The 72,089-nt window shown below is 47.4% G+C and overlaps 2 protein-coding genes and 1 long non-coding RNA gene across 3 annotated transcripts; all 3 read left to right on the top strand.

The window, feature by feature from the left end:
• The first annotated feature begins 41,862 nt into the window (after nt 1-41,862).
• On the top strand, nt 41,863-42,510 carry LOC120645556. Its single transcript, XM_039922337.1, has one exon. The coding sequence runs from the start codon at nt 41,863-41,865 to the stop codon at nt 42,508-42,510; it is 648 nt and encodes a 215-aa protein (XP_039778271.1).
• A 5,478-nt stretch (nt 42,511-47,988) lies between these two features.
• LOC120646216 lies at nt 47,989-49,028 on the top strand. The gene is made up of 3 exons (XR_005664321.1): nt 47,989-48,202; nt 48,289-48,562; nt 48,634-49,028. It is a non-coding gene; the product is annotated as an uncharacterized LOC120646216 (long non-coding RNA).
• Nucleotides 49,029-67,039: 18,011 nt separating this feature from the next.
• LOC120645554 (protein NYNRIN-like) lies at nt 67,040-67,651 on the top strand. Its single transcript, XM_039922336.1, has one exon. The coding sequence runs from the start codon at nt 67,040-67,042 to the stop codon at nt 67,649-67,651; it is 612 nt and encodes a 203-aa protein (XP_039778270.1).
• Nucleotides 67,652-72,089: the final 4,438 nt, after the last annotated feature.

The raw sequence follows: 72,089 nt of genomic DNA, 5'->3' as shown, positions 1-72,089 counted from the left end.
ATTTAGCTTCCTCATTTCATGGCATAGGGTCTCACTATAAGATTCCGCGGAAAGGCAATGGCAATGAGCTTTGCATCTTAGTGCATCCGCTACGACATTAGCCTTGCCGGGGTGGTAATGTACCTCAAGATCATAATCTTTGATCAATTCGATCCATCTCTGCTGCGTCATGTTCAAGTCAGCTTGAGTGAAGATATACTTAAGGCTCTTGTGATCAGTGTAGATGTTGCACTTGGTACCCAAGAGATAATGCCTCCATATCTTCAGGACGTGAACAACGGCTGCTAACTCAAGGTCATGCGTGGGATAATTCTGTTCATGGGGTCTAAGAGCTCGTGAAGCATAAGCGATGACCCGAATCTCTTGCATGAGTACGCATCCCAGACCTGTGCCCGACGCGTCACAGTACACGTCGAAAGGCTTGGAGTTGTCGGGTTGAGCTAGGACAGGGGCTGTAGTGGGCTGCTCTCATAGAGAGTGGAAGGCTTTTTCACATTTCTCATCCCACATGAATTTCACCCCTTTCTTCAATAGCTCAGTCATTGGTTTAGCAATTTTAGAGAAGTTTGGAATGAAGCGGCGATAATATCCGGCTAAACCAAGAAAACTGCAAATCTGATGGACTAAGGTAGGAGGTTTCCAGTCCATTACTTCTTGTACTTTACTAGGATCAACGGCTATGCCCTCGCTGGAAATGGTGTGGCCCAAGAATTTTACACTGTCCAGCTAGAATTCACACTTGGAGAATTTAGCATATAATTTGTGATCCCTGAGACGTTGCAGAAAATGCGCAAGTGTTTTGCATGCTCTTCTTCAGTCTTGGAATAAATCAGAATGTCATTGATGAAAACCACAACGAACTTATCAAGCTCAGGCATGAATACCGAGTTCATAAGATACATGAAATAAGCCGGTGCATTTGTGAGGCCAAAAGACATGACTAAGAATTCATAGAGCCCATATCATGTAGAGAAGGCAGTCTTGGGAATATCAGATGGGCAGATCTTGATCTGATGAGACCTAGAGCGGAGGTAAATCTTTGAGAATACCCTGGCTCCAGCCAACTGATCAAATAATACATCAATGCGGGGAAGCGGATATTTATTTTTGATTGTCACCGCATTGAGAGGCCGGTAGTTGACACACAACCTCAAACTATCATCCTTCTTCTTCACAAATAGGGCTGGGTAACCCCAAGGGGATGCACTAGGATGAATGAAACCTTTATCTAGAAGTTCCTGAAGCTGAATTTTCAATTCGGCCAGCTCTTTATGTGGCATTCTATAAGCCCTTTTGGAAATAGGTGCTGTGCCTGGTTGCAACTCGATAATAAATTTGATTTCCTGGTCAGGTGGCATTCCAGGCAAATCATCCGGAAATACATCGGTATACTCACACACTACTGGAATGTCCTCTAGTCTAATTTCACTTGCTGTGAATGCACAAGAGTCAAAACACTCTTGATTCGGTAAATACAGAATAGTGGCTCCGTGAGTGGGGGAGTCGATCTCGACAGCTCTGGATGAAAGGTCGAGAGTCACCCCGTGCTGCGTCATCCAGTTCATGCCTAGAATAACATCCATCCCTTCTAATGCCAACAGGACGAGATCGGTGGGAATGGCTTTACTACCCAACTGGAGTGGTACTTGCCTTATGATTTGATTAGAATCTATTTTTCCACCCGGGGTTGATATCATAAAAGACCCTCTGGTGTGACAAAAATCCATACCCATTTTCATGCCGAATTTTGCACTAATGAAACCATGCGAAGCTCCAGAATCAAATAAGATAACTACAGGTTTATGGCGGATGAGAAATGTACCCATCATAACTGGCGTACCTTCTGGAAGATCAGCGATAGTAGTGAATTTGAGCTTGCCTTTGTCGGACCTGCACAACTTGCCATTTGCCCTTGTTCTGATTGCCTTGGCTTGAGCCTTGACCTCGGTTGGTCTGCCGGGCCTGGGAACATTCCCTAGCATAGTGGCCGAAACTCCCGCAGTTGAAGCATTTGTTCACTGAGCTCGGGCGAAAGGGTGGTGGAGCGGTCGGCCTCGTGCCTTGCTGCGGCTGGCCGGGGTAACGGAAGGTATTCTATTGCTGGGGCGGCCTGGCCACCCATCGCCCTTGCTGCGGCGCCCGTGGTGGTGCTTGAGGAGAGGCATTCTGCACCAGACGATATCTTGGGGGTGGAGCGTTGGAAGAACTGACTGGGATCTTTCTGTTCTTCTCGGCGAGGTGCGCCATGATGCAATCTTCTTGTGTAATGGCTAGGTTAACTAGCTAATTGTAGGAGTTGACCTGGACTGGATTCAGGCGCTCTTTAAGCTTGGTGCTCAGACCACGCCGGAAGCGGTCGCGCTTCTTGGCGTCTGTGTCAGCATGGTACCCGGCGTATTGGCATAGATAGTTGAAAGCTTGGGCATACTGAGTTACAGTCCGAGTGCCCTGGGTAAGGGCCAGGAACTCATTTAGCTTCCTATCCATGAGACCTTCGGGGATGTGATGAGCGCGGAAGGCTATTCTGAACTCATTCCAGGTGACTACATGTTCGGCTGGCAGCATGGAGTTGTATTGATCCCACCATAAATGGGCGGACCCGTGCAGTTGCTGTGCAGCAAAACGGGCCTTGCTTGCTTCGGAACATGGCACAGTGAGCAAGGTGAATTTGGACCCGATGGTGCGGATCCAGGTGTCCGCGTCCAGTGGTTCTTCTGCTCTGCTGAAGGTCGGGGGCTGGGTGCCCAAGAAGTCCTGATAACTAGCCACTTGCGGAGCATGGTGCTCCCTGCACGGCTGTTGGCGCTGTTGTCCCTGGACCAGCTGACGCAGCAATTCGGTTTGAGCTGCCAGGAACTCGCCAAATTTGGGCGCTGGCGGCGGTGGCTGCTGGGATCCACTGCCGCTTGCATCCCCGAATCCCTCCGTAGTGTTGCGGGTTGGCCCAACCATCTGGAATATGAAAATTCCTTCGTTGGCATGAATGTACATAAGGGTGGAGTGCATAAAAGCGATGCGGTAAGCATAACGGAAGTACGTATGCAAAACGTATTCTGGGCAGATTGCTGTTCGCCACGAGAAAATTCATAACTTGCAGTATAGAACTGTAAATTTTCTCATCTTTTAACAGCGCATAGGAAACTTAGCGAGCTACCACTTTGGTATTCAACTCAGATGCTAATTTCGAGGTTATGATGGTCCAAAAATTCGTCCTTCGCTTCTCTGTCCCGGCTGTTTTTCAGCAGACCGAGTTGCAATGGTTAGCCCATAACTTTTCGTGCCAAAGTCTAACGAGGCTGAAAATTTGTGAGTGCACAGACCACGAAATTTGGAACAACTTTGGTAGTCAACTCGCAGACTAGAAATGCGTAGAAGTAAGGGCAAAAATTCAAACAAATCACAGCAGCGAAACATTCCGCTTTACATTAATATTACAACAACATTAAGTTCCACACCCTTAACACTGCAATTAAAGTGTTCACAACCAGCGACACTCATACAACAAGGGAGGTACCCCACTTTGGTAGCTAGCCTATTACATCAAAGCTCAAAGTCAGGCTACGCTATCGCGGAGTAAAGCAACTACTACTAGTAACGTCTAGAAATCATCCAGATCGTTGACCAATGCCTCGCTCATCGCAGGAGAATGAGCTCCCTGGGGTGGGGGCATGGGAATCCCCGACTCTGTGTCAAGCCCGGAGACACCCTCAGCCTCCTTAGGCTCCTCCGCCATTTCAGCAGCATGGGCCTGTTGCGCCTCCAGCATCTCCACATGATCCAAGGCCTCATCAAGGTTGATCTGGAGAGCCGGGGATGTGATGTGTTGGTGATATGCCCAAGAGCCCATCATCACAATACGGTTTAAAGGCCCAAAAGGATATTGATCCAAGAGGGATTAGGGTTACTAATGGGCCTATGAGATAGAAGCCCATTAGTACGCCCTATATATACGAGGGAGGGGCTAGGGGGGCGATACCCGCTGAGCTGCGCCACCTCCCTAGCCGCCGCCCCTCCATCTCTCTCTCGGCCGCCGCCCTTGCCGTGCGTGCGGTGCTAGCACACCGACGCCCGGCGTTTCATCCCCGTACGTGTGGACTCCGTGGAGGCGCTGCTGCGACTGCTGCGCTGATCGGCTGCTGGGATCAAGTACGAGGAGCTCGGTTCGTGGGACGTGATCGACTACTTCCTCTACATCGACGCGCGACTTCTTCCGCTGCGCTGCGCGTCTAGTGGTAACGATCTATGATCTTCTACTCGCAAGCGTCTTGGGTATATGCGGTAGTGATGCTAGCGTAGCCTACCCGTTTACCTATAGTGGTACCAGAGCGATCTTGCGTAGTTTTTGGTCTGGATCTTTTGCATATAGGTGATATGTTGTTGTAGTAGATTGGATCTATTACTTTTGCACGGTTTGATTAGATCAATTGGTCATAAGGGGTTAAAACTGGAGCGAGTTGATTGCACGGCATGTGACAAAAGATTAGTTTGTGTTCTTTCTCTGTTATGCATGCGACATGTCCCTACCGGCTGGAATCACCATCGGGACTAACTGTGTGCATAGTCAGCAGATTGAACCAACAGATCGAGGTCATGTGTAGATGCAGTCTTCTCAAGTGCAAAGTTTGCACGGTCAAGGTGATTGACCTAGTGAAAATTGAGGCATTATGAATGGCTCGGATTTGAGGTGATGCGATCACTCTGATGAGATTTTCATAGGGATTCCATAGATGCGATCTGTGTTTTTGCTTTCTCGCTACCACCGTTGCTTTCTCGCTATAGCGGCTTCCCAAGCGCTACTTTGGTAGAACACGTCGTACGCCTAACTTGTTTTTGCAGGGTGTGATGTGAATGGTATGGCCTCAATGTCATGTGATGATGTATGTGATGATTTGTGCGGCCTGCGTGTCGCAAGTTAACACAACCGGGTTGAGGTTGCACCATTATTGTATAACGACCTGCGTGTCGACTTGTGATGTTTGAATCCTCATGTAATTATTTCACTAGCTATTAGATGTAGTAGCTTAGTATCTTTTCATGGAGGCTTCAATCATGATGGCGATGATGATCACCACAAGACAGGACGGATGGCAATGGAGGTCACCTTGGAGCCATGGCGATGGAGCCCATTGTGATGCAAGAGGCCATACTATTCACAATATAATATGATTATATGCCTGTGATGTTTATTTTCCTGTCATACTATTCTTTCATGCTTTTACATATGGTGGATGCTTTAATCATGATAGAATAGCTTCCCTCAGAAAAAGTTGAGTTTTTGATGCCTTTTACCAATAGCTGCACCTATAAATTTTGATCGTTGTGTGGTAGGTTTACCAAAGTAGAGTACCCTCAGCTATCACTTTTGTATAGGGTGGATGTCGGACATTCACAAGCATAGTATTGGTTTACTCAGCAAAGCTATCAAAACAGTTTTGGGCTTTAAGGCATAGGGTTGGGGCCGGGGCATTGGATGCCACCCAACAAACAAGAGTCGCATAGAGATGTGATTAGTAATTTGTTACTTACCTGTATCACTACTTTTCTAGCCGTGATGCTAAAGCTCACTAGAATTTTAGTGATTATGGATCTTAAACCACTATATGTCATTAGAGGGAAGATGACTTTGATATAGTAGGTTGTCTTTTGTTAAATCAGTTAATGAAAGTCTTTACATAAACTTAGTGCTGAAATCTTGCTTTACTTTAATGTTGCAGATCATGTCTGCCAGTAACAATTCCACTTTTAATTTGCGTTCTGTTCTTGAGAAAGAAAAGTTGAATGGAACAAACTTTATTGATTGGTACCGCAACCTGAGAATTGTTCTCAGGCAAGAGAAAAAGGAGTATGTTCTTGAGCAGCCATATCCTGATGATCTCCCTGACAATGCAACTGCTGCTGATCGCAGAGCTTATGAGAAGCACTGCAATGACTCACTTGATGTCAGCTGTCTGATGCTCGCCACCATGTCCCCTGATCTGCAGAAGCAGTATGAGCATGCGGATGCTCATACCATGATCGAGGGGCTGCGTGGGATGTTTCAAAACCAAGCCAGGACTGAGAGGTTCAATATCTCAAAGTCCTTGTTTGCGTGCAAGCTGGCAGAAGGTAGCCCGGTCAGTCCTCATGTGATCAAAATGATTGGTTACATTGAGACTTTGGACAGACTTGGTTTTGAACTTCACCAAGACTTGGCTACTGATGTTATTCTCCAGTCGCTCCGGGCGAGCTATGAGCCTTTTATCATGAACTTTCAGATGAATGGCTTGGATAAAACATTGAGTGAGTTGCATGGGATGCTAAAGACAGCAGAGGAGAGCATTAAGAAGAATCCCAATCATGTGATGATGATTCAGAAGGGGAACAAAAAGAGGAAGCGTTGGACGCCTCCTAATCCCAAAGGTAAAGGCAAGGAAAAGAGTTCCGGTGGTGAGTCCTCGGGCTCTAAGCTAAAGCCAGCACCTAAGGCCAAATGTGGCCCTACTTCTGAGGATGAATGCTTCCACTGTCATGAAAAGGGACATTGGTCTAGAAACTGCAAGAAGTACTTGGAAGTAAAGAAGAAGAAGAAGGGAAGTGAGACTTCCACTTCAGGTATAAATGTTATAGAAATAAATATTGCATTATCTTCTAGTGAATCATGGGTATTTGATACTCGTTGCAGGGTCTAAGTGAGACTAGAAGATTTGCAAGAGGCGAGTTGGACGTTCGTGTCGGCAATGGCGCAAAGGTTGCGGTGTTGGCGGTCGGCACCTACCACTTGTCTCTACCCTCCGGATTAGTTTTGGAATTAAATAATTGTTATTGCATTCCTGCTTTGAGCAAGAACATTATTTCTTCTTCATGTTTGGAAGAAGTTGGTGATTTTAAGATTGTAATAGAGAACAAACGTTGTTCTATTTTTTGCAATGGTATTTTTTATGCTCATTGTCCATTGGTGAATGGATTATATGTTCTTGATCTTGAGGATAAATCTGTCTGTAACATTAATACTAAGAGGCTTAGACCAAATGATTTGAATCCCACTTTTATTTGGCATTGTCGCTTAGGTCCTATAAATGAGAAGCGCATTGAACAACTCCATAAAGATGGATTGTTAAGCTCATTTGATTTTGAATCATTTGACACATGTGAGTCTTGTTTGCTTGGAAAGATGACCAAAGCGCCTTTCACTGGTCAGAGTGAGAGGGCGAGTGACTTGTTGGAACTTGTACATACCGATGTATGTGGACCAATGAGCTCAATAGCCAGAGGTGGTTTTCAGTACTTTATTACTTTCACTGATGACTTTAGTAGATATGGCTATATCTACTTAATGAGGCACAAGTCTGAATCGTTTGAAAAGTTCAAAGAATTTCAGAATGAAGTACAAAATCAATTAGGCAAGACATTTAAATTTCTGCGATCTGATCGTGGAGGAGAATATTTGAGCCTTGAATTTGGTGATCATTTGAAGCAATGTGGAATTATTCCGCAGCTAACTCCGCCCGGAACGCCTCAATGGAATGGGGTATCCGAACGGAGGAACCGAACCTTGTTGGACATGGTTAGGTCCATGATGAGCCAAGCTGATCTTCCATTGTCATTTTGGGGTTATGCTCTTGAAACTGCTGCGTTCACACTGAATAGGGTTCCAAGTAAGTCTGTTGAGAAGACACCATATGAGATATGGACTGGGAAGCGTCCCGGATTATCTTTTCTCAAAGTTTGGGGATGTGAGGCTTATGTCAAACATTTGATGTCAGATAAGCTCACTCCAAAGTCAGACAAATGCTTTTTTGTTGGGTATCCTAGGGAAACCAAAGGATATTATTTTTACAATAAAGCGGAAGGCAAAGTGTTTGTCGCTCGCAATGGTGTTTTCTTAGAAAAGGAGTTTCTCTCAAAAGGATTTAGTGGGAGCAAGGTGCAACTTGAAGAAATTCAGGAAACACCCGAAACTGTTTCAGCACCCACTGAAGATCCACGGGATGTGCAAGATGTCGCACAACCCGTAGTTGAGGCACCAGCCCCACGAAGGTCTATAAGGGCACGTCGCGCTACTGACAAGCTCAACCTCCTTATTACGGAGGAGCGCCACGTATTATTGATGTAAAATGATGAGCCCTTGACCTACAAAGAAGCAATAATGGGACCCGACTCCGACAAATGGCTTGAAGCCATGGAATCCGAGTTAAAATCCATGCATGATAATCAAGTTTGGAACTTGGTCGATCAAATTGACAGAGTGAGACCTGTCGACTGTAAGTGGATTTTTAAGAAAAAATTAGACATGGATGGAAATGTTCACATCTATAAGGCACGATTGGTGGCGAAAGGTTTCCGACAAATTCAAGGTGTTGACTATGAGGAAACCTTTTCGCCCATTGCAATGCTAAAGTCTGTTCGGATTCTCCTAGCAATTGCCGTATATTATGACTATGAGATATGGCAAATGGATGTCAAAACTGCTTTCCTTAATGGACATCTAAGTGAGGATGTGTATATGACACAGCCTGAAGGTTTTGTCGATCCTAAAAATGCTGGGAAAATATGTAAGCTTCAGAGGTCCATCTATGGATTGAAGCAAGCATCTCGGAGTTGGAATATTCATTTTGATGAAGTAGTCAAAGGGTTTGGCTTCATCAAGAATGAAGATGAGCCTTGTGTTTACAAAAAAGGCTAGTGGGAGCGCACTTGTGTTCCTGGTCCTATATGTGGATGACATATTACTGATCGGAAATGATATTCCAATGCTTGAAGCCGTTAAAACCTCATTGAAAAAGAGTTTTTCGATGAAGGATTTAGGAGAGGCGGCTTATATTCTGGGTATTAGGATCTATAGAGATAGATCAAAAAGGCTAATTGGATTAAGCCAAGACACGTACATTGACAAGATATTGAATCGGTTCAATATGCAAGATTCCAAGAAAGGTTTATTGCCAATGTCACATGGCATTACTCTAAGCAAGAGTCAGTGTGCTACGACACTTGATGAGCAAAAGAGGATGAGTACGATTCCTTATGCTTCAGCCATAGGGTCGATCATGTATGCTATGCTTTGCACGCGCCCAGATGTTTCCTTTGCTCTAAGTGTTACGAGCAGGTATCAGTCAGATTTCGGTGAAGCTCACTGGACAATTGTAAAGAGTATCCTTAAGTACTTGAGAAGAACTAAGGATATGTTCCTAATATTTGGAGGCGAAGATGAGCTCCTTGTAAAGGGTTACACCGATGCTAGTTTTCAAACAGACAAAGATGACTCCAAATCGCAATCCGGTTTTGTTTTCTGCCTCAATGGTGGGGCAGTGAGCTGGAAGAGTTCCAAGCAAGATACGGTGGCTGATTCGACGACAGAGGCCGAGTATATTGCAGCTTCCGAAGCTGCAAAAGAAGCTGTTTGGATCAGAAAGTTTGTTTCTGACTTGGGTGTTGTTCCTAGTGCGTCCAGTCCAGTGGACCTCTATTGTGATAATAGTGGTGCCGTTGCACTAGCAAAGGAGCCTAGAACAACTAAGAAGTCCAAACATATACTGCGGAAGTATCACCTCATCCGTAACTTTGTTGAGAGAGCTGATGTGAAGGTTTGCAAGGTGCACACAGATTCAAACGTTGCTGATCCGTTGATGAAGCCTCTCCCACAACCAAAGCATGATGTGCACATGAGATCTATGGGTATTAGATACTTACATCAGTGATTCTAGTGTGCGTGGGAGATTTTTGTGTCATGAGTATGTTTATGTAATGTTAAATAATTGTTATTTGTTCCATGGATGATTATTTTTACATTGATTATCAAGTATGTGACTTGTTCGTGAAACTCTTTGTTGACAATGATATGATTCTAAATTATCCCTAGTTTATGTCATTGTGTGGGACAACAACGATGTTGAGACTAGCACATGCATTAATTGATGATCAAGTTTCACGGATCATGGATATGGAGATATCGGATTAATGATGTGGACACATGTTGGTGAACATGGTGTTGGATTGACCCACTCCAAGACAATGTTGGGATTGTTATTTTGTATGTGCCATCAGTTGTTCTTGAGTGTTATACCTACTGGATCCTTAGACCTGAGATCACCATTGTTTCTCACTGTGTGTAGTGGTGCATCTTGGGGCTACTAAACGCTACTCCGTGACTGGGTAGTTACAAAAGTAGCTTACAGGTGTGTCATGAAACATGGAATGGGATGTGAGCGGATCAAGATGGAATTTGCCCCTCCTAGATAACGGGAGAGATATCTCTGGGCCCCTCGAGATAGTTGGATTTGAAAGTGCATGGCCATGCCAAAGTGATTAAAGAGTTAATCATGATGACTAAAGGTTAGTTATGAATAGAATCCACTATTAGATCGAGAGAATGGTCGAGCTATCACAAAGGTGGCACGCATCTCGCTTTGAGCTTGACTGGTATCGTGTGGCAAAGGGATCGGTGTATGAGTATATCTAAGGTTCGGCCGATATGATCTTTATGTGTATTTGTGAGTCACTATGCCCTGCTAGGTGCCGCTATTGACTTGTGATTCGGAAATGATTTCCGATCATGACCACCTACACATGAACCTAACGGGTCACACACTTAAGGGGTTTGGAATGTTGGAAAGCTTGCATGTATGATTGTCTCTAGTGCAAGTGGGAGATTGTTGGTGATATGCCCAAGAGCCCATCATCACAATACGGTTGAAAGGCCCAAAAGGATATTGATCCAAGAGGGATTAGGGTTACTAATGGGCCTATGAGATAGAAGCCCATTAGTATGCCCTATATATACGAGGGAGGGGCTAGGGGGCGATACCCACTGAGCTGCGCCACCTCCCTAGCCGCCGCCCCTCCCTCTCTCTCTCGGCCGCCGCCCTTGCCGTGCGTGCGGTGCTAGCACACCGACGCCCGGCGTTTCATCCCCGTACGTGTGGACTCCGTGGAGGCACTGCTGCGCTGATCGGCTGCTGGGATCAAGTACGAGGAGCTCGGTTTGTGGGACGTGATCGACTACTTCCTCTACATCGACGCGCGACTTCTTCCGCTGCGCTGCGCGTCTAGTGGTAATGATCTATGATCTTCTACTCGCAAGCGTCTTGGGTATATGCGGTAGTGATGCTAGCATAGCCTACCCGTTTACCTACATGATGAGCATGGAAGGCTGTTCTGAACTCATTCCAGGTGACTACATGTTCAGCTGGCAGCATGGCATTGTATTGATCCCACCATAAACGGGCGGACCCGCGCAGTTGCTGTGCAGCAAAACGGGCCTTGCTTGCTTCGGAACATGGCATAGTGAGCAAGGTGAATTTGGACTCGATGGTGCGGATCCGGGCATCCGCGTCCAATGGTTCTTCTGCTCTGCTGAAGGTCGGGGGCTGGGTGCCCAAGAAGTCCTGATAACTAGCCACTTGTAGAGCATGGTGCTCCCCGCGCGGCTATTGGCGCTGTTGTCCTTGGACCAGCTGACGCAGCAATTCGGTTTGAGCTGCCAGGAACTCGCCAAAGTTGGGCGGTGGCGATGGTGGTTGCTGGGATCCACTGCCGCTTGAGTCCCCAAATCCCTCTGGAGTGTTGCGGGTTGGCCCAACCATCTGGAATATGAAAATTCCTTTGTTAGCATGAATGTATTTACTCTAGAGCTAAAAACCGAGATCAAATGAAAAACTTTTTGTAACCAAAGTTGTAGATCAACTCACTAAGAACTCAAAACATTTGGATTTGCATTTTTCTGATTTTTCTACAAAATTTTATCTATTTTTGAAGTTCCCTATTTTTAAAAGAAAACCTAAATAAAACTTTATAAAGAGTCATATGGAATCTTGCAGAGGACTCCCTAGAAAAATCGAAATCGTTGCAATCGGGTCCCTCGCCGCGCCCAGAACAAGGGCTTCGAGAGCTACCTCTGGGTGGTCGAATTGCGGGTTGGGGTGGTCTGTGACGGCGGGTCGACGGAGGACAGGTGCTACGACGGCGGCGCTGCGGTGGCAGCGGTGCTCCGGCGAGGTTCCATGGGGATGGCTGGGCCTCAGAGTTGCCACGGGGTGTGGTGGAGCTCGTGGTAGGGTTGAATCGAGGCGAGGTGGGGCGTGGGTGAGGGTGCAGCGAGCGCACCGGCGAGGTCGAGGCGGCGGTGGGGAAGTTCAGCACTAGGGGCTCGACTCCAGCGAAATGGGTTGGCAATGCGGGCGTGGGAGCTGCAGGGAGGTGCGTTAGGAAGAGCGGAGTGTGTGTGTGCGTACGCGCGTGAGTACGAGGGCGGAGTGGAGAAGTGAGCGTGAGAGCGGCAGGCGGCTACACGCGGCGTTAAAGGCGTCGCCGGGGATGGCGTTGCCGTGGCGCGCGGCGCGCGCGTGCGCAGACCCTGCGCGACGCGTGTCACGGCCGCGGCGATGCACTGGCTCCTGGGTGCATGGGTGCGCACGTGGGCACGGGAAACGAAGGGCGTGATCGACGAGGATGACCGGCGCGGCACGGCATCGTGGCCGACCGGACGGGACGCGGCGGCGGGGCACGATGATGGCTGAGCGGGGTGGGCGGCGCAGCTGCGGGGTAGGAGGAGCAGCAGCGGCGCAGGCTCAGTAAAGGGGCAGGCGGGCGGACGCGACGGGGCAGTGCGGCGGCAGGCATCGCCGGCCACGCGGCCGGCGAGCTCTGCTCGCGCTAGTGCCGCGCGTGAGCGCGCGTGGAAAACAGGGTCAACATGGTCAACCGAGTTTGACTGGCCTTGAATTTAAAATTTTCAAACCCAACTCAAAAAGTTTTAAATACTAAAGTTGTTCAACAAAGCAAGATCTACAACTTTTGTTACATGCACTTTTCCATTTGAAGCTTCATTTGAAAGTTATAATTTCAAACTTAAATTCAAATAAACACACCCTATACATTTTATTTTTCAAATTTTTCTCAAATTTTTGCATGGCAACTTGAAAAACTTTGAACACGAAAGTTGTTGGGTATGTGAAACTCTACAACTTTTGTTTTGGGAAAAGTGCATTTGAGCTACAGTTGCATTTTGCATTTTTGACCTATTTAACAAATTCTGAAATTAAGTTTAGGAGAAACTTGTGACTTGAACAACCCATTATTTCATGTGCAAGTATTTACTTTCATCACCTGGCTTTGCGACACTTTGGTTGATTATGATTTTAGTGAGGTGCCTATGAAATTTCGTGAGCATCAGAGTAAAGATTCAAAAGTTATAACCGTTTTCCGATTCAAGATCAAATTATAATGTGACTTCCCAGTTTTTTATTTTCTTTTGAAATTCTCTTGTTCTTTTTAGGTTAAACCCGTTGTAATACCCTAAGATTGGTCGAGAAGGCCTGGGATTTCACATTTCGACCCCTTGGGGTGAATCTTTAGAGCCATCCTTTCTAGAACCCAATCCAGCTACAAGATTCATCTCTCTTTCATAGAGCTAGTTCAAGAAAATTTCTTTTCAGGGTTAAGCTATGAGAACCCTACTGAGAAGCAATCGCTAGGTACAGGATGAGCTTGGTCATGCTTGCCTACAGCTTGATGCTCTCTTCGAAGGCTAGTTTTTGCTTTAGATCTGACTTGAGGGAAGGAAATCTTGGATCTTATTCAAGAAACTACTCCCTCGTCGATCTGCATAACGATGCCCCGTCAGGAGGAGTGCACTGAGCAACCGAGGACTATTGTCAATAGAATTTGAGCTTTCATCTCGATTATATTTAAAATTCTGCTGATGATACCTCTCCTGTACTACCAAGAAAAACATTCCCTTATGGTGTTTTCTTCTTAATTTTCCTCGAGACCTTGTTTTGAGGGAGGTTGAGGAAGGAGTGGTTAGAATAAGATGATCAATCTTTATGACTCATCTGTTTCGACCACAATTTTCTGGAAGAAGCACCGTAAGAAATTCCATCATGTTCCCGTGTTAGGGTAACATCCAAGGTGTTTTACACCAAGGAATATGCCTCGACATTGACCACCGTATCATAGGACTCATTCTTTTGGTCAAGGGATCACAGGGGCCGTGCCGATCGAATCAAGTGCATGAAACTCACATTCTTGTCCTCGATTATCGATCGATGCCAATCAAATCAAGTGATTTAAAATTCACATCTTACTCCTTGATTTTAATTGATACCCAATAGAAGTTACAATCACATTTCATTTGAATTTCTATTGGAAGCTTAGGATGGACTACTTTGCCACCACATTCATCTTTGATGAAATGCGAGGCTTGCCACCTAAGGAGGGGATGAGTTGAAAGAAACTCATTCCCCTCGGGACTCAAACTTGGAATTGTGCCTATGGCCCACAGAGTTACACATCCTCTTCCATTTATGGGACCATGAACGTTCTTGAGTTGTTTTATCCGGAGTCCCCTTATGACTTCGAGGAAAAGCTTTTTGAAAATAAATAAAATCTCAAATTATCTTTGCCAAAAGAATCCACCAGTTCCTGAAAACACCTCTTGATCGTTTAAAAGAACGCTTCCTAGAGAAAACCTTGAGGAGGTTTAATAACCATTTTGTGCAAAGAGTGGTCATATGATGTGGAGTTTTTCTTCTGCAGAAATTCAGATTTCCACCCACTCTTAAACCACTCAATGCCGCATCCAAGGAACTGAAGTGGATGTTTTGAGCGATCTCATTGTTGGTGCTAATTTTGCGGTCACCTTCTTAAGGTGATACCTTTAGCACCAGCAAAACCTTCATGGGCAATCCCAGAAGGAGTTGAGATCTTGCAAAAAGGTGTCACACAATCCCAACCAAAATTCCCAATGGTGACACCTCAAGGAGGTGATGTCCTTGCACCCATCACTTCTGACCTTTCTCCACCAAACGACCATCACCTCCCTCATTAAAAGCCTAACTCTTGTTCCTCTGGCCCTCAAACTCCTTTTTGATATTCTTTAAAAAACTCATGGGCCATGAACAACCTGAGTGATCTAATCTGGAGATGAGATTCTTGAGCATGAGAGTGCCCTTCTTAGAAAACCCCAAGATCACTCTCATAAATCTCTAGATTCATCAACCCCTTGTGCTAGGAAAGTGCAGCAAGTTTTACATCCTTCTAGAAATCTGTTTCATACTGCTTCTCTTTGTTGGATGTAAATGCTTATGGTTATAAAATTTTTTGCACATCTTCTTGCACTTTGGCACTAACCTTGCAGCTAGAATCGATGGAACGACAATCGGTGGTGTAGCTGGAGTTTACATCACCTGTCATGGCAGCAACAGGAGAATCCCCATGGTCGAGCTTGTGACCATAAACAAGCACTACCGGGAGGTAGCCCGGATATTTCAAAAAAAAATCTTTCTGCTGAACAATAAAAGCAAGAAGATGTTCTCTGGATAGTATGCACCTTCGGGTATTTTTGTTGCTAACCATTTTCAGGTTGGGATTGAAAGAATGAGGGACATATGGTGCCCGAGAACTGCACCAACTACACACTTGGTACTCCCAGTTGACGGGACACACTTGGAGATACCGACATCACAAACTTGGCTTTTGGTGTCATGAGACACAAAAATCCAAGTGTGGGGGAGATCGGTGAGCACCCCACAACAGGTTCATTCCGTACCAAGGATGGTGCTGGTTCTGCCTTGCCCAAATAAAAGAAAAGAAAAAAAAGAAGAAGCAAAAGGTGTGAAAAAATAAGAAAAAAAAATAGAGAAAGAAAAAAATAATGAGAAAAAAAGAAAAGAAAGTGAGAGTAAGCTAGCATGATCCACATGGACCAGAGGCCGCATTATGTGCGTGCCTCTAGGCCATGGCATTACACGCTAATAGACATCATCCTGCCGCCTAGATCCACCTAGGCTTGCTCTCACCTATGCTTGCAAAGCCTTAGCATAACCCCTATCCGCTCCCAGCTTTGCATAGCTTCACTCTAGCAGCTCCTGCGCATTCAAACAAGAGGAATTACTCCTCTTCCACTTTAGGCTTTCGCTGCTCCACTCCGATTGGCACTTGCTGGCATACAAGAAAGGAAATGTACTTTGCATCTCCAATCCTAAAGCCTTGTGCCACCAGATAATGCCACTAAGGCCCATGGTCCCCTACAAGCTTCCCGTGTGTATGATCTGGCCTTGTAGTTCACCTGAGTAGGCATGGTCTAAGCACCCTCCTCTGCTTCAGACCACATTGAAACAGAGGATTCATCGATGACCATTTGTGACCACGCCACCGCTACAGCAACTTCAGAACTTCAATCACATACGCTGCCGGTAAGAACACTCAGGTACGCGCAAAGGTAAGATAATGTTCACCTATCATTTATTCATGTTTATCTCTTTATGAGCTTAGCTTGGTTATACAAATTCATGCTTTCTTTGTTTATTTTTGTATGCTCTGGTTTGGATGTTTCTACATGTGAGGCATCCATAGGCTTTTAAAATTAAGCGTGGTGCTTAGGTTAAAAAACCCTTCTTTAATCAAATAAGACATGGTATCAAGTTTTATTAATGAACCGTCAGAGTTAATATGATCATAGACTTTGGCTGCATATTGCGGACTAACCCCTGCAGGAAGATTTCAAATCAAATGGGTAAGTCCTCAAGCTAAATTCATATTAGAGATAAAACAAGGCCCGGACGCACTTCATCAAAAACTGCACAACATGCAAGGGAGGCACAAATCACCTTTCAAGGATCACTATGAGTATACTGCAAAGTTGCCCCTTTGTTTATTCATGCAGTTTTATCACAGCTTTGGGCGAGATATACTGAAAAGATAAAAATTTGGTGAACAATAAATTAAAAAAACTTTTTGAAATAAAAAAATCTTTCTTAAAAAAATGATAATGAAATAAAATGGCAGCAAGCATTTTGGGATCCATGATAATTGAATCTTTTGAATATGATTTCCCTTAAGCATGGATGTGAACAATAGAATAAAAAAAAATCCTTTAAGCATCCCTCGAGTATTTGTTGTCCACTAACCTTTTCCAGGGAAGAAAATAAAAGCTAGGAGCAACGTACATAACTCAAAACTTCAACACAGCGCTCCTTGATCCAAAGGTAGGCATGCAAAGCTTTGCTTCGTGCATATGAAGCTAAATCGCTTGACAGGTTCTTCCAGGTAGGTATCCCACACACCTCGTGCATCCTTGCCTCATGTGTCCACCCTGCTAAGTTACCCATCATGTGTTAGCTTGCCATGAAAAAAAAATATTTATATAAAATAAAATAAAAAGGATATAAATAAAAAGAAAAAAAATTAGTGCTTCAATTAATAACATTCTTTGATTCAATAAAGTTTGGACTCCTCGGTATTCAAAACCGGCAAAGTCCTTTGTTTCCACTTTTTGTTTTTCTTTCGAATAAAGGCAGGTACAAGAATAAGTGTGGAGGAGATCTCTCAAACTCACCAATTGCAAAACTTGTTCAAGATATCTCCCCCAAACATGTTGCACAACATCGACGGTCCAACACACTAAAAGAATAGGACATAAGGAATCCAGGGAGGGATGACTGAACTTTTGGTTCGACCAAACCACCTCCGACATCCTTTAGTCCCCTCTTCTTCCTCCTTTGACGATGGTATGTGCAACACAGCCCTCACGAACTCCCTCAAACTCCCTAAGTTCTTGAGTTTAATTGAATTTATATGCTAATCACTAAAACTAAACTTAATGAACCTTGCCAATCCACTTGTGCACTCCATGCGCTTCCTTGAATAAGCTTGCATACTCTTTATTCCTCGCATTCCTTATAGTTCTTGTGAACAAATGTCTTCTTAGGGAACTCATGCTATCTAAGTAATTGACTAATATGATATGATTGGATGAAGGGAATGATGCTCTTCCGTGCAAAGAACTTGGGATTTCTTTTCAAAAAAAAATGTCTTCTTAGGGAACTCATGCTATCTAAGTAATTGACTAATGTGATATGATTGGATGAAGGGAACGATGCTCTTCCGTACAAAGAACTTGGGATTTCTTTTCAAAAAAAATCATCATCAATAGCTTGTCTCCTCAAATTAACATAAATTCCTACCAGAGCCAAAGTTTGAGCTTTCATGCAAAACCTTATGCTTACACAGCTTGTCTTCGCTTTGAGCTTTGTGAAATTCTATGACTCGTGTTAGAAACTTTTCATACTCCCACGATCAAGATCATGTACACATCCACTTACATGCTATTCTTCTACACCGGAAGATAGCGAGCATGTCCATCCACAACAAAAATAAAACTCCATGTTCCATGACCACTCTCTCCAAAGTTATCATTGTGAGGAAAAAGATATGGTCTATGCAAAAAGAAATAAAAGATGTATACCCAAAGAAGGTATGCCACATGCTCACAAGGCATGTTTATAAAAAAGAGAAAAGATGCATACCCAAAGAAGGTATGCCACATGCTCACAAGGCATGTCAAAAAAAGTAGCTAGCCCACATCTAAGAAAAAAATATAAAAAGGGGAGAGAGATGGATCAAGCAAAGGAGTTCATCCACCCTTCACCAAAAAATTATCCACACACTTGCATATCTTGATCAAGGTTTATGACTTGTTTCTTCTTGGATCAAGTCTTTGACTTGGCAACATAAGCAAAGCAAGCGTGCCTCTTTACTCCTACCCTGAGCTCCACATAAGCCTGATTAGAAGATAGGAGAAAAGAAGGCATCAACTTTGCTTTGGTGAGGATCTGAAACCAAAAGTGTGATTTGAGAGAATAATTTGAGGAGCAAGACTATTCTTTCTTTTAGAAAATAAAATCCCAAGTTTCCAAGCAGGAGGAGCTAGGAACCTGAATTCTGCATTGTTCCATTCTTCAATTACCCAAGAGAGCATGGTAGCCACTCAAAAGATCACAGAATTTGGAAGAAGTTTGGAATAACATATATGCAGGTTACATTCAAGGAGTCGCATGCACCTTAGTCTTTAACCTTTACTCGAGGACGAGCAAAGGACTAAGTGTGGGTGTGTTGTTGACGGTCCTTAAGTGTCATATCTGACCGTCAACTCTTGCAAAGATCAGTGCCAAAACAAATACCAAACCAGAATTAGGAGTTTGATACTAATCATTTCCACAAGTATTGGTGAATCACTGTTTACAGGAAGCCATGTCTGTATAAGGGGGAAAACCATGCTCAAACAAAGGGAAGAGTACACACAAAGCATTCTATGCAAGCACGAGAATTAGAGGGCCCACATCCTGAAGCAAATCAGCCCAAGCCCAAGAGAAAAGACACTTCTGAGGCAGGCACATGGATCCAAGGGCCCAAATGACAAGCTAAACCAAGTTATCATCAGGCGTGCACCCCGAAACCAATACAAGGAGCCCACAAGGAATGCGTCAACCAAAGATGGGCCAAAACGGCCACAAAAAGGGTTCAGCCGAACCCTTGGCTTGGCGACACCCCACTGGGCCCGATTAGGCCCAACTTTCTCCGGAACACTCTCATCGCTTCCTTACGCTGGTTTCAGATGGGGATAGTACCACCCTGAGAGTCTAACCGTGGATCCACCCTTGGAGAGGCTACATAAGGAGGAGGAGAGCCCCCACTCATGGAATACAAAAAGATACACCACTAGAGGAGAGATGTAGAGGGGCTCCACTTGTAAGATTAGGCTAGGGAGTGTGTAAGGAGAAGTTCGGGAGGAGTGCCGGAGTTGTTGGCTTCCCTCTGCTTGTACCTTGGCGGATATGAGCCTCTTTCGAGTAAGTATCCGAGTCTTCGTCTACTTGTTGAGTTCTTATCTAGGTTAAGCTTTTGTTATCATTTGCTTGCCGGATCATCGTCTGTCCTTGTGGCGGGTGCTCTAGCCTAGGGACTCAAGTCTTGAGACGGAGTCTGGCTAGGGCTAGAGTAGTAATCAATAGCATAGACGTGGTGTCTAGGCTTGTGGTTACCTTTGTTTGCATACCTTCCCAACGGTCCGTCGAGGTAGGCGGCAGGTGGTGATAGCCCTGTCCGTCCCTTGTAGTCCCCCACGTGAGGGTTGGGTGTAGAGCTAATAGCCGGATACTCTTGGCAGACCAGGAGTAAGCTGGTGCCCGAAGCAAGCGAGTGAGAGCTGGTTTATCGCCCTTAAGTATCTCTTCCCCTAGACAACCACACTACCCAAAGGCCACCCTTCTCTCTTTTCCTCCAGGTAAACTTGTTAGAAGACTGTTGCACCTCCGTTCCCTGAGAAAATATGATACCCTGAATACTCACGGGTGAAATACTACAATGGTATCTCCGTACGCTTGCAGACCTTATCTGTGAATGTAAGAAATACCAACACTCGGCCGTATCGAGTTGGATCCTGGTGGCTCACTCAAAACTGGCCCATACACATGGACCTCTGGGACCCATAGTTACACGTGTAAACCACATCGACCTGCTAGCCAGCACTCCTACATGTGGACGGTCGGGTCCAACTTCTCCACTGGCGCCCACGTTGTCATATTTGACCCACAACCCTGACACGTGGACTGTCTGGTCCAAGACAGCACACGTGGCAGCCACGTAGACATGTTGGACCAGTCAAATGGCACCACACATCTCAGCCACGTGCTAGGCCCGCAGTGCCCGTACTCGTGCACGAGGATGTTGACATATGGACCTTCGGCTTCTAGTTAGCACACATGGCTGCCAGCTAGACATACTGGACCAGTCAACCGGGGCCTACAGTTGCACATTTTAGCCTCGTCAGCCTGCTGGACCCCAACTTGTACAAGTGGACGCCCGGATCAAACCTCTCGCAATGGACTCGCGTTGACATAGTTGACCAACAAGCCAAGGACGTGGACCGATAGGTCCAGCTTGCTACACATGGCAGCCGGTCTGGTTCTATGATGAATCGCACCAATCACAAGTAAGAGGAGTTGATGGCGTACCATTTTTGTGATGATATAAAATGTTGTTCTGTGACGCGCATATTACTTTCATCATAGTTCCGCAGGGGCTGAGGGCTGCGCCGATAAACTATGACGAAACCCATGTTGTCCTATGACATGTGTTTTACTTTCGTCATGGGTGCATAGTGTCCGAGTGCTACCACCAAAGACCTATGATGAACTTGGGATTTTTGTCATAGATGTGGTCTGTTCAATAACGAAGTTCCAAACGTCATGCAGAAAAATGTCATGCAAGCTACTATTTCTACTAGCGCGAGGACTAGACATCATGGTGTAGGTACGGAAGAGCTGAAAGGCTCGGCCTTGCGGCCGGTGAGGCGTGAGGGCGAGCGTGTGTGGCGACTCAGCAATCCGAGTCATAGCATGACAGCGGCGAGGTGTGTCACGACGCTGTAGTGGGGAAGACAGGGGCTCTCCAAGGCGCGCTCTCATGTGCAAGTCCCTGGCATCACAACACCACAGCATGGCCTCGCCATGAGCGTGGCGTGTCGGCATACCGAGCCCACGGCCCGACATGGCGGCAAGGCGGGCCGATGATGAGTAGTAGTCTATAGCGGCGTGCGTGGTGGGCCTCAGTAGATGTGGTGAAACAATGGGGAAACGGGACCCTAGGTCTCATTACATGTTGGTGTTTAGCCACCAAGCCCACCGATGGATACCCCAAGGTGGTAGATTGTTGGTAGGGACTCACCGAGATCGGAACTCGATGGTGCAAGAAACACAAAGCTTTGGACAGGTTCGGGCCGCCGAGAGCGTAATACCCTACGTCCTGTGTGGTGGATTGTATTGCCTTAGATGGTTGTATGTTTTGGAGGGGTCCTTGCCCGCCCTTATATAGTCTGGGAGAATAGGGTTACATGGAAATCCTAGTCGAATACTACCAAAGGAGTCCTTCCCAATGCCTATCAGGTAGTTTCCTTCTATTTGACTAGTTCTACTCCTGTACGGGTAGTTACAATAAGTTAAGATACATCCCATGCGTTATTCCTTACTCTAGAATATTCCATGCCTGTAAGTAGTCCCGCTGTCCTGGGTTTGACAAGCCCCCAAGCTCTTCATAGCCGAGTCCTACAGGTATCGAGTACTTCTGAAGACGTCTTCGAGTGCTCTATGTAGTCCATCGAGTACTTATGATGTACGAAGTGGTTCGTCGAGTACTTCGAGTGGTCTTCCAAGTACTTCTTGACGGCATCGAGGCTGTGAGTTGCTCATGCCCTGAAGTCTTCCTTTTATATGGTGTGTGATAAACTCGCACTCCATATGGAGTAACCCCCAAGCCATAGGTTGAATCGAAGAATCAGGCTGAGGGTCAATTCTGTCTTTTCTTGTTATCTTCCAAAAATTTGATAAATAAGCCATCAATGACACGTGTCCCGCAGCCCCCGAGCCTTGAATCGAAATCCCAAGATTTAGAATTAAGGATCCAAAGTCGTGGCAGTGAATTTATTCATTCAGAAATAAATCGATACGCAGGGTGTCGTTTGGAGTTTTGATATTTTACCAAATTGCCAACGCCACTAGTTACTTAACCATGTGGTCACTCTTTAGTGATTGAACCCTACTTCACTCTCCTGGCTGCCATCTTTACTTTTACATCCTAAATTCCTTTCCACCCATAATCCTCTTCCCCATTTGTAGCCCACGAGCGTATGTGCAAGAAACGCCTTGTGACATTCCAAATGGCGCCAACGAAGTCCAATCAAATGGGGAAAGAAAAAGCAGTCGAGACTTTGGCCACAAGATGGAAGAAATGCAAGTTGTCCGAATTCGCCATTGCATCGCTTGTTGAAAAGCGTCTTCTTCAGTCTTGGGCTATTGTCCAATGGCGCTCTGCGGAAGGTACAAAGGTACGAATGAGACTGTCCTTGTTACCACCGGAAATTGACCGAGACTGATGGGCCTAGACTGTTGATGGGCCGATTCGGATTGTCCAAGGGAGTGGCGGTTACAGTCCATGCCAGGAGCCGATGGGCTCGTTTTATCTGTATTTTATTAGAGATAAGTTAGAGTTCGTTTAAGTTAGGGTTTTGATAGCTTGTTTGTCAAGTCTATGGACTATAAATATGTATCCATACCTGAAGAATAAAGATTGACGGCAAACGTTCCCACAGCAGCAGTTGTCTCCAACTCTCTCACGGCGCATTGCTAGCCCTAATCGCATTACGGTTAATGTTGAGGTAAGCGCCATGCGGCTCTAAGGATATTCCTTAGAGCATCACGGCTCAATGCCTCGTACCTTTGGTGGATCTCGTGCTGAAGCCTTTTTGATGGCGAGATCTGCTACTTATCATGGTGTTTGCAGCATAGCTTTAGTAGATCGATTGTGCTTTCTTGTTGTTTAATTGTTGCATTCGCCATGTCTTCTTTGCACGTAGCATCGGCTAGTTTATATTTGTCAAGCATGATTTAAAGCCGATTGGTGAAGAGTTGACACCTTGCTTTGTTTCGTTTAGTAGATCCGATCCATTACTGTTCGTCCTTAATCAATAAGGATTTGCTCGATATCTGCTATATCTGGCCCTGATAAATGTGTTGGATGATTCCTATGGCGTCTTAGATACTATCTATTACGCTCATCTGGCCTAACTCGTGGACGGGATGTTCCTATATAGCAGTGAGAGTTGTAACAGTCGTGGTTTGGGTTTATTTCATGTTTATAGAGCAAGTATCTTTCTACCAAGAGTTTTACTCATTTTTATCTGGATTTATAAGATCCTTTTCGTCCTTGGTTTCGGATTGGAACGCGTTGCCTAGACATTTGTTACAATCCATGACGTGCGCTGCAACACGTGCATGCGACCTGCCGATGGGTTAGCGCGTGCCGATCGCCCTGCCCGATATGTCTTAGATTGGGTCTATCTGTGTGGATGGGTTTCTTTGGAGATCCTGGCTATGCTCACGTATGCTTAGATTGTTCTATGTCATGCGTAGCAAGAGCCGATCTGGATAGGTAGATTTATTTGTATCATGTTCTGGAGTAGGTTTTATCCTTTACAGATGCGGTTTATATGCTCTATTTATCGATCGCATCTACAATCGGTAAATGTGCCGATAAACCTCTGAACATCTCTAGATCAGCTAATTGTGCCAATACAGAGCAGCTGGGCTCATAGTTTGCCGATCCAGGCGATCAGCAAGAATTTAACGCTTTATCTTGTGTGACGCAGGGAAAGTAGGAGACAGAAGCCTCATCACTCACCCCTTCCTGGCTGTAGGTCAAGCCAGGTGGCATGCCCTTAACACCAAGAGCCGACCAATGAGCCGCGCCAGGAGAGACGAGGGTAGCAGCAGCCCGGTCTCCTAGCTCGTTGCTGTGTTGCCCGCCGGACCCCCGTCCATCGGTTTCCCGCGGCAACACAATTTTGGCATGCCCCGTGGGACCACATCAACGACAACACCATCGACTCCGTCAGCATGCCTCAGAAGGCGTCCACGTCCAAGGTTGGTGAACAGGACGACGACAACTTCCTTCCCGAGGGGAAGTCCAGCCCACCCACGCGGGATGACCTCACTGCAGAACACAAGTGCAAGTACGACCAGGTCATGACTGACCTAGTTAAAGAAGTCCTCAAGCAGTACACGTGGACCCGCAATGGAGGAATCATGTACATCGGCAATCCCGAGTCGGCTCTCAGCGGGATCGACCTGTCTGTACCTTCGGAGGAGCACAGTCAGGCACTTCAGCAAGAGATCAACTACATGATCCACCACGCCATCATCCGGCAGACCGAAGTCATCATCAATTCCATGGACAACGTCATGGCGCGTGTCGTCAAGTCTGTGTTGGCCGGTGAACATGACCAAGACATCGGCCTAGTGATCAACTCCCATGGCAGAGAAAAGAAGTTCTACACGTATCCACTCCAAGTCCCCTAGATCAATGCTCATGAGGGAACAAAGGCTGAGTTCGTCCTCTACGCACCGCAGGACAGGCCAACTTGCTACGAGGAGCCACCAACAGTCATCCCAGAGGGGTACATCTACCAGCTCCATTACACGCCTCTATGGGGGGATGAGCAACCTTATCGTCGGCAACCGCCGGCCAAGGAGGTCGGCACTAGCAACCACACAGCCGTCGGTAGGGATAAACCTGATGATCAGGAGCTACTAGCTTGGCAAAGCCAGTACACAACAGGGCCGGTTTCTCACAACTAGGCCAGTCAGTCCCTTGGCGCAGGGATGGGAAGCCTCCAGGATCAGCTAACTAAGATCCTGAGAAATCAGTTTGGAATCGCCCCGAAGAGGGGTACCATCACCTACTCCAAGCCGTATCCAGAGGTCAACGACCAGCTGCCGCCGCCACCCAAGTTTAAGGTGCCAGAGTTCTCCAAGTTCAGTGGCAATGACAGCACTAGCATGGTGGAGCACATCAGCCGATATACGGCTCAACTTGGCGTCGCAGCTGCAGCTGAACATATGAAGATTCGGCTTTTCACTCTGTCACTCACCGGACCAGCATTCGGTTGGTACACCTCTCTAGCGCCGGGATCCATCACCACATGGAAGCAGCTAGAAGAACAGTTCCATGCCCAGTTCTTATCAGGAATCGATGAGGCTACATTGTCAGATCTCACGGCCCTCCGTCAGCGCGTGGGGGAAACCGTGAACCAGTACATCCAGCGCTTCCGCAAGGCCCGCAACAGATGTTACTCTCTCCACCTATCGGAGATGAATTTGGCGGAGCATGCTTACGGTGGCCTCTCCCGGGTCACCAAGGGCGTCTATGGGCCGACGGATTTCGACTCCATCGGCCATCTCTAGTCGAAGGTATCCGCATACGAATGCTTACATCCTAATGTGTATGCAGAGAAGCCGTGCAATCCGGTTGCCTACTTCTAGGCTACCGTGGAAGCCGATGTGTTGGTTGTCCAGTGGGCCAAGGTGTCTCAGCCTTTGCCTTGCCCTTGGGTCAAACACCCCAAGGCGGCGATTGGCTATGACTTCGACATCACCAAGATGGAGCAGATCTTCGACCTGCTCCTCAAGGAGAAGCAATTCGAGCTCACAGCCGGGCACCAAATTCCCTCGGCCGACCAGCTCAAAGGGCGCAAGTACTGCAAGTGGCATAACATGATCGACTCCCATCAGATGGTCGACTGCAAAGCCCTACGCCGGCAGATACAGAACACCATTGAGCAAGGGCGTCTGGTGTACATGCGGAAGCAGATGAAGGTTGATAAGGCACCCTTCCCGAACGTCAACATGGTGGATGCCGCACCCGCAACGCAACTGCTTCAGCCCCACGCATCCTCTGCATCCTTCCAGCGGATGCGGAGTTCGATCGAGCAAGGACGCGTCATCGCCAGAGCTGTGCGCGGTGAGAACGATACATGTCTTTTCCCTTCGATTAACATGGTGTCATCCGCGCACAGTGCCAAAGGGAAAGAGAAAGCCGATCTTGATGTCGATCGGCTCATGGAGTTCAAGCCCGAGTGTCACATGTCAACGAAGGAGATCGTTAGGAACCATCGGTCTCGGCCCAATTCCGGTGCGCTGATCGGCTTGTACTCGAGGCGAGAGCGCCAACAAGATGAAGGCCGACAGTGACGACCGGCGCGCCTACCATCGCGGGCGGGACAACAGAGGACACAGGCCCTACCGCAACCCGCGTCGCCACTCACGCAGTGGGGATCGCCACCCTGAAGCACGACATCGGCAGGAGGGACGCCTCCATCACGAGCGGCATCATGAAGAGAACCGCAACAACAGAGGAGCTGGTGCGCATTGGGAGTGCCCGTTCTTCTAGTACTGCTGGAGACGAAGGATGGAGCGGCTCCCGACCTCCAAGGACTGCTCGGAGTGCTCTAGTCGACGGCCCAATGATCGGCGGCCATCGGTGTTCCAGAGGCTCGAACGCCCATCGCCGTCCTGGTCGCGCCGCGCGTCACCTGACCGGACCCCAAAAGAAGAGTCTGGTCGGAAGCGTGAGGAGTGCCACCTCCCACGGTGGTGCCCAGACAGACACTCCCGATCTTAGAAGCAGAGAGTCCAGAGGCTATGCGGCCTCGACCAAGCCGAAGAACACTACCTTCGGCTCCTCAAACAGGTAAACTCCGGGCCAGCGGCCATCCCTCCCCCTCGCAGTACGCGCAGCATGGTCTGGAGAAGGGTGCAGCAGATGGCGTCGGCAGCCAACGCAAGTGCGTCGACCGATCAAGCAGCGACTACGTCAGGCGCTTCATCAAGCAAACGAAGGGCAGGATCATCGGCCAATGTGAGCATGGTCTTCCTCCTCCCGGAGGAGTTCCACAGCTCGCAGCCGAACCAAGACAGATCAATCTGGGGCCTACGGCTGTTATCTTCGAGAAGCCCGCCAACAAGAAGTACCATCACCTGAAGCCGCTCTACCTCAAGGGCTACATCAACGGTAAGCCGGTCAATCGGATGATGGTAGATACCGGCGCGGCGGTGAATCTTCTGCCGTACGCGGTCTGCCGCGAGATCTGCAAGACAGAGGAGGACTTGGTCAAGACCAATGTTGTCTTGAATGACTTCAAGGGCAACCCCACGCCAACAAAGGGGGTCCTCAACGTCGACCAGACCATTGGCCACAAGACGGTCAGCACCTCTTTCTCCGTCGTGGACTCCGATGGGTGCTACTCGGCCCTGCTCGGCTGAGATTGGATCCACGCCAACTGCTGCGTGCCGTCCACCATGCATCAGTGCTTGATGCAGTGGGACGGTGATGAGGTGGAGGTGGTGCAAGCTGACGACTCCTGCGACATGACCATGGCAGATCCTCCCAGCTGGTGGGGAGAGGGTACCGAGTGCCTAACAGGTAGAAAGGAGCAAGACTGGTGTTTTGTCAACCAGTCAAAAAACGGGGTTATGCCGGTTCCAGCAATCGGCGACGATGCATGAAAATGTCTACTCAGAATATGGCCGATCCTGGCGATCGGCCCCTTTTTAAAGGGTCATATTCTTTCTCTAGTTGTCGAGCTGATTCTAGCAATCGGTGACAAAAATATGTAAATTTTTCAAGTCGAAATGAAATGAAATCGGCTGATGCACGCCATCGGTCCCTTTATTATTTTACGTCTTTCATGATTTGCAGTTCCGAGCTAGAAGAGGATGGCAAGTTGGGCTTTGGGTTCACGCCGGCCGATGAGCTAGAAGAGGTTGACATTGGACCGAGCGATTGTCCTCATCCTACGTACATAAGTAAGAAGCTCGAACACGAGGCCAAATCTCAGTTCACTGCTCTTCTCAAGGAATTTGTAGATTGCTTTGCCTGGGAGTACCATGAGATGACTGGCTTGGATTGTTCGATAGTGGAACACAGATTGCCGATCAAGCCTGGTTTTCGACCCCACGCTCAGCCTCCCAGGAAGTACAATCCTAGCATCCTAGGGGAGATCAAGGATGAGATCCAGAGAATGATAGAAGCAGGTTTCATCTGACCGTGCAGGTATGCCACGTGGATTTCTAGCATCATACTTGTCAGGATGAAGAACGGCCAGCTTCGCGTCTGCATCGACTTCAGGGATCTCAACAAGGCCTCGCCCAAGGACGAGTACCCGATGCCGGTGGCTGATCTGCTTGTGGACGCAGCGGCCGGTCACAAGATGATGAGTTTTCTCGATGTCAACGCCGGGTACAATCAGATCTTGATGGCCGAAGAAGATGTGTTCAAGACCGCCTTCAGGTGTCCGGGTAATATAGGCCTGTTCAAGTGGGTCGTCATGACCTTTGGCCTCAAGAACACCGGATCAACCTACCAGCGGTTGTTGGTGCTCCTTAAGTATCCATTTTATCCCCTGTTTAACTTTGATAATGGCATGAATTTAATATCAAAATCACTAACCATCCTAACCTCGGCCCAATTATTGGTCGTTTTCGCGTTTGCACATATATTTTGGAGGTACTTCATTTTTGCAGGTTTTTGACCAATTTTGGAGCATGAAATGACGAGGCCCATGATCACGCGATGACATGAAGAAAGATGAAGGCCAAAGCCCGAACAAAGGACTGAAGGCCATGATGATTAGAGGCCCGTTCGTGCACATCCACCCTCCAATGAAGCCCAAAGAACAAAGCCCACAAGAAAAGATCAAGATACTTCGGGGCTAAGTAAAGCAAAGAGAGATTTAAGGAAGGATTTTCCATCCAATCCTTTTTCTCGAAGAAATCTCGAAGATAATGACGTCTAATGGGGTGCAATCGTGAAAGGCATAAACTCTAGAAGACTCCCGGAGACTTGGGGAGAAAGGAGGACACGAGGCGGCGAAGAAATGGGCTAGGCCGGCCGGCCTAGGTCCATTGGGCCGGCCGGCCCCGCCCCTTTTTGTGGCGGTTCGGCCTCCCCTTTGACCTAGGTTTTCCTGAGGCTATTTAAAGACCTCTCCCCAAGGTTTATGAGGAGATCAATTCGGGAGACAACGCCAAGGAGCAGAGAAGCTAGAGGGACACCTCTCGGAGAGCCGAGGGTCGTGCTAGTTGTCTACGGTTTGCCCTAGCCGATGTGGGAACCTTGCAAGGAAGACCACGTCGGAGTTCTGGAGCTAGGATCATCAAGATCAAGGTAGGGCCCTGGTTGTGATCTTGTGATGTACAATCATTCATGGTGAAGTTATTTGTGATTCCGAATGTTTAGCGACCATGTTCTCTCTTTCGATTTCGTTCTTTTCTTTGGGTTTGCTTCATCCTAGATCTATTACCGAGATAGATCGCTTAGCATGATCTTGTATTTATGGTGGCTAGAGGTTCATGGCGGAACTACCAAAGGGGGTTCGACTTGCTTCAGGGTACTTTCGTCCAAAGGGGGGCGTCGTGACAGGGCGTTGCCACAGAGTAGGTGGGGTATCGAGGGATCGGATTGGAGATTTTGAGTTTAAAGATGCTTTTCATTGAGATTCACATCTATCTTACTTCACTACATCTAGCTGGAACTACAACATATGCATGATCTAGGTGATCTAGATTGGTTATCTCTAACTTTCTCTTGCTACCTTCGGTGTTTGTCGTTTTTAGTAGATTAGATTCGTTTTTCACCATCTCAACACAAAGGAATCTCTATGCTAGTAGATTGTTTCTTGTATCTTTGGTTCCATGAATTGATAAATCTTGGGGGAATACTCTAAGGGAAAAGCTACACGAACCGTGCGCTTGCGGTATATAAATCGGGGGCGCTAAGGAGCGTCAACAAGCTTTTCTGGCGCCGTTGCTGGGGAACCATCGATTTAAGATCCAATCTTACTTGCATTCATAAATATTTCTTTTTCTTGATTTTTCTTTTTGACCTTTTTAGATCTCTTATTTTTCTGAGCTAACTAAAAAAAATGGATCTATTCCACGAAAATCAATCTAATCTAGAGTTTGCTTTATTTTGCTTTATTTTTCATTTATGATTTAGATCTTGTATATTCATCTTTTAGATCTGGTATATATTTTTCTTTTTCACTAACCCCTAACAGGAGATGGACGGGAGCCTCTCCAACAAACCCGAAAATTTTGTGGATGATCCAGAAAAAATTTACAGGCAAAGGAGATCAAGGAAACCGGAACTAGTAGATCCAAAAGTCGAAGCCGACGGTTCATCGTCTTCACCTCAAGAAACTCCATAAACAAGTCCAAAGGAGGCGCCACTTCACCAAGGGATGGCGCTACCGGAGTAAGAGCGTACGATCGGAGAGCTATGCACTCCGGACGTTTGGGACTTGCCGATCCAAAATCTCGACAACATCGGAGTTCCGTTCGAGATCAAGACTTCAATCATAAGGATGGTGCAAAGCTCGCCCTTCACTGGAAAAGAAGACGCTAATCTACATCTTCAAGTGTTCCTCCAACTATGCCGCACCTTCGACATGCAAGGGATGACTCAAGATCAAATAAGAGCGAGGCTCTTTCCGTTCTCTCTACTTGGGAGAGCGTTGCAATTGTTTCATTCTCTACCACCGCACACGGTGCAAAATTGGGAGTCCTTGATGAAAGAGTTCATGATGGAGTTCTACTCGCCGGGCAAGACCCAGATTCTGCGCAACAAGATTGCAACATTCGTGCAAGCCCCGACAAAGACTATTGTGGAAGCCTATGAGCGCTTCAATGACTACATCCGCTCCGTACCTCATCACAAGTTCTCAAGGGAGGCTGTGGTCCAGAAGTTCTATCAAGGCCTCACTACTGCATCAAGGGGGATCATTGACGCATAGGCCGGAGGTTCTATCATTGAGCTCACGCCTACTCAAGTTTTCAAGCTATTCAAGAAGGTGGCAGACAATGACGCATGGGCATCATCGGGGCGCCTACAACCACTCCAAGCCGTGGGCGCCACGAAGAGTGTATTGCAAGTGGAACGTGAAGAAGTGCTAGAAGGGAAGATCGACTCGCTCATGAGAAGGTTGGAGAAGATGGAAGTGGAAAAGAGAGAAGCCCAAGCTATTGATTTGATGGCGGCCGAAGCAAGGTCTACATGTGAAGAATGTGGAGAGTACGGCCATGTCCAAAAGAATTGCCCGGAGGAAGCCAAGATGCTCGACTACATGAAGAAGGGAGAATGGATTCTGCCACCCAACTTCCGCTACGGGCAAGGTAGAACCCAATTTAATGCAAGCTCTTCCATTCAAAACTCGGTGCCTCTTCGTATACAATTGAAGGAGTTCATGGAGGACCAAGGCAAGATCAACAAGGACACCATCACCGAGTTCAAGGCTATGGAAAAGATCTTGGAGAACATTGATGGCAAGGTGACGGAGGTCGGGAGCTCTAACCTTCAAGTACTCAACATGATGAAGATGCTAGAGATGCAAGTACCCCAGCTCGCCGGACGCCTATCTAGCAACGAAGGAAAATTGCCCGGGCAACCTCAAAGTCCGGAGACGGCTAAGGCAATTCAAACTCGCTCGGGAAAGGAGACCGAAGAACCCGAACATGCAGCGGGAGCAAGGAAGCCTAAGCCAAGAGTTGAAGTGGAGACCATCATCAAGGAGAAGGCACCTTCTCCTATGCCAGAGATAGTCACCAAATAGCCGGAGTTTGAGCTAGATGATATAGACACCTAGATTCTACCGCCAAGGCCATGATACCGCAAAGGTAAACATGAAGATGAGCAATTCAACAAATTTGTTGACATGGTACGCAGGTTGAGCATCAATATGCCGCTCTTGGACGCTCTACAAGTTCTGACGTATTCTCGCTACTTCAAAGACATCATGGGAAACAAGCGCAAGATACCGCCAAGCACTGTCAAGCTAACCGAGGAATGTAGCGCGGCAATCGCTAATGAAGCTCCTGAAAAGAAGAGGGACCCCGGATGTCCTATCATCTTGTGTTCCATTGGATCTCTTATGTTCGAAAGAGCACTTTGTGATCTCGGTGCAAGTTTGAGCGTCATGCCAAAAAATGTGTTCGAGAAGCTACGCTTACCGGAGCCGGAGCCCACCGCCATGTGCCTAGAGTTAGCGGATAATTCCGTTCGCTATCCTTTGGGAATTGCCGAAGACGTGCCCGTGAAGATTGGAGAACACTTAGTCCCCGTTGACATTGTGATTCTCAATATGGGAGAAGGGAGCAAGGCGCCTCTCATACTTGGGAGGCCTTTCCTCAAGACCGCAAGGGCGAACATCAACGTTGGCAAGGGGGAGATAAAGTTCAACATCAATGGCACCACAAGCGAATTCAAGTTTTGTCCACGCCTTGAGGTATGCAACATGATCAATGTCAAATATGTTCCGCCTCACCGCCGTATCACAAAGAAGCCAAAGAAAGAGGAGCCGAACAAGAAGGAAGCGAAGAAGGAGATAGAAGTCGTCGCGTCCATCGCGACAAAGAAGATCGCTGCACCCGTCAAGAAGAAAGCTAAAAGCCCACCTGTGAAGACCAAAAAGACGACTAACCTAGAAGACAAACCCGCACCACGGATTGTGCGGAAGTGGGTACCCAAGACTGCAGTGCCATCACCGAGCGTTGGTCCGAAGTGAAGAAGAAGAAAGTCTAGCTATAGACTATAAACGAAGCGCTTTGTGGGAGGCAACCCATTCGTCGAGTCAAGAATAAAGCTGCCGGGAGTTCAACCCGTTCGTCGAGTCAAGAATAAGCTGCCGGGAGGACAACCCGCGAGAGGTTTGGGTAAGTGAGTTCAGAATTTTGCTACGCAAGGACATGATATACTTTTGAACAATTGGTCATTCGGTCGAACAATTCGATTTGGATTTTATTCGCTCGGTCATTTCGATGTTGTTTCTTATTTTAAACCAATGACATGAGCCATCCTATGATTTATTTGCCTCTTCTTGAGAAAGCCACATCCAAAATTCCATACCCATTTTTGGCGACCGTCCTGTCCATGACGGCCGGACCAAGTTGAGATAAAACACACGAGTAGAGCCGCGCTATGTTTATATTATTTAAATTCTTGATGCGTAGGTTCGCACAAACATAGAGAGAATTTTCAGTTTCATTACCATAGGACTAGAATTTTCCTAACCTTAATTATTCTTTTTTTCAAAAATCTCTCTCTCATTTTGGCAAAAATTAGAACTCAAACCCAAGACCCACGGTTGAATTCGAGATTGTTCGCTATCAATTCATGAAAGTGAACAGTTCCGGTGCAACCAAAATTAATGTAGTCGGGAAATATTTTTCGACTTACAAATGTAAAGATGTTTCAATTCCCCTCTGATTATTCATTTAAACTCAATGCATGCTTTGAGTCAATTCTGAAATTTTGAAGTTAGAGGAGGATTAAACATCTAAGCATGATTTGGAGAGGGTTTATGTGCTTGATTAACATCCACTGATCAAAGTGAGTTCACGGGAAGGAATTGTGCTCTCTACCTACCACCACATGCAAATAATCCAAAGGAGAGAGCAGCCATGCATGGGAAGGACATGTGATTTTCAGCAAAGATGGCACCATGTGATGAATGATTAAGCATGGGACAAGGTGAATGACACAAAGTGAAGAAATAATGTTGCAAGTGGACATCAAAGGCAAAGAAGGAGTGGTTCACAGGATTTGGACGGTGCAAAGCATGAAAGATGTACTAGACAGAAGCAAATAATTGCACCAGCAAGCCACCAGAGAAAATTGAAGCGGAGGAGAGCCAAAAATGCCCTAGGCCGGCCGGCCTGGCCCCTTTTTAAGTGCTCTGGTGCTCCCCTTTGATAGGTACGCTCCTCACTCAGTTCATTGCTTATGTTCTTCAAGTTCTTCACCCAGAAACATCAGTTAGAGCCCTGAAAAATTTGTCCACCAAAATCTACTCCAAAAATCTCCGAAAACTCGCCACAAATCCTAGTTTGCTCCACTCTTCGATATATTGTTCTCCCGCCAGCAAGAAACCCCCAGTGTGTTTGTGTTTTGAGTGTGTGCAGCAAGGAGTCACCGTGAGTGGCATCATGAGGTTCGTCACCGGGAGGAGAAGGACACGTTCATTGACATCCGACGCATCGGCAAGTTTTTCGCGGAGGCACTCGGTCTCCGAGTCTCCGCGGAGCATGGAGGAAGACAACCCCGCACCGAGGAGCGACATGTTTCTCCTTGGTGGGATGAGAGACCCGAGAAGCTCCTCCATGAGATTCACCGAAGGGATGCCACCTCCTCCACGGCATTCGACAAGGTCATCCGCACCACCACCATACAAGCCCAAGAATTCAGAATATGGGTTTATTATCTTGTCGAAGGAAGAAGAAGAAAGGCTCAATTTCATGAACGGAAGGCTGCGAGCAAATTATGATTTTGATGATGAAGCATTGGAGAAGTTGGGATTTCATCATGACATCTACCAACTCTTGGAGAACATCGGTTGGAAGTTATTTTCCGACGGTGTCACGGTAGACATGCAAGAAGAAGTGGCTTTGGAGATGTTCATGACACTTGAGAAAACAACGAAAGTGGTGGATGATGAAGAAGTTCCATGTCTAAAATTTCGGCTCAAGAATGAAGAAAAAGGCATCACCTATGGAGAAATAGGGAGTTTGCTCAGATTCAAAAGTAATGCAAATGAAATGGTGCAAGTTGAAGACGGAGAGCTTGATGAATTTTGGACAAAGATAGCAAAAGATGTCAACCGCCAAAGGAAGAATATAAGTAATGTGACCCTCCAAATATTCCGCTCTTGGTTGAGCAAAATAATTCTCGGGAGGATGAGAGAATCGAAGGTCACCGACCAAGAATTAAATTGGATGTATGCTGCATTGATGAAGAAGCAAGTGATTGATCCCACCTACATCATGGTTGAAAGGTGGATTTGTGAAGCATCATCCGGTACGGGAGAAGTTGGTTCGGGGTGTTATCTCACAATGATAGCCCGAGCCATGAATCCGAGGTTACGAGTGATCCAAAAATATTATGTCCCGGGAAGAGATATTGGGATTGAACATTTGAGGCAAGGCCATTATATCGGAGGGGATGAAAAGAAGGGATTCACTATTTCTAAGATGGATATTTCTCTCCCCGATCAAAGGCTAAAATTATTTGCAAGAGGGAGGACTGATTGGCGAGTTGAAAATATTGGAAAAAAGGTGAAGAAATCAAAAAGAGGAAGGTTAATTGAAGGAACATCGGCATCGGCACAACAAGAAGACTTGGAAGTAGACCTTCCACCGCCAAGTTCCGTTTATTGGAGGAATGAATTTCAAGGTGCATCAAGTGGACAAGGATACCCGCAAGGATGGATGAGTCAATGGGAAGGGAACCAAGATCAAGCATGGGGGCATGCTGCGGCGGCGTCCCCACCATTTAGCAACTACGGCTACCCACCCCCATCATACCAAGGAGAGATGCCCGACCCATCATTTGGAGCACAATACTTTGAACTCCCTCGACCAGAACAAGGAATGAGAATCATGGGTGCCTATGCAAGAAGAAACATGGAAGACATAGACGCCATCCGGAGGCACACAAGCCAACTAGAAGATGGAACCGCAGGAATTGCATATCAAATGGGACTTCTAGGCCTGGCGCCACCGGAACAATTTAATGGAGCAGCATTTCAGTAGTATTATGACCAAGGATACAACGCAAGAGCCAATCAAGGAGAGTTATCGACGACAAGACCATGAATAAAATGCTCGCACGTGTGGTTTGGATTTTTCTATTTCTTTTCATTTATTTTCAGCATGTGTGCAAGCTTGTGTGTGCGTAGCAATTTTCTGTTTTATTTATTTATTTTTCAGCATGTGTGCAATTTGCTTTCTTTTGTTTTCATCACCATGATAAATAAATGCATCACCCACGCTTTAATGTTATGGTTAGTAATGATGATAGAAAGTTTGTGCCATGATAAAATATGATGATCGTTGCCGCCTTGTCTACTTTCTTGTGCTTGGTTTATGCATGATTAAACTAATGCTCTCTCTAACATGAACTGAAAATTAATTAAATGCCGGCTAATTCAATTGTGGAGGTTATGATAAATTAAGACCCATATCTTTTATTATTGCTCCCTTACTTAAGCTTGTCAAGGAAAATTTAATTTGGATTTAATTTTGAGCTAACCTTGTCAATGATACCTTTTGCAATTGCTCTACCCTTCTACAAGCCTAAATGATATATCATAACAAACCATAGAGCAAGAATTATTTTTAGGTGAATTAATTCAGGATTTATCTTTTTTGGTACGAGACTAAGAAGCTGACCATTCCGTATTTTTGCGTACCTCTCTTTTGCTAGCCATTCTATCCATGCATTGTGAGTTTCTATACCGGGAAAATCGCAAACCTCGCTGGATATCCACTCTTAACCAAAAACATCGTTTTGTGAAACACCTCCTTGACCACAACCCATATATTGAGTATATATTTTTATTTCGGCAGCAAAACAATGGAATCAAGAGCAAAATTCAATAAAACATAAGCTTGGGAAGCATCAAAGAGTTCGCAGAAGAAAAATCCGAAGAAGTGGAGGCCTACAGGCTGTAGGCCGGCCGGCCCAACACCCCTAGGCCGGCTGGCCTGCCCCTTTTCCTCCTCTGTTGGCTTCAATCTTTCATGACGAGATGCTCCCTTGAATTCCAAAGTTGAGTCCAGAGAATTGATAAAGGTTTTGTGCACTCACTCCATCAAGTTATCATCACTTCATTGCTTGAGGACAAGCAAACGTTCAAGCATGGGGGGGGAGGTGGAGTAAGTGCATTGTGTTGCCAACAGTTCTGAGGAGCAAAAAGAAAGAAAGAAAAAAAAGGAGAGAGAAAAGAAAAAAAATGAATGATGATGAAAATCTCCTCGGTTCCTTTAGCTTCATTAAACTCCAGGTACTTTGAAGATTATTCTATACTCAATTATTCCAACCATGTGCAATCCGATAACAAGAACTTCAGTTGTGCCTTGGGATCAACCGTTGCCAGTTGCACATGTCCACCATCTAAAGTGTGTGTTCCATTCTCTCCCTCTCCATAAAGAAATTATTTTCCAATGGTCTTTTTGACGAGTCTCGGTAAACCCATAAGAAGTATTTCTTGTTTTGATAATATCTTGATTATAATATCTTTTGTTATGACTAACCTTTCCAGAGCTCCAGATAAAGCCTCACACATACATATGAGAGAAAGAAAGGAGAAAGTTCTAGCAAGTTTGTGAGACAAGATGAGCTGAGAGTTTCCATGAGCAAATTGCAATGAGGTTTAAATTTTTGATCTTGGTTTAGCATTACTTATGGAACTTACTTTCTTAATTTTGAGACTTGTTTAATTTTGACAGCATGTGCTTAATAATTGTGGGGAAGCATTTAACTTGTATCTACCTTCCACATTGAAAAAGCTGGTTACAACTTGAACTATTAACTGCAAAATATTTTTGGGAGCATTGTGTTTTCTCGTGTATGATCAAGTGCAGGGATTGGACACTGAAAGGCAACGCTGATTTTTATCAAAGACTTACTCGAGGACGAGCAAGGTTTAAGCATGGGGGGAATGTTGGCGCTCCTTAAGTATCCATTTTATCCCCTGTTTAACTTTGATAATGGCATGAATTTAATATCAAAATCACTAACCATCCTAACCTCGGCCCAATTATTGGTCGTTTTCGTGTTTGCACATATATTTTGGAGGTACTTCGTTTTTGCAGGTTTTTGACCAATTTTGGAGCATAAAATGACGAGGCCCATGATCACGCGATGACATGAAGAAAGACGAAGGCCAAAGCCCAAACAAAGGACCGAAGGCCATGATGATTAGAGGCCCGTTCGTGCACATCCACCCTCCAATGAAGCCCAAAGGACAAAGCCCACAAGATAAGATCAGGATACTTCGGGGCTAAGCAAAGCAAAGAGAGATTTAAGGAAGGATTTTCCATCCTATCCTTTTCCTCGAAGAAATCTCGAAGATAACGACGTCTAATGGGGTCCAATCGTGAAAGGCATAAACTCTAGAAGACTCCATGAGACTTGGGGAGAAAGGAGGACATGAGGCGACGAAGAAATGGGCCAGGCCGGCCGGCCTGGGTCCATTGGGCCGGCCGGCCCAGCCCCTTTTTGTGGCGGTTCGGCCTCCCCTTTGACCTAGGGTTTCCTGAGGCTATTTAAAGACCCCTCCCCAAGGTTCACGAGGAGATCAATTCGGGAGACGATGCCAAGGAGCAGAGAAGATAGAGGGACACCTCTCAGAGAGCCGAGGGTCGTGCTAGTTGTCTAGGGTTTGCCCTAGCTGACGTGGGAACCTTGCAAGGAAGACCACGTCGGAGTTCTAGAGCTAGGATCATCAAGATCAGGGTAGGGCCCCGGTTGTGATCTTGTGATGTACAATCATTCATGGTGAAGTTATTTGTGATTCCGAATGTTTAGCGACCATGTTCTCTCTTTCGATTTCGTTCTTTTCTATGGGTTTGCTTCATCCTAGATCTATTATCAAGATAAATCTCTTAGCATGATCTTGTAGTCATGGTGGCTAGAGGTTCATGGCGGAACTACCAAAGGGGGTTCGACTTGCTTCAGGGTTCTTTCGTCCAAAGGGGGGCGTCGTGACAGGGCGTTGCCACTGAGTAGGTGGGGTTTCGAGGGATCGGATTGGAGATTTTGAGTTTAAAGATGCTTTTCATTGAGATTCACATCTATCTTACTTCACTACATCTAGCTGGAACTACAACATATGCATGATCTAGGTGATCTAGATTGGTTATCTCTAACTTTCTCTTGCTACCTTCGGTGTTTGTCGTTTTTAGTAGATTAGATTCGTTTTTCACCATCTCAACACAAAGGAATCTCTATGCTAGTAGATTGTTTCTTGTATCTTTGGTTCCATGAATTGATAAATCTTGGGGGAATACTCTAAGGGAAAAGCTACACGAACCGTGCGCTTGCGGTATATAAATCGGGGGCGCTAAGGAGCGTCAACAAGCTTTTCTGGCGCCGTTGCTGGGGAACCATCGATTTAAGATCCAATCTTACTTGCATTCATAAATATTTCTTTTTCTTGATTTTTCTTTTTGACCTTTTTAGATCTCTTATTTTTCTGAGCTAACTAAAAAAAATGGATCTATTCCACGAAAATCAATCTAATCTAGAGTTTGCTTTATTTTGCTTTATTTTTCATTTATGATTTAGATCTTGTATATTCATCTTTTAGATCTGGTATATATTTTTCTTTTTCACTAACCCCTAACAGGAGATGGACGGGAGCCTCTCCAACAAACCCGAAAATTTTGTGGATGATCCAGAAAAAATTTACAGGCAAAGGAGATCAAGGAAACCGGAACTAGTAGATCCAAAAGTCGAAGCCGACGGTTCATCGTCTTCACCTCAAGAAACTCCATAAACAAGTCCAAAGGAGGCGCCACTTCACCAAGGGATGGCGCTACCGGAGTAAGAGCGTACGATCGGAGAGCTATGCACTCCGGACGTTTGGGACTTGCCGATCCAAATTCTCGACAACATCGGAGTTCCGTTCGAGATCAAGACTTCAATCATAAGGATGGTGCAAAGCTCGCCCTTCACTGGAAAAGAAGACGCTAATCTACATCTTCAAGCGTTCCTCCAACTATGCCGCACCTTCGACATGCAAGGGATGACTCAAGATCAAATAAGATGCTTTTCATTGAGATTCACATCTATCTTACTTCACTACATCTAGCTGGAACTAAAACATATGCATGATCTAGGTGATCTAGATTGGTTATCTCTATCTTTCTCTTGCTACCTTCGGTGTTTGTCGTTTTTAGTAGATTAGATTCGTTTTTCACCATCTCAACACAAAGGAATCTCTATGCTAGTAGATTGTTTCTTGTATCTTTGGTTCCGTGGATTGATAAACCTTGGGGGAATACTCTAAGGGAAAAGCTACACGAACCATGCACTTGCGGTATACAAATCAGGGGCGCTAAGGAGCGTCAACAGCGAGCGATGAACTACATCTTCCATGATCTCATTGGGCAGCTGGTGGAGGTCTACATCAATGACGTCGTCATAAAATCGGTTCAACCAGAAACACATTTAGCCGATTTGCGATGAGTACTGGAACGCACACGGCTCCACGGGTTGAAGATGAATCCTAAGAAGTGTGCATTCGGTGTTATAGCAGGGCAGTTCCTGGGCTTCATGGTGCACGAGTGTGGGATCGAGATAGGTGACAAGAGCAAGAATGCCATCATGATGATGACCCCACCAGGAAATAAGAAGGAGCTGCAGAGTCTCATCGGCAAACTGAATTACATCAGGCGATTCATATTGAATATGTCTAGCAAGATTGAGCCGTTCTGCCGCTCGTAAAAATCAAGAGCACCAGCGACTTCACTTGGGGGCAAGAGCAACAGAAGGCATTCGATTATTTGAAGCAATATCTTTCGTCACCTCTTGTGTTGGTCCCACCTCAGCTGGACCGACCAACCGTACATGGTGTATCTGTCAGCCCATGAGGTATCCATCGGCTCTGTGCTAATCCAGGAATTCCAAGGAAAAGAGAGGGTCGTGTTCTACCTCAGCAGATGCCTGCTCGACGCAGAAACAAGGTACAGCGAGATGGAGCGACTCTGCTTGTGTTTGTACTTCACCTGCACCAAGCTGTGACATTACCTGCTCAACACGGAGACCCGCGTTGTCTGCAAAGCCGATGTCATCAAGCACATGCTATCGGCACCTATCCTCAAAGGGCGGCTTGGCAAGTGGATGTACGCCCTCTCAGAGTTTGATGTACGATTCCAGCTGGCCAAAGCAGTCAAGGGACAAGCTTTGGTAGATCTTATCACAGAAAGGGAGTCACCATCAGCTCAGTTTGCCGATGTCAAGCGTTGGGTTATGTTCTTCGATGGGTCAACCTGCGAACCGGCTTGTGGTATTGGAATTCAAATTATTTCACCGTGAGGGGTTGTTTTTCAGTTTGCATTCCATCTGGCGTCCAAGCTCACCAACAATCAGACCGAGTATGAGGCTATATGCAAGGGTCTGGAGTTACTTTTTGGGTGCTGGGGCCGAAGTGATTCAAATCTTCGGCGATTCAAAAGTTGTCATTTGTCAGCTCACGAAAGATTACGAGTGTGTCAGTGATAATTGACACCCATACTTTGTCAAGTGCCACGATCTGATGGCATGATTCAGGTAGGTCACGCTGCTTGGCTGCCTCGCGAGCGCAATGGTGATGCAAACAAACTGGCGCAGGTCACTTCAGGGTATGTACAGCAGACCGATGATGTTTCGGTCGAGATATCGCAGTTGAACACTGCCGACTGGGGAGTCGATCTCCTCCAATACTTGAAGGATCCGACTCGGGGGGCAGACAGGAAGACACGGCGCAGAGCCCTGAAACATGTTCTCATTGGGGATGAGATGTACTTCTGCGCCGTTGATGGAGTGCTGTTAAAATGTTTGGGCCCTACCGAAATTTCGGTCGTCATGCATGATGTGCACGAAGGCACATGTGGGACTCACCAGTCGGCTCACAAGATGAAGTGACTGATCAAGAGATCGGGTTTTTATTGGCCTGCGATGCTGGAGGATTGTTTCAAGTACTACAGAGGATGCTAGGACTGTCAGAGGTTCGTGGCAGTGCAGATGGCTCCAACAGACTTACTACACCCGATCGTCAAGCCATGGCCGTTCAGAGGATGGGGCATGGACATGATCGGCTAGATCAACCCTCCGACCAGTAAAGGACATAAGTGGATTTTAGCAGCCTCGAACTTCTTCACCAAGTGGGTTGAGGCCGTTCCGATGAAGAATGTCACGGCTAATGATGTGGTGAAATTCGTCAAGGAGCATATTGTATACAGATTTGGTATTCCTCAGACGATTACTATCGATCAAGGGACGGTTTTCATGGTAGAGGAATTCAAGAAGTTTACCAAGGAGATGGGCATAACTCTGATCCAATCGTCTCCGTATTACGCGCAGGCCAATGGGCAGGCTGAAGCATCGAACAAAAGCCTGATCAAACTAATCAAGCGCAAGATCGATGAGTACCCGAGGCAATGGCACGAGCATCTAGCGGAGGCATTGTGGGCGTATCGGATGTCTTGCCATGGGTCCATCAAGTGCGTACCGTATCAGTTGGTCTACGGACAGGAAGCCATGATGCCTTGGGAGATCAACATCGGCTCTAGGCGTGTTGTGCTGCAAGATAGAATATCAGCCGATGAGTACTCCTCTCTCATGAACATCAACACGGAAGATCTCACAGAACTTCAGCTTTGGGCTCTGGAAAAGATCCAGGAGAATAAGGCAAAGGTCGCCAGAGCTTATAACAAAAAGGTTAGGCCGAAGAATTTTCAAGTTGGTGATCTCGTCTGGGAGTTGGTTTTGCCGATTGGAAGTAAAGACCCGGGGAGTGGTCACCCAATTGGCATGGTCCCTATCGCATAGTGGAGATTACGCTAGGCAACTCCTACCGTATGGAAACCCTGGAAGGGGTAAGGTTCAGTAGCAACATGAATGGAAAATAATTAAAAAAGTATTATCCCAGCCTCTGGGTAGGCTCATAAGACTGTTCCTGTCGGATAACACGGAGGGCCAATGCGTTGCCATCGGCCATCAATATAAAGCCAATGCTTTGGCATCGCCTAAAGGGGTAAAAATGTACAAGATGTAAAGCCGATGCTTTGCCATCGCCTAAAGGGGATATATATAAAAAAATAATATATATATATGTATATATACAAGATGTGCAACAGGGAATACAGACGAATTCATGCAGGTGTTCAGTAAGAACGAGCTTTTAAGCTCGGGGGGCACGAGTCCATTATAATGTGCACTACCTCCCCCTGTGCCTGCCTATCGCCATGGAAGCGTTGGAGCTCGGGCTCTCTGGTGGTGATTTACTCATCGACTTTCGTGGGTTTCTGCTGAAGGCGTTGGATTTCTTTGGCTATTCCATTGCGTGCCTACTTCAACTCCTGCAGCTTCGAAGGAAGGGCCGACCGGACATTATCGTCGGCCAAGGAAATTTTTGTTACGAAGCTGAACTTTCCTTGGTTATTTATTTTCTCAGTGCAGACTCGTCCTGCCGAGCTGCGATTCGAGCCGATGTGGCAAATTACTCTGCTCCGGCAAAGGTGGAGGTTGATGGCTCTGTAAAGAACTTTTCCCCCTGAACTAGTTGGTCAATGGGCATTGCCAGCAAAATGATCATCTTCCACGGCCGATCAGTGGGATCGGCTGGTATGCTCCGATGAGGCTAAGGGAGCACTACACTTTTGATGGTGGCATCAGGATCAAGGGGGACGAAGCTGAGGGTGGATCGTGCATTTTGGGATGGAGAAAAGTTGCCATCGGTAGGACCAAGGAAGGCAGTCAAAACTGCGAGATAAGTGGTGGTGTAGAACCGATATGCAGCTAGAGGTCTGGAGAAAGGACTACGACTGATTTATCTGCAAAAAGAGGAGGATAATCAGAAAGCAGGCATTTTCGGTCAGAATGTCTCGGGCGCGAGGCATGACCTAGCATCATCAGAGTGAAGATGAGACGTTTCTCCCACGTAGTGGAATTGGCACGGTCGGCAAGTGGACAGATTCATTTCTTCTTATGTATGGTGAACTATCAGATGTTCAGAAAAGCTGACTCAGGCTCCGAGTATTTTTTCATGGGCGATGAAGGGGAGAAAAATGCATTCTGAAGCTCTCTAAGGTGGACTCTCGTGTTTATGAAATTTTATAAAAAATTTCAGTGATTCATTGATTCAGTTCGGTTGACTGATTAGCAAGAGAAGGAAAATACTCAAAGATAGTGGCTGCGTCATATGTGTTTCCTGAGTTATGAACAGATGTCGTCAGAGTATTTATAAAAGAATCAATCGGTCATTTTTTTCATTCAGAGCTGGGCGTTTGACGAATGCAGAAATCAAGTACACTTGGAAATCAGAATGAAATTGGATAACGAAAGGGAGTCGATTCATTCATTTCATGGTATATTTACAAAAGAAGGAAAAGAAAATAAAAAAAAGAAGAAGAAGCGGATCTGAAAGATCAGGCTGTTACATCGGCCGATTAGTCATCGGCCAAGGCAGTGGTCACCACCGTGTCGATGTTAACTCTGTCAGTAATGGTGGTGGCCACCGTGCCAAGCTCCCCGATGAGCGCCTCGAATTCTTCCCCGGCTTCGCCCGCCGGGAAGATCGGCAGCAGTGTCCGGAGGTCGTTCCTGGATAGCGTTTGCACCATGGCACGGGCGACGGTGGCGCCTTGGTGGACGCCATGGCTTGCGACCTCCCGGACGTGGTTGGGGATGTCCTGCATGCAGGCGGCGACGGTGTCACCCCGAGCATTCGCCGTAGTTGTAGCAGTCGCCCCCGCGTCGAGGAGGGTTTGGAGCTATGATTCCAGGGCTGAACAAATATAGAGAAAAGGGTTAGAGGAGAATTGAAAGAGGGTTTTTGAGCGGTGATTGGAAACGCACCTGCAACCCTAGCATCAGCGGCGGTGAGCTGGGCTCGTACTGTGACCGCCATATCCTCGGCGGTCTCCAACTGGGTTTGCAGTTGGCTTGTTCTCTTGGTCTCCTCAGCGTAGTTCTCCGGCGCCTCGTCCTTGTCCCGGTATAGACTCCGGATGAGCTCACGGGTCCCCTCATCAAGATCATCGAAGGGATTTGACGGGGAGGAAGGGGGAGAGTGAGGCGGAGCGCTGGAGGCCTCATCGTCTCTGGGAAGAGAAACAGAGAGGTGAGTAGATTCAGATGATTTGTAGAGGTACGCATGGACAGCAGGTACATTACCCGTGATGGCGACGGAGCACCAGAGGTTCGTTGGAAGGGCCCTTGCCGGCACGCTTGTTTCCGGCCATCGCTCGTTGGAGAAGGAGAGGATTGGGGTTTTTCATGTGCTAGTACAAAGGCGAGGGGGCTGGAAGCTGATTGGGTGCGTTGAACTGGCTGTACCGATGGGTACTATTTGAAGATCCCGACTGGAAGATGAAAGGGCGTCGGACTCAGTTTTCGATGGAGTCGCCGACAGTCAAAGACGGTGCTGCAGATTCCAGAGTATTCTTCTCTGATTTCACAATAATCTTTATTGGTGAAACCAAGGGGCATGTGTTACGACCGGAAATTGACCGAGACTGATGGGCCTAGACTGTTGATGGGCCAATTCGGATCGTCCAAGGGAGTGGCGGTTACGGTCCATGCCAGGAGCCGATGGCCTCCTTTTATCTGTATTTTATTAGAGATAAGTTAGAGTTCGTTTAAGTTAGGGTTTTGATAGCTTGTTTGTCATGTCTACGGACTATAAATATGTATCCATACCTGAAGAATAAAGATTGATGGCAAATGTTCCCACAGCAGCGGTTGTCTCCAACTCTCTCATGGTGCATCGCCAGCCCAAATCGCATTAGGGTTAATCTCAAGGTAAGCGCCATGTGGCTCTAAGGATCTTCCTTAGAGCATCACGGCTCAATGCCTCGTATCTTTGGTGGATCTCATGCTGAAGCCTTTTTGATGGCGAGATCTGCTACTTATCCCGGTGTTTGCAGCATAGCTTTAGTAGATTGATTGTGCTTTCTTGTTGTTTAATTGTTGCATTCACCATGTCTTCTTTGCATGTAGCATCGGGTAGTTTATATTTGTCAAGCATGTTTTAAAGCCGATTGGTGCAGAGTCGACACCTTGCTTTGTTTCATTTAGTAGATCCGATCCATTACTGTTCGTCCTTAATCAATAAGGATTCGCTCGATATCTGCTATATCTGGCCCTGATAAACGTGTTGGATGATTCCTATGGCGTCTTAGATACCGTCTATTATGCTCATCTGGCCTAACTCGTGGACGGGATGTTCCTATATAGCGGTGAGAGTTGTAACAATCGTGGTTTGGGTTTATTTCATGTTTACAGAGCAGGTATCTTTCTACCAAGAGTTTTACTCATTTTTATCTGGATTTGTAAGATCCTTTTCGTTCTTAGTTTCGGATCGGAACGCGTTGCCTAGCCGTTTGTTACAATCCACGATGTGTGCTGCAACACATTTATGTGACCTGCCGATGGGTTGGCGCGTACCGATCGCCCTGCCCGATATGTCTTAGATTGGGTCTATCTGTGTGGATGGGTTTTTTGGATGTCCTGGCTATGCTCATGTATGCTTAGATTGTTCTATATCATGCGTAGCAAGAGCCGATCTGGATAGGTAGATTTATTTATATCATGTTCTAGAGCAGGTTTTATCCTTTATAGATGCGGTTTATATGCTCTATTTATCAATCGCATCTACAATCGACAAATGTGCCGATAAGCCTCTGAACATCTCTGGATCGGCTGATTGTGCCGATACAGAGCAGCTGGGCTCACAGTTTGCCGATCCGGGCGATTGGCAGGAATTTAATGCTTTATCTTGTGTGACGTAGGGAAAGCAGGAGACAGAAGCATCATCACTCACCCCTTCCTGGCTGCAGGTCAAGCCAGGTGGCACGCCCTTAACACCAAGAGCTGACCAATGAGCCGCGCCAGGAGAGATGAGGGTAGCAGCAGCCCGATCTCCCGGCTCGTCGCTGTGTTGCCCGCCGGACCCCCGTCCGTCGGTTTCCCGCGGCAACAGTCCTATTTCTGTCTTTCATAGAGCAAGGTCTGGCTCTCCCCACTTCTGATTTCTTAAGGGGTCTATTGCATTATTGGGGAATTCAGTTGCATCATTTGACCCCCAATTCCATTTTGCATCTTGCTATCTTTTCCCATCTTTGTGAAGCTTTTCTCGGTGTCGAACCCCATTTCAATCTCTTCCGTCATCTTTTCTATGTCCGCTCCCAACCAAGATTAAAGAAGGTAGCCGAAGTCGGTGGTGCTGAAGTGCTGTTGCGCACACAGAGAGAAAACAAGTATATCTTCTATCGTCCTGCCTGCAAGGGGACTGAATGGAAGAGTACTTGGTTTTATGTTGGCAATCACTGGCCATCTCTTCCAGAATGAATTCCAAGACCGCCCAAGGTATGCAGAGAATGGTCAGATCCTGGTCCTGATGGAGAACAAGTCAAAAAATTGCTTGGTGACATTGCCACCCTCAAAGATTTTGAAGTCACTGGTGGATTAGTAGTTTACTCCAGGATGAATCGTCGGGTTCAACCATTGCAGAAGCGAGAATATCCCGGCTATTTGTATGAGGGACCTTTAGACCCGTCATGTTTTCTTCTGAAAAACTTGGCGGATTTGATGCTTTCAAGCGGGTATGTTGAGTACTTGATGATGTAGACAAGACCCCATATTTGTCGAATGGGCTATTCAATGTGAAGCATCTTCCCATAAGTGTTGGGGTAAGTAATTGGTCTTGTCAGTCGAGTAGTTTGTGTATCCTTTAACCAAGTTTATTAGGAGTATCAAACTCTGTTGATGCAGATTGATGTCAAATTGCACTAGAACAAGCCGCCAATGCCAATTGCTGAAGATGTTCCTTGTCCTACACGAAATTATCGTGAGGGCCAGGATCCAGTTGCTGAAGATATAGGTTCTGAATCAAATGATGACCATAGCCTTGTGGATATTTTGAAAGGAAAGAAAAACAGCATCGATCCAGTGGGCGACAACCCAAGTTCTGGACAAAGCTCACCTAGAAGCCACCCGAAAGGCTCAAGGACCACCGTGTGGAAGCATAAAGTGTTCTCATCAGGAGATGTCGGGTAAACTTATTTGTGATTGTAAATTTATTCCTTCATTAAGGTTTCATCGGGTTATTGATATCTTCTGGTTCTCCTTATTTGCAGTTTTCAAAAGCTGTCCAAACAAAAGGTTGATACAACTAAAGCTGATGTGGTTGTTGAAACAAATCAAGTTCCAGCTGACTCATCGCTGACTACGTCTGACGCTCCATGTCGGCCAGATTCACCAATATTAGGAGTGGTGAATTAAAAATCACAACGAGCGGAAGTTCCATCTGATGCTCCAGCAGGTACATCTACTTCAGATGAGGAACACCAATAGTTTGGAAAAAGAAATGGGTGCTAGACTTCGCAAGACTGGCCTCTCAACACTACCTGCTGCTGTCAGAGCAGGCTTAACTGCAGATTTGATCGACGACCCACAGTTGATTCCAGAGAAACTCAAGGTGTTGCAAGACAACCTGAAGTCTTGCTACAAGTTTGCAACGGTATGTATACCCATCGAGCATTTCTAGAGTTGTAGAAGCAATTAACCCATATACTTATGTTGTAGCTATCATGTAACCTGTATCAGGAGATGGCGAATTGATCTTATCTCAAGTCCTAGAAATTGAAGGCTGCTATTGACGCCAGTCAAATTCTCGAGGATAAAGAGCGCCAAATCCGTGAAGAATCCAACAAATATCTGGAGATCCGTAATGAGTTGTACAAGGTGCAACGTGAAAGCACTCAACAAATCTAGCTCCTGAAGCAGGATGTTGAGAACCTGGAGAGGGATAAAAAGGAACTCGAAGAGAGAAACCAATCCCTCCAAATAAAACTAGAAGAAATGGCATAAAGTCATAAAGGTAACTCCCTTTTTGCTCTGTATCGAGTTACGTAGTAACTCAAGATCTCAAGTATCTTCTGTTCTTCATAGATGAAACCGAGAAGCTGAAGGATCAGCTTGCCAAATATACCAAGCTGAAAGCAGTTGCACAAACACTTGTTGACATGGTGGATCCACCCGAAAAGGGAGCTGGGGTCACTAAGACATTGGTGGAGTGGCTGCGAGAGGCTCCCCATAAGATTGTCGAGTACCTCTTGGATAACGCCAAGCAACATGTAGCACATGTTTAGCACTAGTCAAGTCCTATTGGCCTTAGGCAAAGCTAGCCCCCTTGGGAGAAGGCATGCTAGAAGAATGTTCGAGGAGGATTTCGTCAGGTTCCGGGAGGAAGCCAAGCCTATAGCTGAGAAGATAGTTTAGAGCCTGGAGTAGGACGAAGGGTGTTAACTCCTATGCTTTGCTGTGACTATATGTATGAAAATACATGTTTGTATATATGTCGGATTCATTCTTTGTGATGTGTATAGAGTACTTGTTTCAGTATCTATAATCACGAGACTTAGACATAAGTACATGTGTTGCCATCGAGCTACATAGGATGTAAGATACTTCAGGGTAGTCGATACGGGTGACATTCCTATAGGCGTTGTAACCCAAGACTACTCGTTTTGCCTTGTGCCTTTTACTTTGCGGGGCAAAGAAAGTTTAAGCCATCGAGTAGGGTATCCTTTTACTTTGCGTTCAGTTCATTCTAATCCGCCTTTCATGGCAGCAGAACTAGAACCCCGAATAAAATAACTACCTATAGGACACGAATAGATCCATCAAGATCAGGCAGGCATGGTAGCCAACAACTACTCGATTTCTCCTGTGCCTTTGACTTTGCGTAACAAAGAAAGGTCGAGCTATCGAGTAGAAATTTTTGTGCAAAGATAGAGGTAGATCGCTCAGGATTGTGTAGGCGTGGGAGCCTACGACTACTCAATTTTTCCTGTGCCTTTGACTTTGCGGAACAAAGAAAGGTTAAGCCATCGAGTAGAAGGTCCTTTATATAGACGCAGGTGGATCCCTCAGGATCTCGTAGGCGTGGGAGCCTACAACTACTCAATTTTTCTCATACCTTTGACTTTGCGGAACAAAGAAAGGTGAAGCCATCGAGTAGAATGTCCTTTACACGGACGCCGGTGGATCCCTTAGGATCTCATAGGCGTGGGAGCCTACAACTACTCAATTTTTCTCATGCCTTTGGCTTTATGAGGCAAAGAAAGGTTGAGCCATAGAGTAGGGGGTTCTGTGCAAAAACAGATATAAATCCCTCAGGATCATGTAGGCGTGGTAGCCTATAACTACTCGATTTTTCCCGTGCCTTTGAATTTGTGTAACAAAGAAAGGTTAGACACTCGAGTAGTTAACGTCAGCAATGTTACTTGCAACTTGAACCCCGGAGGGTCATAGTTACGAGAATGACATGTATCGACTCCTGTCGTATTGGGTGTTGACTGATGAATACTTGAGGAGGGGTCAAGCTAAGTCTTGAAGGAAACAGAGCAACTCCTTTAAACTACTGCTTTATTAAGAGTCATGCTGGTAGCTTACAGATAATTTTATGGGTAAAAATGGCGGAGATGCTCGATATTCCAGGAACTCGGTACCTCCAGACCATCAAAGTCCACTAGTCGATAAGATGTTGGTCTTGTGATCTTGGTAACGATGAAAGGACCCTCCCATATAGAATTAAGCTTGTGCAGTCCTGTCTCGTCTTGTATGCATCGTAGGACCATATCTCCAATGTTGAATGGTCTTTGTTCGACATTGCGGTCATGGTAGCGTCTGACTCCTTGAACGTATCTTGCTGACTGGGTTAACGCGTTGCATCTGATTTCTTCTGTAGAGTCCAACTCGAGCTATCGAGCTTCATCTGACTCTCCCTCTTGATATTCTTCAGGTCCAGGGGATTTCCACATGATGTCTACAGAGAGTATAGCCTTTGAGCCATAAACGAGGAAGAATGGGGTCTAGCCTGTTTCCTTGCTAGGCTGAGTACGCAGCCCCAAAATGACATGAGGGAGCTCATAAATCCATTTGCCTCCATTTTTGGTGTTCTCATCGTAGACTATTTTCTTGAGCTCATCGAGGATCAAGCCGTTGATATGCTCAACCTGGCCATTGACACGCGAGTGAGCGACCGATACATACTTGATGTCGATGCAGGCATTTTCGATGAATTCCTAGAATGAGCCAGATGTAAAGTTTGAGCCCATATCTGTAATGATTGTATGAGGGAAGCCGAACCGGTGGAGGATGTCACAAATGAAGTTGACTGCTTTATCTGCTAAAATCTTGGTTATTGGTTTATACTCGATCCACTTTGTGAACTTGTCGATTGCCACCAATACTTGAGTAAACCCTCCTAGCACTGCTGCTAACGGCCTGATCATATCTAGACTCCAACAGGAAAATGGCCAGGATGGTGGAATTGTGATCAAGTTGTGAGCCGGGACATGTGCTTGCTTGCCAAAGAATTGGCATCCTGGGCATCGTCGTACGAGGTCTTTGGCATCTGTCAGACTGTCGGCCAGAAAAATCCTGATCTATAAACCTTCCCAACTAGAGTTCTTGAAGCTGCATGGTTCCCGCAGGACCCATCATGAATTTCTCGTAGAATTCCTTTTCCTTCCTCAGAGGAAACACACTTCATGAGGATTCCAGATGCCGATCGCCAATATAGCTTGTCTCCGACTAGGACGTAGCCCTTGGAGTGGCATACGATTCGTGCTGCTTCAGGGACCTTTGGGTCAACACCTGGAGGAAGCTTGAAATCATTAATAAAGTTGATGAAGGGTGCCCGCCAATCTTCTTCGATCATCATAACCTCCCAATTAGTTGTTGAAGGATCCGCATCGGTGGTAGAATGATCTAGTAAAGTGACGGACGGGTGATGCAGTTCATGGACAAACACCCCTATGGGTACATTAGCATGCTTGGATCTAAGTTTAGAAAGGACATCGGCTCCCACGTTGTTATCACGAACCACATGGTTGATCTCCAATCCTGATAACTTGTTTTCGAGCTTCCTAATTTCTGCCACATATGCATCCATTGTTTCCTTGTTGATATCCCACTTCTTGTTTACTTGCTGCACGACTAACAGAGAGTTGCCGAATACAAGTAGTCACTTGATGCCGAGGGAGATTGCCAGGCACAGCCAGTGTAATAACGCCTCGTACTCTGCTTCATTGTTAGAGACTTTGAAGAGCACCCCTGCACCTCCGCCTTCAAGCTTGAGTGAACTATTGAAGTACATCACCCAGTGTTCTGGCCTGTTAGCTGGCACAGAAACTTGATTTTCTCGCCATTCTGCCAAGAAATCGACTAGTGCATGTGACCTAATAGCTTTTCTTGGTTTAAAATTAATCTCGAGAGCTCACAGTTCTACTGCCCACTTGGAGATGCACCCAGTGGTGTCCCGATTGTGGAGGATATCTGCCAATGGGAAATCAGTGATAACTGAGACTGTGTACTCGTCGAAGTAGTGGCGGAGCTTCCTAGAGGTGATGATAATCACATAGAGTAACTTCTGAATAGATGGGTAACGAACAATTGATTCAGAAAGTACTTCGCTGACGAAGTAAACCAGCCTTTGTACTACATAAGCGTGGCCTTCCTCCGGGCGCTCAACTACTATAGCTGTGCTAACAATGTGAGTTGTTGCCGCAATGTAGAGTAGCAAGTTCTTGCCTGGCAATGGAGCAGTGAGTATTGGTGGAGACTGGAGGTGATGGTTTAGATCCTCGAGTGCTACCGCCGCCTCCGGAGTCCATTGGAACTTGCCTTGTCGCTTCAAGAACTTGAAGAAGGGTAATCCCCGTTCGCCAAGTCTGGAGAAAAATCTATTCAAGGCCGCCATGTAGCCTGTGATCTTCTAAACATCCTTGATTGTTGCTGGAGCTTCCATGGCCATGATGGCATTGATCTTTTTCGGGTTTGCCTAGATTCCTCAATTGCTGACAATGAAACTAAGTAGTTTTCTAGAAGGTACGCCAAAGATGCACTTTATAGGGTTGAGCTTCCATCTGAATCTTTACAAGCTGTCGAAGGTTTCTTCCTAATCGGAGATGAACTGGTCATGTGTTCTGGTCTTGACCACCACGTTGTCCATGTAGGCTTCAACGTTCCGATGGAACTCATCGGTAAAACATAACTAAATTGCTCTTTGATATGTTGTGTAACACCCGGTTTATAAAAGGACATAAACCGAGCAATCATATACGTGCCAGGATCAAGTCACACGTATATACAACAGAATGAAACATATATCACAGCACATATCACGTAAAAGATATAATAAAACGAGTACGAATGTTATTTATTACATTAATGACAAAATGTCTGGTACAGAGTATGCGGAAGCGTAAAACATATATGAGAAACTCTCGGAAGCAGGGCGCCACAGGGACGTCGATCGGGAGACGAATGCCTAGAAGTCCTCGTACTCCTGGTAGCTCCGGGTGAACTCCCTCGCGTCGGCAGGAACTGAGCAGCAGTAGAGTATCCCCAAGGGGAAAAAGAGTAGAGTAGGCAAGAGTGAGTACACAACTTGTACTCAACAAGTATAACACAAACTATGAGGCTCTAAGGTTGGCTGACTCAACTGCATTAGCTTTTAATCTTGGCAAAATTTTATAAAAGCTATTTACTACAAGTTGATGTATTACCATACCCCAGTTACATAGTAATTAATTAGAATTAATTATGAACTACTGAGAACCAAACCAAACCAAGCCACCCGGGGAAACCCTCCTAACCAAAGGAAGATAACCCCACTAATCGAAAGGAGGGTCTGGGCTGCTCATGACCGTGAGCATGGCTAGTATACTAGTTTTACACTCTGCAGAGGTTGCACATCTTTACCCACAAGTCGTGAGCTACGCTAGTTGTTCATCACACTTCCAAACCAAAAAGACCTAATTATTACGCCAAGACCGTCCCATTCCAGTCTTGTGGTTGTGCGGTTGTCCCAGGTTGTTGCTCTAATGACGTACGGTCCTTATGGAGAGTAGCTAGCACAAAACACAGTGCGAGCCCCCTAAACCAAGTTTCTAGAAAAACCAATTTTTAACGAGACGTGAGCCACTCAAATGGGCCACTCCCAGAATTAAGTTGCATATACCATTAATCAAATTAATTAAAAAGGACCATTATGTGTGAGAGCGCATCAACCTAGCACAACTAACCAAAATGCAACCCAAGGGATATATAAAGGATATAAAGTGGCTAGGAAAGTCCTTATAGGCATGTAGTATTAAAATGCAGTATGAAAATGTATTTAAAAGTGATAGGCGTTGTTCATGTTATACATGCCTTCCTCAAACTTCTTCTGCTGCTCAAACTACTCTGAAGGTGACTCTTGGTACTCCTCCGAAGGATCAACGTCTACTCACGATTGCAACACCAAAAACAAGTCCAGCACATACACATACATGCAAACAAAGGCAAACACTAAGAAACAGTACAACAATACATAAAAAAAGCAAACAAAACTAAGCTAGAACTATTCTACGCATTACAACGATCGCGTGGACATAAAGAACGCCTAAAACAGAGCTATAACACGAAAACTAGGCCTAAAACAAGGTTCAGGGGCTTAACTGCGAGAAAAACTAAGTTTTTGGGGTTTTTCTGCAAAAACCGAGGGCCTAAACGTAAATAAACATTAGATCTAAGGGCTAGCGTGCAAAAGACCCTAACTGGACGGCGGGTGCTAAATCTGGAAAGTTTGGGGGCTAAAGTGATAAAAACAGGACCTAACTGGAAATACTTCTGAACTGCCTAGGACCGCGGGTTAGTTTCAAAAGAGTTCGGGGACTCTTTAGCAAAATGACCACAGCGAACCAGTATCTACGCACATGGGCTGTTGGATCTTGATCAAGTGGCTCAGATCTAAAGGAGACTCGATCTAATCTCGCGCGTACACTCCTGATCGGACGGCTCACGAAGCTCACGAGCGCAGGCGGCGGTGGAACTCGCCGGGATGGAGTCTCCGCGGTGGCGCGCGGCTTGGAGCTCGCCGGCGTTGGCTGATCTGGCGCTCCAGGGGTCCGCTCGAGGTTCGGTTTGGCTGTGGAGTATCACCGTGGCGTGCGTAATGCACTAGAGGCCATAGGGAGGCGGATCGGGGCTCGGACGGGGCTCGCCACGGCAAGGGGGTGGCACTACGCGGCGGCGCCCGCCGGCGTGAGGGGTCTGAGCAAAAAGAAAGCGCCACGGCCGAGGCTAACTAGCGTAAAAGGAGTAGGAGGCCTGGGCGGTGCTCACCGGGCTCGGATCTCGACAGGGAAAACGGCACAGAGGTGTCGACGGCGAAGTCCGGCGGCGGCGTTGCGGCAGCGCTCGGGGAGAAGGCGATGCAGAGGGATCCCGGGAGCCTGGACCCCTCGGATCGACATGCGGTGCTCCTGTGAAACCGGTGGGAGGGTCAGAAGGGGCCCGAGGGCCGACGGCGGCGAGAAAACGGGGCGGCGGAAGTGCTCACCGGCAGCGCAGGGGCCTCGGCGTGGCGGAGCTGTGGCGGGGGTCTCTGGACCTCGGCGTTGGGGCTGCGGAGGGGATAGGTGGGTGCGCAGAGGGGAGGTCGAGCGTTTAAAGGAGGGAGGCCGGGATCTCGGCGTGCGGGTCGGGCAGGAGATCCCCGGCAGGGATTGCGGAGCCGTTGCTGCTTTGCGTGGAGGCGGGGAGACGGGGCTGACAGTGGGACCGGCGGTCAGCGGCAGAGCGAGCGGGTCGTAGGGGGGGATGGCTGACGCGTGGGCCCGCCCAGTCAGGGAAAGGAAGAGCGCGCGCGGGGCTGCTGGCTGAGGCGGGGCAGGCGAGAGGAACTGGGCCGAGGCTGAGCAGTCGGAGGCGCGGTGACGCGCGCGGGTGAGGAGGAGCTGGTGAGCTGGGCCGAGCGGCGCCTGCTGGGTCGATGCGGCTGGGAAAAGGAGAAAAGTGAGCGGGCTGGGCTGCTGGGCCGTGGGGAAAAAGAAAAAGGGAAGCTGGGCTAGGCCGAGGCTGAGGGTTGGGTTTGGGTTTCTTTCCTTTTCTTTTTCTATTTCAAACCAAACTCAAATCTAGGTGAATTCATATTCAAATTTGAATTCAAACCCTAGCACTCAAACAAATAAAACAATGCACCAGCATGAATGCACACACAAGTTAGCCCTAAAATAAATTTTAATCACTTTATGAAGCAAAAATAAATTATAAATGCAAGGCTAAGCAAATTAAATCCTAGAAAATTAAATAAAGCCAATTAAATTTATTATTAAATACTGAAATTTAAATTAGGGTGTTACATGTTGCTCCAGCGTTCTTCAGTCCAAAGGACATTGTCTTCTAGGCGTATGCCCCGAAAGGGGTGATGAACACTGTCTTGATCTAATCTTCCTCCTTTAGGGCGATCTGATGATAGCCCGAGTAACAGTGGAGGAAAGAGAGTAGGATGCAGCCAGCAGTTGAGTCGATTACTTGACCAATACGGGGGAGCCCGAAAGGATCCTTTAGGCAATGTTTGTTGAGATCAGTGTAATCAACGCACATTCTCCATTCATTATTGTTCTTTTTCAGAACAAGTATAAGGTTAGCTAACCATTCCGGGTGGTAAACTTCTTTGATAAAACCAGCCGCAAGTAGTTTTACTAACTCCTTCTTGATTGCTTCACGCTTGTTTGGTGAAAACCGCCGCAACCGCTGCTTCTTGGGAGTGGCTTTGGGATCGACTTTTAGGGAATGCTTGATCTACTAATTGGGCACCCCTGGCATGTCCGCTGGTTTCCATACGAATACATCCCGGTTAGCCCTAAGGAAGTTGATGAGTGCGAGTTTCTATTTGTCGTTGAGCTCGGTTCCAATCATGGCAGTCTTGGATGAGTGGCCATCTTGTAGCTAGATAGTCTTCACGCCAACATCGCTCGGTGGCGCAACCGAGGACTGGCTTGCCTTCTTTGCTGGTGGTGGTTCCTTGGACAGGGAGAGCTCCTTTGCTGCAGCGAGTATTTTGCTAGCGGTGCTCGAGACACTGATGTTCAAGGTGTACTCGATTGTGTCCTTGTCGCACTCGTAAGATTTGAGGAGATCTCCCCGAAGAGTAAGCACCCCATGCTTGCCTGGCATCTTGAGTAGCAGGTAGACGTAGTGGGGTGCGGCCATGAATTTGGCCAGAACCAGTCGCCCTAGGATGGCGTGATATGATGATTTGAATTCAGCTACTTCGAACTTGATATGCTCCGTGCGATAGTTTTCCTCCGTGCCGAAAGTAACAGGGAGTGTTACCAATCCAATTGGAGTGGAACAGTTGCTAGGGATGATGCCAAAAAAAGGAGCCTTGCTTGGAGTAAGCATGCTGTAGAAATCTAGTCCCATCTTCCAGAGAGTGCTTGTGAAAAGCAGGTTGATCCCGCTTCTGCCATCAATAAGTACTCGAGTAAGCTTAGAGCCAGCTACAACAGGATCTAGGATGAGTAGTAACTTTCCCGGCTCGGAGAAGCTGGTCCACTGATTATCCCTGGAGAATGAGATCAGGACCTCGCTAAACCTTAGGGGCCTCTGTGTAGCTGGCTCGACTGAAAGGATCTCCCGCAGAAGTATTTTTTGTGCGCGCTTGGAGAAGCTTGAATCACCGCAAAAAATGACGTTGACCATGTTTGAGGGTTGTTGGAAACCTTGTGGCCCTTTCTTGTCTTCTTTGTCATCTTCCTTGTCCCACTTCTTCCTGGAACCCTCAAGGGTGGGAGCATTAAGGGGCTTGCGTAGGGTGATACAGTCGAACAAGGAGTGGTTGCTCTTCATGTGCATGGGGTACCTCTTGTGTAGGATCTTCTCGAACTGGTCCTGTTGATTGCCTTGTTTCTTGCCTCGCAGGTTATGGTCGACAGCTCCGACGATGTCATCTGGCTTGCATTTGCGGTTGGGGTCCCGCTGGCTTCTGTCATTACTGCGATCTCTGTTGCCCCTTCCGTTGTTGTTGTTATTGCACCGGGGGAAGTGATCGTGTTCTTGCTCCCCTTCGTCGGCCCATCACTACATCATATCACGAAGCTGGACGACGGTCGTCGGTCGGTTACGTCCAAAATCTTGATAGAGGCCTTGTGTTGTGATGCCATTGTGGAAGCAGTCGATGACGTCTTCATCGAAGATGTTGGCGATGGGTGTCTAAGAAATGCCTCACGTACGACCTTAGGGACTCATTTTTCTCTTGCTTCCACAATGAGAGGTCATGATGGATGGCTACCCTGTGCATGGAGCTCTGGAAGTTGTCGATGAAGGCCTTCTTGAGGTCGCCCCAGGAGTAGATGGAGTTGGGATTCAAACTCTCGAGCCAGTTGAGAGGAGCTGCCTTGGCATGGATCATTTCCAAGGATTTGTGGTTGGCGGCCAATTTCTTCTGAATTGACTCATTGATCTTTGCTTGGCCATAGACAAGATCCCACAAGGTAGGTTGGTTAGGATTAAATGAATTTAAATTTCCATTACCTCCTTGGTAGTATGGGTGTGGTTCGTTCCACCCCTAACCTCCTTGTGGATGAAACCCGTTGTTGTTGTTGTTTAAATATATCACTTCTTCTTGGGTTTCCGAGCAATCATTGCTTGAGTGCCCACTGTACCCACAGACCTTGCACATCATATGAGCATCCAAGGCTTGAAGTGTCTGCATCTGAGCCTTGTCTTGGGAATAATCCTCAAATTTCTTGAGGAGGAGATCAATTTTCACAGTGAGCATGTCCGTCTCCTTGATGGAGTGCATATCCCGCTGGCGTGGTTGGAGTTGTTCATCGCTCCAACCTTGGTTGGACACCATCTTCTCGATCAAAGCAGTGGCTCATTTAATGGTCAACGAGAAGAAAGCTCCACCCGCAACAGCATCCACATGGTCACGGGCTGTCTGAGTCAGCCCATTGTAGAAGTTCTGAAGAATGAGCCAGTTGTCCATCCCGTGGTGCGGACACGCAAGGATATATTACGGAAGCCTCTCCCAAGCTTCGGGAATGGACTCATTAGATGCCTACTGGAAACTTAAAATTCTTCCGCGAAGAGCATTGGTTTTGCCCGTCGGGAAGAACTTCGTGAGGAACATGTTGGCACAATTATTCCAAGTGTCCACAGAACTCTTGTTAGCATAAAACCACTGCTTCACTCTCCCCAAGAGAGAGAACGGCAACAGTCGGAGCCGGATTGCGTCCTGAGAAACTCCCTTTATAACAAAAGTGCTGCAGAGCTCCAAGAATTGCCATAGAAAGGGCTGGCCTGGACCATATTAATAAGACCTATCTTGATCTCGAAATTTTCCGCTCCCGTGTTAACATCGGGCCCAATAGGGACCTAGGTAGCAGAAGGAGCAGAGTAATCATAGAGTGTCTTCTAGGCCATGGCTTGTGAAGCAGATGATGCGGGGATGACTAGTTCGGCTGCCGAGAGTGAAATCTGAGGAGGTACGACACGGGGTCGAACTCTTCTCAAGAGTGACTCTGGGTTTGGAGTGAATTTTTGTGGCAGATCGAAACTAGTTATACACTACCCTGTTTTCACATTAAAGAGAAAACAAAGCCAAGTTAGTCTATTTAGCAACCGAATACCAATTTCAATTTGGTTCATAACTTTGCCTATTTCATTTAACTTATGCCTTCCCCGGCAATGGCGCCAAAAATTCTTGTTGGCGCTCACCGGAGCCACCGCTAGGTTGGGTGCTCCTAGACGGTGACGCCCGCGAGCGCCAAGTGTAGTGGTGTAGTAATTCATAAACCACGAATAAATCCGCAAGCACATGAAATACCGCTGTAGCATTTTACCCGGGAGTATTCCGGGGTGTCATTTATATTTCTGCATGGAAGGCGGCGGTTAAAGTGTATAGGCAAGTTAATGAACTAATCTTGATTGGATATTCTATCGCATAAAGAGGGGTAAGATAAATGGTATAAAGAGGTAGTGTGACACACAAGTTTACACGCAGCTCAAAACAAAATAAAGGCAGGGAGAAAGAAAGAAGTTAGCAGCTCGGGTTTCATGTACTTAAGTTAATTGTAAAGTTTATATTGTACTCTATACTTTTGTTACCACCAGAATTTGATCGAGATTGATATGGGCCGAGATTGTTCGTGGGCCGGTTTGGGTCGTCCAGGGAAGAGGCGATTGCGGTCCATGCTAGGAGCCGATGGGCTCCTGTTTTATCTGTATCTTTTTAGAGATAGATTAGTTTTTCTATGAGTTTAAATTAGGGTTTGTTAGCTTGTCCGTCAAGACTACAAGCTATAAATATGTAATCATACCCAATGAATAAAGATTGATGGCAAACATTCCCACAGCAGCAGTTGTCTCCAACTCTCTCTTTCGGCGCATCGCTAGCCCTAATCGCAATAGTGTTAATATCGAGGTAAGCGCCATGCGGCTCTAAGGATCTTCCTTAGGGCATCACGGCTCAATGCCTCGTACCTTTGGTAGATCTCGTGCTGAAGCATTTTTTATGGCGAGATCTACTACTTATCCCGGTGTTTGCAGCATAGCTTTAGTAGATCGATTGTGCACTTTTGCTGCCTAATTGTTGCATTTGCCATGTCATCTTTGTGCATGGAATCGGCTAGCTTCTCACCCACACAGCGTGTCATAGAGCCGATTCATACAGGGATGATGCCTTGCTTTGTTTCATTTAGCAGATCCGATCTGTTATCGTTCATCCTCAATTAATAAGGATTTGTTCAATATCTGCTATATCAGGCCCCGATAAACGTGTTGGATGATTCCTATGGTGTGTTAGATATTCTCTATCATGCTCATCTGGCCTGACTCATGGACAGGACGTTCCTATGTAGCGGTGAGATCTGTAACGGTCGTGGTTTGGATCTACTCGATGTTTGCGAAGCGAGTGTCTTTTACTGTGGTTTTCACTCTCTTTATCTAGATTTGTAAGATCCTTTTCATCCTTGGTTTCAGATCGGAACGCGTTGCCCAACCATTTGTTACAACCCACGACATGCGCTGCAACATGTGCATGCGACTTGCCGATGGGTTAACGTGTGCCGATCACCCTGCCCGATATGTCTTAGATTGGATCTGTCTGTGTGGATGGGTTTCTTTGGAGATCCTGGCTATGCTCATGTACGCTTAGATCATTCTTTGTCATGCATAGCAAGAGCCGATCTGGATAGATAGATTTATTTATATCATGTTCTGGAGCAGGTTTTATCCATTATAGATGCGTTTCACATGCTGTTTATCGATCGCATCTACAATCGGCAAATGTGCCGATATGCCCCTGAATGTCTCTGGATCAGCTGATCGTGCCGATACAGAGCAGATGGGCTCATAGTTTGCCGATCCGGGCGACCGGCAGGAATTTGACGCTTTATCTTGTATGACGTAGGGAAAGCAGGAGACAGAAGCCTCATCACTCACCCCTTCCTGGTTACAAGTCAAGCCAGGTGGTACGCCCTCAACACCAGGAGCCAACCCAACAAGCCGTGCTAGGAGAGACGAGGGTAGCAGCAGCCCAATCTCCTAGCTCACTCGCGTGTTGCCGACCGCCGGACCTTCTGCCTGTCGGTCTCCCGCGAGGGCAACAAATTTTGGCATGCCCGGTGGGACCACATCAACAACAACACCACCGACTCCGTCAGCATGCCTCAGAAGGCGTCCACATCCAAGGAAGGCGAGTAGGACGACAACAGCTTCCTTCCCGAGGGGAAGTCCGGCCCACCAACGCTGGATGACCTCACGGCAGAACACAAGCACAAGCACAAGTACGACCAGGTCATGGCAGACCTGGGGAAAGAAGTCCTCAAGCAGTACACGTGGACCCGCAATGGAAGAATCAGGTACATCGGTGATCCCGAGTTGGCTCTCAGCGGAATCGACCTGTCTGTACCTTCGGAGGAGCGAAGCCAGGCACTTCGGCAAGAGATCAACTACATGATCCACCACGCCATCATCCGGCAGACCGAAGTCATCAACAACTCCAAGGACAACGTCGTAGCGCACGTGGTCAAGTCCGTGTTGACCGGTGAACATGACCAAGACATCGACCCAGTGATCAACTCCCATGGCGAAGAAAGGAAGTTCTACACACGTCCACTCCAAGTCCCTCAGATCAATGCCCCTGAGGGAACAAAAGCCGAGTTCATCCTCTACGCACTGCAGGACCCGCAGGACAGGCCAACTTGCTACAAGGAGCCGCCAACAGTCATCCCAGAAAGGGTACATCTGCCAGCTCCGCTACAGGCCCCTACGGGCGAACGAGCAACCCTACCGTTGGCAACCGTCGGCCAAAGAGGTCGGCACCAGCAACCACACAGCCATCATTAAGGATAAACCTGCCGATCAGGAGTTAGTGGCGTGGCAAAGCCAGTACGCAATAGGGTCAGTTTCTCACAACCAAGCCAGTCAGTCCCTCGGTGAAGGGACAGGAAACCTCCAGGATCAGCTGACTGAGATCCTGAGGAATCAGTTCGGGATCGCCCCGAAGAGGGGTACCATCACCTACTCCAAGCCGTATCCAGACGTCTACGACCAGCTGCCGCCGCCACCCAAGTTCAAGGTGCCAGAGTTCTCAAAGTTCAGTGGCCATGATAGCACTAGCACAGTGGAGCACATCAGCCGATATACAGCTCAACTTGGCGTCGCAGCTGCAGCCGAACATATATGAAGATTTAGCTTTTTGCTCTGTCACTCACCGGACCAGCGTTCGGTTGGTACACTACATGGACACAGCTGGATGAACAGTTCCATGGCTAGTTCTTCTCCGGCTCCGACGAGGCTACACTGTCAGATCTCATGGCTCTCGAAACGCACGGGGGAGACCATGAACCAATACATCCAGCACTTCCACGAAGCGCGGAACATATGCTACTCTCTCCATCTGTCGGAGAGAAATTTGGCGGAGCTTGCTTACGGTGGCCTCTCCCGGGTCACCAAGGGCATCTACAGGCCGACGGATTTCGACTCCATCGGCTATCTCTTATCGAAGGTATCCGCGTACGAATGCTTACATCCTGATATGTATGCAGAGAAGCAGCGGAAGCCGGTTGCCTACTTCCAGGCTGCCGAGGAGGAATTAGCCGATGAGGCCGATGTGTCGTTCATCCAGTTGGCAAAGGCATCCCAGCCTTTGCCTTGCCATTGGGTCAAATGCCCCAAGGCAGTGATCGGCTACGACTTCTACGTCACCAAGACGGAGCAGATCTTCGACCTGCTCCTCAAGGAGAAGCAATTCGAGCTCACGGCCGGGCACCAAATTCCCTCAGCCGACCAGCTCAAAGGGCGCAAGTACTGCAAGTGGCACAACACGGTTGACTCCCATTAGACAGTCGACAGCAAAGCCTTGCGCCAGCAAATACAAAACGCCATCGAGCAAGGGCGTCTGGTTTACATGCGGAACCAGATGAGGGTTAACAAGACGCCATTCCCGAGCGCCAACATGGTGGATGTCGCACCTACGCCGCATCTGCCTTCACCTCGGGATTCCCCTGCATCCTTTCAGCGGATGTGGAATCCGATCGAGTAAGGACGCGTCATCGTCAGAACTCCGCGTGGTGAGAACGATGCATGCCTTTTCCCTTCGATTAACATGGTGTCAGTCGCACACAGTTCCAAGGGGAAAGAGTAAGCCGATCCTGATGTCGACCGGCTCCTAAAGTTCGAGCCCGAATGCCACGTGTCGGCCAAAGAGATCGCCAGGAACCGCCAATCGCGACATAATTCAGGGGCACTGATCGGCCTGTACGCAAGACCTGAACGCCAACACGATGATAACCGACACTACAACGGCCGGCGCATTTACTGTCACGGGCGGGACGACAGAGGATGTGGGCTCCACCGCAGCCCGCGCCGCCACTCATGCAGTGGAGAATGCCGCCGTGAAACGCAACATCGGCAGGAGGAACTCCTCCGCCACGAGCGGCATCATCAAGAAGAGCACGCCTACGGCAACAACGGAGGAGTAAGGGCACATTGGGAATGCCTGTTCTTCCAGTACTGCTGGAGCCATGGGATGGAGCGGCTCTCGACCTCCGAGGACTGCCCGGATTGCTCCACCCGGCGGCCCAAGGATCGGCGGCCATCGGTGTTCCAGAGGTTAGAATGCCCGTCGCCGTCCCAGTCATGCCGCGAGTCACCTGAACGGCCTCCACAAGAAGAATCCGGATGGAAGCGTAACGAGTGCCACCTCCCTCGGTGGTGCCCAGACGGGCTCTCCAGATCACAGAAGCGGAGAGTCCAGAGGTTACGTAGCCTCGAACAAGCCGAAGAACACTACCTTCGGCTTCTTAAATAGGTAAACTCCAGGCCAGCGGCCATCCCTCCCCCTCGCAGGACGCGCAGCATGGTTTGGAGGAGGGTGCAGCCGACGGCGCTGGTGGCCAATGCAAGTGCATCGGCCAATCCAGCAGTGACTACATCAGGCGCCCCATCAGCAGGCAAACGGAGGGCAGGATCATCGGCCGATGTGAATATGGTTTTCTTCCTCCCGGAGGAGTTTTGCAGCCCGCAGTCAAACGAAGAGTCAGTGGCACAGCTCAATCTGGGGCCCGCGACTATTATCTTCAAGAAGCCCGCCGACAAGAAGTACCGTCACCTGAAGCCGCTCTACCTCAAGGGCTACATTAATGGTAAACCAGTCAATCGAATGATGGTGGATACCGGCGCGGCGGTGAATCTCCTGACGTACGCGGTGTGCCGCAAGATCGGTAGGACAGAGGAGGACTTGGTCAAGACCAATTACGCCAGCAAAGCTCAACGTCGACCTGACCATTGGCCACAAGACGGTCAGCACCTCTTTCTTCGTTGTGGACTCCGATGGATGCTACTCGGCCTTGCTTAGCCGAGATTGGATCCACACCAACTGCTGCATGCCGTCTACCATGCATCAGTGCTTGATGCAGTGGGACGGCGATGAAGTGGAGGTGGTGCAAGCTGATGACTCCTGCAACGCGACCATGGCAGATCCTAACGGGCAGAAAGGAGCAAGACTAGTGTTTTGTCAACCAGTCAAAAAATGGAGTTATGCCGGTTCCAGCAACCAGCGACGACGCATGAAAATGTCTACCCCGAATATGGCCGATCCTAGCGATCGGCCCCTTTTTAAAGGGCTATGTTCTATCTCCAGTTGTAGAGCCGATTCTAGCAACCGGCAACAAAAATATGTGAATTTTTCAAGACAAAATGAAATGGAATTGGTCGATGCGTGCCATCAGCCCCTTTATTATTCTGCGTCTTTCACGATTTGCAGTTCCGAGCTAGAATAGGATGGCAAGTTGGGCTTCGGGTTCACGCCGGCCGATGAGCTAGAAGAGGTTGACATCGGGCCGGGCGATCATCCTCGTCCTACGTACATAAGTAAGAAGCTCGAACACGAGGCCAAATCTCAACTCATTGCTCTTCTCAAGGAATTTGTAGATTGCTTTGCATGGGGGTACCACGAGATGCCCGGCTTGGATCGTTCGATAGTGGAACACAGATTACCGATGAAGCCTGGTTTTCGACCCCACGCTTAGCCTCCCAAGAAGTACAATCCTAGCATCCTAGGGGAGATCAAGGATGAGATCCAGAGGATGGCAGAAGCAGGTTTCATCCGGCCATGCAGGTATGGCACATGGATTTCTAGCGTCGTACCTGTCAGGAAGAAGAATGGCCAGCTTCGCGTCTGCATCGACTTCAGGGATCTCAACAAGGCCACGCCCAAGGACGAATACCCAATGCCGGTGGCTGATCTGCATGTGGATGCAGCGGCCGGTCATAAGATGATGAGTTTTCTCGATGGCAATGCCGGGTACAATCAGATCCTGATGGCAGAAGAAGATGTGTTTAAGACTGCCTTCAGGTGTCCAGGTAATATAGGCCTGTTCGACTGGGTCGTCATGACCTTCGGCCTCAAGAACGCCGAAGCAACCTACCAGCGGGCGATGAACTACATCTTCCATGATCTCATCGGACAGCTGGTGGAGGTCTACATCGATGACGTCGTCGTAAAATCGGTTCAACTAGAAACACATTTAGCCGATTTGCGACGAGTGCTGGAACACACACGACTCCACGGGTTGAAGATGAATCCTAAGAAGTGTGCGTTTGGTGTTATAGTAGGGTAGTTCCTGGGCTTCATGGTGCACGAGCGTGGGATCGAGATAGGTGACAAGAGCAAGAATGCCATCATGACGATGACCCCGCCAGGAAATAAGAAGGAGCTGCAGAGTTTGATCGGCAAACTGAATTACATCAGGAGATTCATATTGAATCTGTCTGGCAAGATTGAGCCGTTCATGCTGCTCGTGAAAATCAAGAGCGCCAGCGACTTCACTTGGGGGCAAGACCAGCAGAAGGCATTCGACGAGTTGAAGCGATATCTTTCATCGCCTCCTGTGTTGGTCCCACCTTAGCTGGACCAACCGTTCATAGTGTATCTGTCAGCCGATGATGTATCCATCGGCTCTGTGCTAATCCAGGAATTCCAAGGAAAAGAGAGGGTTGAGTTCTACCTCAGCAGACACCTGCTCGACGCAGAAACAAGGTACAACGAGATGGAGCGACTCTGCTTGTGTTTGTACTTCACCTGCACCAAGCTGCGACATTACCTGCTCAACGGGGAGACCCGCGTTGTCTGTAAAGCTAACATCATCAAGCACATGCTATCAGCACCTATCCTCAAAGGGCGGCTTGGCAAGTGGATGTACGCCCTCTCAGAGTTTGACGTATGATTCCAGCTGGCCAAAGCAGTCAAGGGACAAGCTTTGGCAGATCTTATCAAAGAAAGGGAGTCACCATTGGCTCAGTTTGCCGATGTCAAGCCTTGGGTTATGTTCTTCGATGGGTCAACCTGCGAATCGGCTTGTGGTATTGGAATTCACATTATTTCACCGTGAGGGGTCGTTTTTCAGTTTACATTCCATCTGGCGTCCAAGCTCACCAACAATCAGACCGAGTATGAGGCTATATGCAAGGGTCTGGAGTTACTTTTGGGCGCTAGGGCTGAAGTGATTCAAATCTTTGGTGATTCAAAAGTTGTCATTTGTCAGCTCACGGAAGATTACGACTACGTCAGTGATAATTTGCACCCATACTTTGTCAAGTGCCATGATCTGATGGCAAGATTCAGGTAGGTCACGCTGCTTGGCTGCCTTGGGAGCACAATGGTGATGCAAACAAACTGGCACAGGTCACTTACGAGTATGTACCGCACACCGATGATGTTTCGGTTGAGATATTGCAGTTGAACACTGCCGGCTGGAGAGTCGATCTCCTCCAATACTTGAAGGATCCGACTCGGGGGGCAGACAGGAAGACACGGCGCAGAGCCCTGAAACATGTTCTCATCGGGGATGAGATGTACTTCTGCGCTATTGATGGAGTGCTGTTAAAATGTTTGGGCCCTACCAAAATTTTGGACGTCATGCATGATGTGCACGAAGGCATGTGCGGGACTCACCAGTCGGCTCACAAGATGAAGTGGCTGATCAAGAGATCGGGTTTTTATTGGCCTGCGATGCTGGAGGTTTGTTTCAAGTACTACAGAGGATGCCAGGACTGTCAGAGGTTTGTGGCAGTGCATATGGCTCCAGCAGACTTACTACACCCGATCGTCAAGCCATGGCCGTTCAGAGGATGGGGCATGGACATGATCGGCCAGATCAACCCTCTGACCAGTAAAGGACATAAGTGGAATTTAGCAGCCACAGACTACTTCACCAAGTGGGTTGAGGCCGTTCTGATGAAGAATGTCACGGCTAAAGATGTGGTGAACTTCGTCAAGGAGCTTATTGTATACAGATTTGGTATTCCTCAGATGATTACTACCGATCAAGGGACGGTTTTCATGGCAGAGGAATTCAAGAAGTTTACCAAGGAGATGGGCATAACTCTGATCCAGTCATCTCCGTACTACACACAAGCCAACGGGCAGGCTGAAGCATCGAACAAAAGCCTGATCAAACTAATCAAGCGCAAGATCGATGAGTACCCGAGACAATGGCACGAGCGTCTAGCGGAGGCATTGTGGGCGTATCGGATGTCTTGCCATGGGTCCATCAAGTGCGCGCCGTATCAGTTGGTCTACGGACAGGAAGCCGTGATGCCTTGGGAGGTCAACATCGTGTAACACCCTAATTTAATTTTCAGCTTTAATAATAAATTTAATTGGCTTTAATTAAATTTCTAAGGTTTATTGTGTTTAGACTTGCATTTAATCTAATTTTGATCCCCAAGTAATTAAAATTTATCATAGGGTTAAAATGTTTGTGCATTCATGCTGGAGCATCTCTTTTATTTGTTTGAGTGCTGGGGTTGAATTCAAATTTGAATTTGAATTCAATTAGGTTTGAGTAGTGTTTGAAATAGGAAATAGGAAATAGAAAAGGAAAACCCATAGCAAAACCCAGCATCCCAGCCCAGTCCCAAAACCCCGGCCCAGTTCTCCCTCTCCTCATGGCCCGTTTCTTTTCCCTGAGCCCAGCCCGCCACCTCCTTTTCTTCCCTTCCCCACGGGCCCAGCGACTCCTGGCCCAACCGGCCGCAGCCTAGCTCCTCCCTTCCCTTCCGCACGCCTCGCGCGGCCCAACGCCCGCTCTCCTGGCCCAGTGAGCCGCTCGCCCGCTAGCCACTCTCCCGAACGCAGCCGCGTCCCGCGCTCGCCCGCACTGTCTCGCTGATTGCCCGGGCCCGCCTGTCGGATCCTCCGGCTACCTCGCGCAACGGCCGGCCCAGTCACCGCCGTGATCCCCGCGCCGCGTCAGGACCCTGGGCACGCACGCCTAGGCCTCAGCCACCCTATAAATGGGATCCCCGGCCTCTCCTGCATCTCATCTTCACCCCGAAGCCGCCACCTCAAACCCTAGAGTGCCACCTGCCTTGCTCCGCCGTGCAGAGTTCCCTGTGCTGCCACCGTCACACCACACCGCCGCAACCTAGACTCTGCGAACCACTACAATAGTTTCACCTCGACACAAGGAAGCTCCCCGAGCCGGTCATTTTCTACCACAGCCTCTCCAGTGGCCGGATTTGAGCCCGACACCACCGCGGGTGAAGTTGCTCGCCACCATATTTCCTCGCCGTCGGTGTCCCTCCGGCCGTACTGACTTTTTCCCTGGCTGCATAGCTCGACGCTGAACCTGCTCGTGGAAATCAGAAACCCGGGGGTGCACTCCTTCGGCATTCTCCACAAACGCCGAGCACCGTCACCGCCGGACTCCGCCGTCGACCTCTCTGCACCGGCTCTCCTTCCATTTTCCAGGGCTTGGTGAGACTACCCATGGCTTTCCCTTCCTTTTGTGCTAGATGTCGAGGCCCGTAGATCGCTCCAGAGGGAGGAGCACCGCTTGTCGGTGCGCCTTCGCCACGCACAGCGCCGCCCCGCTGTGGTGAGTTCACTGCTGTGCAGTAGAACCCCGCACAGGCCTAGTCCAGGCTTGCCCGTGAGCCACACACGAACACTAACCCAGCTATGCCCAGAAAACCACACAGACCTCGCCCCGACGCTTACCCCGGGGAGATCCGCCACTGCAGCGCCGCCTCTGCCGCTGCGCACCCTCACTCCGACCCCTGCAGAGCCCGCTGATGACCCAGGTGGTTTGGGAAGGTCGCTCTGATCATCCCCGACCCTAACCCCTACCGATTTAGCCCCTGGAACACAGGAACCGGCGAGCTCTGGCGAGTTTCCATGTAGCACCGCCGCGGGGAATGGCTTCCCGGCGAGTTCCGCCGCCACAGTCGCCGGCGTTGGCTCTGAACCGCACGATCCGTAACCGACGCACGGGATTAGATCTAGATCTGGATAGGTCTGGATCGTTAGATGCAGATCCGGCGGCCCAGATCTGTAGATACCGGTTCGCCTGGCACTTTTGTTAAAGAACCCCTCATCTTTCCTGGAATCAACCCGCGGTCCTATATAGTGTAAAAATAATTACCCTGAGGCCCAGTTTTTAGAAGTTAGGCCCCTGGATTTTCCCAGATTTGAACCCGCCGTCCACCCCTGGCTTTTTCATGTGTTAGCCCCTGGATCTTTTCAGTTTTTACATTTAGGTCCTCGGTTTTTGCAGAAAACCCCCAGAAACTCTATTTTTCTTACAGTTAAGCCCCTGGATCTTGTTTTAGCTCTAGATTTCACGTTCTAGCTCCATTTTAGGTGTTCTTTATGTCCACGCGATCGTTGTAATGCATAGAATAGTTTTAGCTTAGTTTTGTTTGCTGTTTTTATGTATTGTTGTACTGTTTCTTAGCTTTTGCTCTTGTTTGCATATATGTGTATGTGTTGGACTTGTTTTGGCATTGCGATCGTGAGTAGACGTTGATCCTTCAGAGGAGTACCAGTACCCGGAGCAGCTACCTTCTTCAGAGCAGTTTGAGCAGCAGGAGCAGTTTGAGGAAGGCAAGTATAACATGAACAACACCTATCACTTTAAATACATTTTCATACTACATTTTAATACTGTATGCCTATAAGGACTTTCCTAGCCACTTTATTATCTTATATATATCCCTTGGGTTGCATTTTGGTTAGTTGTGCTAGGTGCCGCGCTATAACACACTTGGTCCTTTTTAATTAATTTGATTAATGGTATATGCAACTTAAATTCTGGGAGTGGCCCGTTTGCGTGGCTCACGTATCGTTATAAAATGGTTTTGTTAGAAACATGGTTTAGGGGGGCCAGCACGGTGCTTACTGCTGGGTTGGCCACTCTCCATAAGGACCGGTTCATAGAGCGACAACCTGGGACAACAGCGCTACCAAAAGACTGGAATGGGACGGTCTTGGCTTACTAATTAGGTCATTTTGGTTCGGGAGTAACTTACCGACGGGGCAGGAGGGGTGGTGAGCTTCAATGGTCCCTGCGCTACGAGGCTTGGTCTGCGTACCCCCTCGAGGTGGGCCCCATCGTTGCGGAGCCTGATTCCTTAGCGGTTACAACTTACCAACGTGATCCTTTGTAACGGCCTCGTAGTGAGTTTGCTAGTCATCTCACCTAAGGAAGTGTGATGAACAACTAGCGTAGCTCACGACTTGTGGGTAAAGATGTGCAACCTCTGCAGAGTGTAAAACTAGTATACTAGCCGTGCTCACGGTCATGAGCGGCCCAGATCCTCCTTTTGATTAGTGGGGTTATCTTCCTTTGACGAGGGGGGTTCCCCGGGTGGCTTGGTTTGGTTTGGTTCTCAGTAGTTCATAATTAATTCTGATTAATTACTATGTAACTGAGTTTATGGTAACTCATCAACTTGTAGTAAATAGCTTTAATAAAATTTTGCCAAGATTAAAAGCTAATGCAGTTGAGTCAGCCAACCTTAGAGCCTCATAGTTTGTGTTATACTTGTTGAGTACAAGTTGTGTACTCACTCTTGCCTACTCTACTCTTTTTCCACTTGGGGATACTCTACTGCTGCTCAGTTCCTGTCGACGTGAGGGAGTTCACTCAGTGCTACCAGGACTACGAGGACTTCTAGGCATTCATCTCCCAGTCGACGTCCCTGTGGTGCCCAGCTTCCGAGAGGCTTCGTATATGTTTTATGCTTCCGCATACTCTGTATCAGACATTTTGTCATTAATGTAATAAATAACATTCGTACTCGCTTTATTATATCTTTTACGTGATATGTGCTGTGATATATTGTTCATTCTGTTGTATATACGTGTGACTTGATCCTGGCACGTATATGATTGCTCGGTTTATGTCCTTTTATAAACCGGATGTTACACATCGGCTCTAGGTGTGTTGCGCTGCAAGACAAAATATCAGCCGATGAGTACACCTCTCTCACAGAACTTCGGCTTTGGGCTCTGGAAAAGATCCAGGAGAATAAGGCAAAGGTCGCCAGAGCTTATAACAAAAAGGTGAGGCCGAAGAATTTTTGAAGTTGGTGATCTCGTCTGGGAGTTGGTTTTGCCGATTGGAAGTAAAGACCCGGTGTACGAAAAGTGGTCACCCAATTGGCATGGTCCCTATCGCATAGTGGAGATTGCGCCAGGCAACTCCTACCGTACGAAAACCCTGGAAGGGGTAAGGTTCAGTCGCAACGTGAATGGGAAATACTTAAAAAACTATTATCGCAGCCTCTGGGTAGGCTCATAAGACTGTTCCTGTCAGATAACACGGAGGGCCGATGCATTGCCATCGGCCATCAATATAAAGCCGATGCTTTGCCATTGCCTAAAGGGGTAAAAAATGTACAAGATGTAAAGCCGATGCTTTGCCATCACCTAAAGGGGATATATATATATAAAATAATATATATGCATAGATACAAGATGTGCAACAGGGAATAAAGACGAATTCATGCAGGTGTTCAGTAAGACCGAGCTTTTAAGCTCGGGGGGCACGAGTCCATTATAATGTGCACTACCTCCCCCTGTGCCTGCCTATCGCCATGGAAGCATTGGAGCTCGGTCCCTCTGGTGGTGATTTACTCATCGACTTCCTTTGGGTTTCTGCTGTAGGCGTTGGATTTCTTCGGCTATTCCATTGCGTGCCTGCTTCAACTCCTGCAGCTCCGAAGGAAGGGCCGACCGGACGTTATCGTCGGCCAAGGTAATTTTTGTTACGAAG

Source organism: Panicum virgatum, chromosome 8K, assembly GCF_016808335.1.
Source record: "Panicum virgatum strain AP13 chromosome 8K, P.virgatum_v5, whole genome shotgun sequence".
NCBI lineage: Eukaryota > Viridiplantae > Streptophyta > Magnoliopsida > Poales > Poaceae > Panicum > Panicum virgatum.
Note: the sequence above shows the minus strand (reverse complement) of the source record. Positions and strands in the feature narration are given on the sequence as shown.

Excerpts from the sequence above, each read along its gene's own strand:
- LOC120645556 (XM_039922337.1), top strand. The coding sequence starts at position 41,863 with ATGAAGAATGTCACGGCTAATGATGTGGTGAAATTCGTCAAGGAGCAT.
- LOC120645554 (XM_039922336.1), top strand. The coding sequence starts at position 67,040 with ATGCTGGAGGTTTGTTTCAAGTACTACAGAGGATGCCAGGACTGTCAG.